Here is a 70,435-nt window from a genome sequence, read left to right as displayed (position 1 = left end):
AGAAAGATGGTATATAAATACTGTAATAAATTCTGTAATGACATTTATTTAATAAATAAGATTTAAAGTACCCCCAAGCATCTCTCCCAAATGGGAACCATAATTTACAAGAGGAAGGTAGTGGAAAATAGGGGCTGTCCCTTGTTGAAAGGATATACAGTGGTATATCCCCCACCTAGTGGGTCCTGACCCACAGTACGAGAAACAATGGCCTAGAAAAAAACTAAAACTACTTTGTCTATTGACTAACAAGAGCAGTAAATACTAGGAATTGACTTGTAAATGTGGGTTTTTACTGAGAGACACAGTAATACTAGGATTTCCAACTGCAAGTCAGAGCTTCTACTTTTTTCCTAGTGAGAACAAGGTTTAAAGACATGTGGGTCTTTTATATGTAACATTATCACTAGTTACTATGGCTAATTGTCACTGTGCTTACCTTATCAATTTAAACTTTATATAGAAGTCAGAGACTTTTACTACTTGCTATTCCTTCATTTGGCCCCAGTGTTTGCATGCATTCCGCATGCCATAGTCCATAACCACCATAATTTTACTGAGGAACATTCATTGGTTTTCTCGTGGAAATGTAAAACTTGCTAGCTCTGATCCATAACAAACCAAACCCTTGAATTGAATCCTTGAAATTGCCCCTGCTTAAGACAATTGAAATAAATCTTGCTTGACCAGCCTTGCTTCACTAGAGGAACGAAGTATGCGCTGTACAGTATAATTATTCATTATTGTAATTTTTGACATTAAACAGTGTAAAGGTAAGAGGAAAAGCTCATTATTTCCTCTGCATTAATGTACCACTCAAGAGCTTTTCAGAAGAGACTTCATTCCCGAACTCAAATGTCACGTACTCAGTCACAAGGCACAGTTTTCAGCTCTAATAATGATATTGGCAGAAATTAGGACTGACCTACATTTTTCAATGTAGGCATCAAGTACCATGCCAGAGTTATTTAAAGGAGACAAGCTAATGCTTCCTATTTCAATACATTGAGATCTGCTCTCATCTAGCCCTTGTTACCTTAGCCTTCCCCTTCCCCCTCAAAATGTACGTAGACTGTAAACTCCTTGGGGGCAAGGACTTTTTTGCTTGTTACAGGGAAAGGCACATTAATTGATAGTACTATAGAAGCAATAATTCGAACTGAGGTTCAGTGGCATCTCTCAGGTTGGGGTCCTCTCATTGCTCAGGCAAGAGCAAATTTCTGAAGGAGAAGTTCATTATGGGTTACAAGTCATAGTAGGTATGTGCAAGCTCTTGGGTCTTAGAGGCAGGTTGCCTCTGATTGCCAGATGCAGGGGAGGGCACCAGGCCACAGGTTGTGTCTGTTGTCTTGTGAGCTCCCTCAGGCATTTGGTGGGCCACTGAGAGATACAGAAAGCTGGACTAGATGGGCCCTTGGCCTGATCCAGTGGGGCTAGTCTTATGTTCTTAAATCATTTTCCCATTTGTTTTGCTCTGTAGGCTGCTTTGGAAACTTCAGTTGTGGTTGAAAAGCAACATATAAATATCCTTAAGCCATTTCTACCCAACGTTACACATACACAACAGGGACCAAATGTGTACACCCGTGGGCAAAAATTGCTTGATAACAATTCATACATTGAATTAATTTGTTTGCTTGTTGGTATTTGTTCCTCATCTCCCACCACTCATCTCCCACCACTGCGACATTTTCAAGTGCTTATTTTGTCCTGGTTGTCCAGTATATCCTTCATGGCCTCCTACTACTGGGTACCTATTCTGAGGTAAAACTACCTCATTCTTTTCATCTGCATGGCAAGAGAGAATGGAGGAATCTCTCTTTTGTCAGTTAAAAGACTGGAAAGTTAAAACGCCCTAAGTAACTTCTCTGTCCCAAAAGGGTTTGCAGGCTAAAAAGAAACACAGTAGAGACCAATAAACAGTTTACCGCAGAATAGGTATTTTTACCCCAGAATAGGTACCTCAGTAGTAGGAGGCCATGAAGCATATACTGGACAGCCAGGACAAAATACAGTGCTTTTTTGGCACCCTTAGGGTGCAATCCTAACCCCTTATGTCAGTGCTTTCCAGCACTGACATAAGGGCAAGGCAGCTCTGAGGTAAGGGAACAAACATTCCCTTACTTTGAGGAGGCCTCCATGAGTGACACCCAACTACAGGATGCAGCACACATCCCATTGGCACCACTATGCCAGTGTTGGAAAGTACTGACATAAGGGGTTAGGATTGCACCTTAAGTGAGTCTTTCTTGGCAAAAGAGAGGCAAAACTGGCATGTTACAAAAACTCTGAGAGCACCACAATGATAAGTGTTACCCCCTTTTTGCCTCGCTTGGGAACTTCTTGCTTCTTGGGTAGGAGGTCTGGTCTAGAGGGTAGAGCCTCCGTTAGCCTGAAGATAACATCAGAAGGTTGCCAGTTCGAGGACACCGGTAGCTCCCTGAACCTGAGAATGGCGAGACCTTGAAGCAGCTGACAAGTCCAGTGGAGTGATTCCACCTGCTCTTGGAGTGAGCAAGAAGCGTCTTGGCTGCCCTCCATGTGAGAGATGGAGCTGTTTGCCAGCCTGCGTGGGAGAACTGGAGGCCAGAAGTGAGACCAAACCAGGAAGATCCATTCTGAAATGTTGGTTCTTGAAAGAGAGAACCTCTATGTTTGTAAAAATCCCCTTGAGGGATTTAGAAATGCCTGCCTATATAAACTGCCTTGAATAAAGTCAGAGGAGTAATTGAATGACCAGAAAGGTGGTATATAAAAACCTAGTTATTATTATTATTATTATTATTATTATTATTGCTCCGGAAGCCATTTCATGTGCTCCTTCAGGGGCTGAAGCAAGACCTGCCCCTAGAAATCAATGAAGAAATCCAGGATTAAAACTTATACAAGTTAAAATTCAGTTTTAACTTACCGGTGTTCTCATTCCTTAAAAAAAACCATTAGCAGTTGTCATAAGCAAGCACCACACTGCTCAGAAAACACTTTAAAGCAGTGGTTCTCACACATTTAGCACCGGGACCCACTTTTTAGAACAAGAATCTGTCAAGACCCACCGGAAGTGACATCATCAAGCAGGAAAATTTTTTAACAATCCTAGTCCAGGAGTGACATCATCAAGCAGGAACATTTTTAACAATCCTAGGCTGCAGTCCTAGGCTGCAATCCTACTCACACTTACCCAGGCTGCAATCCTACTCACACTTACCCAGGAGTAAGTCCCATTCACTATCATTGTTAAAAGATTATACATGGTAGCTTGTTAAAAGTACAGGTCTGTAACACTTCCCCAAATGAAGTCACATACCATGGCATCATCAAGTCTAATATCTTAAAAACAAAATATTGAAATGAATGGGGACCCAGCTAAAATTGGCTCATGACCCATGTAGTGGGTCCCAACCCACAGTTTGAGAAACACTGCCTTAAAGACTTTGGATATGCAACTGCTTTTGTAAATTTTTTGGTGTGGTTGAAAAGCAGCATACAAATATTCTTAGTGATGTAGTTGCCCTTAGAGAAAAATGGGATATTAAGCCATTAAGGCTGCAATCCTAACCACACTTTCCTGAGAGTAAGCCCCACTGAACAACATAGGACTTACTTTTGAGTAGACCTGGTTAGGATTGTGTCCTAATTTAATTAACAAATGGTACACCAAGGCTGCTTCATTGATTGTTGTATTGAAAAACATTCATGCACAATTACAGGGAAGAGTAAACCTCAATGCACAGTTTCACCTGCACATTTCTTGGGTTACACATTACGTTCCTTTTAAATGTAACTAGACATGGGAGGTTTGAGACAAAATTGAATCCTTTCTCCTATTGTAGTCCTTAAAAAAAAAAGCTGTCCGTCCCACCCAACCTGTTATTAGCCCCAGAGAGAAAATGCCATTGATGTCACAGGATGCTTTCTTAGCAGAGATAATAGCTATGGGGATATGATGCAGATCACAGCAGAAAAATGGGTTTTTCCTTGACTAGGTAATAATGGCATTTAAGACAGGGCACTGCTGAGTACATGAAAAGTGCCTTTCCTTCCAATAACCTCAGGGGCCCAGCAATGGCAGGCAAGCTGTTTTCGGAGGGGCTGCTTCCCTTGCGCCGCTTGATTGATGCTCTACAAAAGAGCACTATTTTTGTACCACAAGGCAAATCACTCTTGAAACCGAGACCTTTGCAGACTGCAGAAGGCTGCTGCTGGTTAAATGAAAAACAGTCCAAGATGCCACTTGACATGAAAATGGCAGGTCTTTAGATCCAAGATTATAAAATGTCCCACTTTTTCCCTTTTCAGAAAATCCTGGGAAAAGCTCTTTATTTTCCAGCCTGCCGTGAACTTCTCAGAAGTTCCTCTAAGTGATGTGTCCAGGGGACAAGATAGAGGATGTACTGAAAGGTGGGCCAGTTGCACTTCTATGCTTTCAAAAGCAGTGAAAGGGGGGGGGGGGAGATAAAAAAAACACGTTTGTTTTGAAGAGAGAGGCCTATAGTTAGAAAACTGCAAACTGCCCAGCTGTCCAAAACAATGGACTAGAGATAACTGGCCCCTTTTTCCATCTCAATTTCAACTTTCTCCCCCCCCCCATCCCACTGCATTGAAAAAGGGTTTTTAAAACAAACTGCGGTTCTATTGCCAATTCTTACTGGATGGAGGAATGACAAGTGCTCTACTTTGCCCTTAAGTTTTAAAATGAAGGCTGTGGCGCCACCCTCTGGACTATCCAAGATCACAGCCCAGTCAGCGCATTGTTATGATAGGGCAAGACAACAGATAAGACAAAAACAACAGACCCAGTGGTTCTCACACATTTAGCACCGGGACCCACTTTTTTAGAATGAGAATCTGTCAGAACCCACTGGAAGTGATGTCATGACCGGGAGTGACATCATCAAGCAGGAACATTTTTAACAATCCTAGGCTGCAGTCCTACTCACACTTACCCAGGAGTAAGACTCATTGACTATCATTGTTAAAGGAATATACAGAGTAGCTTTTTAAAAGTACAGGTCTGACATTTCCCCCAATGCAGTCACATACCATGGAAGCTTCAATTCTAATATATTCAAAATAAAATATTGAAATGAAAGGGAACCCACCTGAAATTGGAACCTAGTGCGGTGTTTCTCAAACTGTGGGTTGGCACCCACTAGGTGGGTCATGAGACAATTTCAGGTGGGTTCCCATTCATTTCAATATTTTATTTTTAATATATTAGACTTGATGCTACCATGGTATGTGACTGCATTTGGGGAAATGTGACAGATCTGTACTTTGAACAGGCTACTATGTTTATGCTTTTTACTCCTGGGTAAGTGTGGGTAGGACTGCAGCCTAGAATTGTTAAAAAATTTCCCTGCTTGATGATGTCACTTCCTGTCATGACATCACTTCCAGTGGATCAAGACAGATTATCATTCTAAAAAGTGGGTCCTGGTGCTAAAACTGTAAGAACCACTGCTCTAGTGGGTCCCAACCCAGTTTGAGAAACACTGGACTAACCTAGGTATACGCTGAACAGGCTTGATCTCTCCTTGCTCCATTCCATCAATCGTAAGCTAGCATGGTCCCCCAATAAATCACATATTGCTTTTACTGAAATAAAAGTACTTTACTGAAGTCTTCATCCCCTATCCCACTGGCCCCCTCAAACAAATCTGAAACCAAGCTTCTTACACAGATCAGGATACTCCTTAAATGCATATAGTGTGGGCCCTCTGTATCCGTAGGGCTTTGGTTATGGGACGCCATGCATCAACAGATGTTCAAGTTAATAAAATCATGCTGCTGCCAAAATGGTCTAACTTTGTAGAAATTACAGATTGTCTAAAGCAGGGCTTTTCAAACTGGGGCGTCATGATGCCCCAGCCTGTGGGCCCTGGCCTCTGCCCCCTTAAGGGGCGGGGGCAGCCTGGAGACAGGGAGAAGGCAGCAGCATGATCCCCAGGAATGTGCCGCTCAGGGGGCTGCAGGGGCTTGGGTGCATTTACCCAAGCCTCCCCAGGGTGCTGAGAGCCCGGTGCAAACCTTTGGCAGGGCTCCTCACAGCTGTGAAAGTGAAAGCGGAGCAATCACGCTCCACTTCCGCTCCAGAAGAGGCAGGGCGCGATCGCTCCGCTTTTACATTCACTGCTGGGGGAAGCCCTGCCAAAGGTTTGCACTAGGGTCCCCGCACCCCGGGGAGGCTGCAGGAGGCTTGGGTAAATGCACCCAAGCCCTTGCAGCCCCCTGAGCAGTGCTATCGCGCCGCTGCCTTCCACCCACCCCTGCTGCCTGCCCCTGCAAGCACTTACAGTGGCTCAAACTCTCCAGGAGAGTTTGAAAACCACTGGCCTAAAGTATAAATTGCCTAAACTTGCATTAATGCATGGGCATAAAGAAAATGAGGCTACAGCAGGATACGTGGATTTTTTAATATACCTTTTCAATCCACGGCAGATTAAATCCACCGATACGGAAGCAAATAAGGTGAGCCCACTGTATTTTAGTGATCAAAAAGAGGTTTAGGGTTTGTGTTTGTTTTGCAACATGCTATCTATGCCAGTGTTTTTCAACCCCCACCCATCTGACATACCATTTCCCAGGGTCCAATAATCCAATGTACCAGTGGAAGCGACTGGTGATGACATCATCACCAATTACTTCCAGGTTGGGAGGCTAGATGAGATGGCGCAGGCACTGGTAAGGGGCTCAGGGCACGTGCGACGGCTTTTTCAAGCATGTCAAAACCATGCCAGCCAAGCCAAGCCTCCTACTACCAATTCTTCTTCTGACTTACCACTTGGACACCCACATCACTTATCCTTCGTTAATGAACACTGATCATGGTCATGTCAAACCACTTTTGAAACAGAGGATATTTGAAAAGCATTGTTAGATATGATGGTATCTGCTATTGAAGAACCCCCCCCCCCCCCAAAAAAAAAAAAAGATTTGTGAATTTCTCTAAAGGGGGTTCTTTGGCTCCCACTTTTTGCAGCACACCATTGAACAAGGTTCAGATAAGAGAAACCTGTTATGGAGTTGTATAACACAGTGCAATGGTTCCCAAACCTTTTAGCACAAGGACTCACTTTTTGAAACGACACTCTATGGGGACCCACCTAGATTTACCAGACTTTTTAAAAAAGGGGATCTAGAAAGAATTTATAGTAATCAGAAAAAGACCCTCACACATTTATCTCCCTATGTTTACAAACTACAGAGCAACTCCTTCCAGGGCGGTTAGCAGCTATTCTTGTAAATCAGGAGCTGAGCTCTTTGCAGAGTAATTCCCCCCCTTCCCCCGTTGGCAACCTTCAGTCTCGAAAGACTCTGGTATCGCGCTCTGAAAGGTGGTTCTGGAACAGCATCTAGTGTGGCTAAAAAGGCCAATTCGGGAGTGTCAATCCCTTCCACACTGGGAGCAAGTGCAGTCTGTCCCTGGCCTGTCTCCCTGGCTATGGGCCTTCCTTCTTTGCCTCTTAGCCTCAGACTGTTGGCCAAGTGTCTCTTCAAACTGGGAAAGGCCATGCTGCACAGCCTGCCTCCAAGCGGGCCGCTCAGAGGCCAGGGTTTCCCACTTGTTGAGGTCCATCCCTAAGGCCTTCAGATCCCTCTTGCAGATGTCCTTGTATCGCAGCTGTGGTCTACCTGTAGGGCGCTTTCCTTGCACGAGTTCTCCATAGAGGAGATCCTTTGGGATCCGGCCATCATCCAGTTACAGTATCTGATTTTTGAATAGCCTCAGGACTGGAGGGAATTAGCTTTTTCAATCTTTCCATCACCCTTTTGAGACCCACCAAAAGTCAGGTCACGACCCACCGGTGGATCCCAACCGTTTGGGAACCACCGACATAACGGCTAAAAATCTGAGCTGTGAATTAGGACTTTCCCATTTTGAACGTTGACTATGAATGTATTATGTGGTAGAAGACTTGTCACTCCGTGTCAGCTCCCCAGCTACAACATGGGGATACTATTAACATTACACAAATGTTGTAAGCATCACAACATAATCAGGACCAGCATCACTGGTCAGGCCCTTTTCCCTGAAAGGATCTGTGCCCCACAAAGCCCTGATAATAGGCCCATTGCTGACCCCCCCCATAACTCAGTAAGCATTCCCTGCTTAGAGATGGACTAGCAGCTCCAATGCTCCCAGACATCATATAAAAATGCCTCTAATGCAGTGTATTTTTTCATATTTATGTTTTCCTCCCAAAAAAGATTCAAGCAGTATACACACACCCTCACTACTTTTTATCCTCACAACCACCCTGTGAGGTAGGTTAGGCTGAGAGATACCAACAGGACCCCTACCACCCAGAAAGCTTCAAGGCCAAGCAGGGTTTTGAATCTGGATCTTCCTGGTCCAGCATCATCACTACATCACGCAAACGTGCGCATGGCTGTGTCTTTGTGTGCCTGTGTCCATCTTTACCCCTGGGGGCTGGGGATAAGAACAGTCCCTCAGTTTGGCTGTACTTGTCGTAAGAGACGACTAAACAGCCACCGGGTAGATGGGACTCGTTGGCCTGGGAAGGCAGCTCATCTGAGAGAAGGAAAACTCTGATCCCAAACCTCCACTGCCTTGTGGCTACATCCAGCTATGGAAAAGGCTTCAGGAGTCAACCTCGAGGCAAAATCCGGAGCCAGAGTCCCTGAGGCAGTTCATGGCTGAACACAGCCATGTTCTGGCAACTCCTGCGACACCTCTGGAACCAACTGTATTGGCCTCTGCCTTTCCATTGGACCATTTCAGTGACGTGGAGAGGGGGGATTTGCTGCATGGGTAACAGCCTATCCTCCATACCTACTTTACCCAGCTTCGCGCACTGGAGAGGACACTCTGTTCCAGAACCACCATTCAGAGCGTGACACCATAGTCTTCCGAGACTGAAGGATGCCAACAATACAACTTTTCAATTGTTCTCTTTTGAGACATAGACCCTCAAAGGGCACAGAAAAGGTTGGTGCCTAGATACAAAGAGCCCACAAAGAGTAAACGTGCAGCTATTTAGGAAGTAGAGAAGGGTCAAGTTCCCCCACCTCAAGAGCAGCAATAAATGACTGAACTTACTTGCTTCGGAATTAGAGATTTCTTTCCTTCCCTACCATCTACAGGTTTGCCAATACACTATAGATCAAGAGTAGGTCATCAAGCTTTTGTTTTTGACAGTATTGAGGGAGCTCCCGAAACAACATGCAGACTACACGTGCTGGAGGTTTTCAAACAACCTCAGTGGCTCAAATATACTGCCCATGTGCCAAACAAAGTGGAATGGGATTTGAACCAGGGTTCCTAGGACAAGAAAAAAATTCAGACCACAGGGTGCAGATAGGCAGAACGTTTGTAGTGACTTCTGATCATTGTCAAGAGGTCTCACTTTAGCCATGGCGTTTTTAAATCTCTTCTCCACCTCCTCCAGGCAGCGGGAGGGTAACTGTGAAGCAGGACCACCTTATGCATATTTGTAGTTTTTAATGTGCAGTTAGGAAGAATTTCCCAACTCTAACAGCTGTCCAGCACTGGAACAACCTGCCTTTTGCAATAGTGGGCTCTCCTTTGTTGGAGGTCTTGAAGCAGAGATTGAATGGCCACCTGTCAGGGATACTGTAGCAGTTCTCTGGACTGAGCAGGAAGCTGGACTAGAGGGCCTCCAAGGTCCCTTCCAACGTTCCATCACACTTATTGCACTGATCCACAACAAGGCTTTCCCACTTTTGAGTCCTTCAGCATAAATCTTGCAAGATCTAATTAAACAGCTTCCCTGAAGTTACTTGTTCAGCCAGTTGATGGAATACAAAAAGATGGGAGATCCAGGAGAAAGGGCTAAGAGCGTAGTATCAGAGAAAAGTTCAAGTATCAAAACGTAACAAAGCACTGTCCACTCCAAAGTCACAAAGATAAGCTTTTAATGTGAATCAGACTGGCAGGAGAACAGAATTTTACTTACATCTTTATTACTTAGATCAGAACTTCTCAACGCAAAAAAAGGGGGGAGGAAGAAAGAGTGCTGTAAGGATCAAACAGCTCAAATGCAATACCAAACATGATGAAATTCCACTGAAGGGTGGATTCCTAATACTTTGTACACTTAATGTGACACTGATCTGCCTTTTTTTTTTTTTATTGGGCCTCTGGACTTTTCAAATGGGGATCTATTCTAGGTCTGGACATGCCCAGATGCCCAACATCCTAAACAGAATTATAAGCTCAAACCTGCCATCTGTTGGGTGCTCTATTTCTTTAAGTTTTCACCTACACACAACAAAAAAAAAACCCAGCCCAGCCCTAGTGCACATTCCAATTGCTGTACTTTGGGAAATCAGAATGCAACAGTGACAGCAAAAAGCAAATTCTAAACATGCATTAAGATGAACACACCAAGGGTTAAGCCCCTATGAACCCTACAGATGAAGTAAAAAGAAAAAAGGTCAAGGGGGAAGAGAGGGAGAGTAGGTACAGGAACATAGTAATAATTCAATGAACTATCAGATTATTATCCAAAGCAAAGAGAAAGTGAAAACCTACACACTGGACACAGTATTGCCGCTCCAGCCCCTTAATTCATTGGCCTTCTCAATGATCAGGTGTCATAATTAAGCTGCCTACATGCAGTTACTAAACTAGGCTAACCAAATTACAGGTATATTTTTTGAGCCTATGTCATGACTAAAATTATAGACCTCTGTACCTTTAGCCTGCAACTTTCTCCTACTGTTTCAGGAAACCTGGGACTGCAAGCACAGTCCCCTATAGAAGTCACCACTGCAGCTTACTCAACATACCCCAATAAGTTGCTCTCTATATAACTGCACAATAAGGTACTGTGTGTGACAACCTTTTATGCAGCTTGCAACAGGGTACAAGGATCCGTTTCTTGAGTCTCAGCTGCCAGGCAGATAAAACCTTTTTTTTTTTTTTTTTAAACTATCATGAAAGAAAAACTCTTAATGGAACTGGCTATGCAGAATCTCATTCCACCTAAATTAAGACCTCTCCATGGAGGCAATAAATATTCATGTCCAGCAGGTTCTGTACTTACAAAATGCAAATTTGGACGTAAGAGCCAAACTCAGAAAAGGGGGAAGCAAAGTTCTGAAATGTAAACACAATTATACAAGCTGTGGAAGCTCACAATGATCAATTATGTGGGGGGGGGGGAATCCAGTAACTAACATTAGCTCCATTTGAATACTGTACTACTTAATCAGGCTATCGTTAACAATTAAGAAAAAGGACTGTGCCACATTGTATCAGATGCCCCCCAACACTTCTCTCTTAAGGAGCTGTGTGTGATCAAAATCATAAACCTGCGACCCGTCTGGTTTATTTACATGAAGCTGAAGGCCCTGAAATGTCCAAAACAGAATTAAAACTTGCCCAATTTGAGAAAGGAAGCATCAGCCCTGCTGAGGTTTGCTAGCATTTGATGAACTTAGTCTGCAGCAGAAAGGCAAGAGACATTCCTAAAGTAGGCAGGTGGGGTGTGAGTTTTACGGCAGATTATGATCCCACCCACAGGGCTGGCTTCCTTCCAGCTGCTGCACTCTGCTTAAGCTGCTACTATGTGCTGAAGGCTGGCTGTCGGGTCTGTCTATCCCACTCGCAACAAAAGTCTTGGTCAACAGTAGGAGACTGTTACACTACCAGCTCTGCTACCTGCAGAAAACAATAGAAATCCAGGACTACAAAAGATGTGCTGTATTCAGTTAATATAAATGAGAAATTTGGGCCGTGTAGAACATTTTCCAGGACTATTTACAGGACAACACAGATCCCCTCGGAGTTCAGATCTCGCCGGCCTCCCTCTCTTCTGATCTCTTTGAACGAGATTTGCCATTGGTGCTCTCGTGCCGCCTTTCGGAAGAACTCTTCTCTTTCTTCTCTCTTTCCCGTGATTTCTCCCTTGAAGAATGATCTCTAGAGGATCTGAAGTACAAACCAAACCACGCTATGAACAGCCCCACAAAGGAAAGCATTTCATCAACACACAGAAGACCACTCTGACAAGGAGAGGGAACTGCAGACTTACCCTGCTGATTCTTCCTTCTGGATTCTGGGCAGCAGAGCCCAGCTGGATGGTTCAAGCCACCCTTTTTGAGTTGGTAGGCAAGGAAGGTGAATGATCATTTTCAGCACAGGTTAAGGTGCTATCCAAACCAAGAACTAGAGACCTATCTTCAAGTGAATACATGCCTCTTATCAGGCCCCTTAACAAGGTAACCTCTGGCAGGCTGCTCTCTTATGACTGCAGGCTCAAAAATGGGTTCCTTTCGTTCTCTGTTTCAAGTAGCAGCTACAATAGCATACTAGCCAATGGCTGCTGCTTGCCATATTTTCCACACTGTGGGGAAGGGCAGATGCTGTTACCTAAAATGCGGGTTAGTACTGGCCGCAAAATGGAAGAAATTGGGGTTGACAGTCACAGTAAGACTGGGGAGGGGGGCACTCACCAGGCTAGCAGTCACTGGTTGCTCGGCCAGGCCCAATCTTCAGCATCTGCTCAAAAGCATCTTATGCCAACACCAACCTTGCACTCTGCCCATACCCAGGCACGCCAAGGAGGTGGTAAGTTACACTCGTCCTCTGATCCCATTGCCCTAACACAATGCAATTTATGGTTTCCATATGTGGCCCATTTTAGCATCAGTACGTGCTTAGAAGTCACTCTTGTTTAAACAAGAACGTCTCAGAGACCCAGAGAAGAATTACTACAAGCAGAACAGAGGGAAGAAATTAAAACATGCTCCTTGGAATGACGAGGCACAAAGTTGACTTATGTGCTGTACACAGTGCTTCCAATCACCATGGCTCCAAAGCACAGAAAAGCTCATGGGAGGGCTGAAAACATGGCTGAGCTCCAGCATGTGGGCAGACATTTGCCTCTACCGGCTCCAAGGGTGGAGTACAGTATTATACGGCTATTATAATAATTATAGTATTATACGGCTAGTATTATAATGCCGTTGTACAAATCTATAAGGCCACACCTGGAGTATTGTGTCCAGTTCTGGTCGCCACATCTCAAAAAAGACATAGTGGAAATGGAAAAGGTGCAAAAGAGAGCGACTAAGATGATTACGGGGCTAGGGCACCTTCCTTAAGAGGAAAGGCTACGGCGTTTGGGCCTCTTCAGTCTAGAAAAGAGATGCTTGAGGGGGGACATGATTGAGACATACAAAATTATGCAGGGAATGGACAGAGTGGATAGGGAGATGCTCTTTACACTCTCACATAATACCAGAACCAGGGGACATCCACTAAAATTGAGTGTTGGGCGGGTTAGGACAGACAAAAGAAAATATTTCTTTACTCAGCGTGTGGTCGGTCTGTGGAACTCCTTGCCACAGGATGTGGTGCTGGCGTCTAGCCTAGACGCCTTTACAAAGGGATTGGACAAGTTTCTGGAGGAAAAATCCATTATGGGGTACAAGCCATGATGTGTATGCGCAACCTCCTGATTTTAGAAATGGGTTATGTCAGAATGCCAGATGCAGGGTAGGGCACCAGGATGAGGTCTCTTGTTCTCTTGTTATCTGGTGTGCTCCCTGGGGCATTTGGTGGGCCGCTGTGAGATACAGGAAGCTGGACTAGATGGGCCTATGGCCTGATCCAGTGGGGCTGTTCTTATGTTCTTAGTATAACGGTTTTCCCCGGCTGAAAGTTTGTCACTCAAGTTCCCAGCTTACCAACATGCAGAACTGAACTGCCCTGAAAAGTTGCTGGGCTCATCTGCCTAAGGCCAGACAAATATGAAATACAAATTTGGCTGACAGTAAATAGTAATAAGAGTTTTGGTCAGCAGTTACAATGTTGTTCACGCAAATTTGGAAATATCTGCCAGCAATCTCACTATCAGGCAGACTTTTTGCTATGCTTCTACCCAATCCCAGCGCTTCCCTACTGGTCAGTAACAAACACTTCCACTGTTTTTTATTCATTGGCCCTCCTCCCATGTACTTTCCCTTCTCTAATCTTACAGTTCATCCTCTGCTCAGATATCCCTTCCTTCAAAGTTTCTTCATGGGGCTGCATGCTACAAGCCAGTGTGATGTTGCACTCCGAGTAATCTTTGTGGTTCATGTCAAAAATTGATTCCTGACCTTTTCATCATGGAACTCAAAGAAGCATGCATAGGGTTCTAGGCAGTTTCCTATCCAGGCACAGACCAGGACCCAACCTGCTTAGTTATAGCACAGCAGCTGTACTGAGTGTCCTCAGACCTGGATCCCAAATCCCTGTTCACCCATGACCTCTCCGCGTGGGTTCAACAAAGTGCTTTCTCGGTACACTCCCACACTGCGTAAAATGGGAATTTTAACAGTCAGCCTAAGTGCTCCAGCCGTCAGTGACAGGCTAGGATGTGGAGTTCATTATGCTATGAAAATCCATGGGCCACTACCTTTTATCAAGTCTAGCTCACCTTACGAAGACCATTGCAGGGCCAACCTGAGCTCTTTGAAAGTATAGCAAGACACAGAGGCACAAAATAAATTGCTTTGGATTTTCTTCAAATACATTTTGAGATTACTATAACTTCACAGAAGCACTACAGAAGTGATCAGCTAAAGGACAAGACAGGATAGCTTATCACATCTAAGCTGCCATGGATACTGACTACCAGTTCAGAGGCAGGCACTAGTGTCTATAAAGGGCCAAATAGTGTTCGCTGCAAATTTGGACCAAAGCTTCTTCCAAGCTAAGCAAGGCTATCAGTTTTAATGGAATTTGCTTTAGTTTGCAGAGAGCTCCTACAGGGCAGACTCAGCCATCAGGAACTGAGGCACCAATTCATTAATGAGTAATCTTTACAAACTTCAATTATTCTGGAAGATGATATTAACACACCATCAAGTGCCAACATCTAAATGTTAAATTGATCAGATTGTGAAGACAAAAGTCTGGTGTCTATTCCATATCCTCCAACAAGAGTAATTCTTTTTAACTCTTTCCCTCTCAAAGGCATAGTTTTGCATCTACCTGAAGCTTAGATGCGTAATTTTGGAGACAGTGACCAAGTAAATTCAAAGCAGCTACAACTGCTCTTTTGAAGATATCTGAATTGCAATATTTTCTGCTTCCAGAATTCTGGAACCTTCCCCATTTTTCAGAAAACAATGTCAGCGACACAGTTCCTCCTACGAGGGAACACTGAGGTGGGCTACGGTACATTTAAGTTTTCTGAAGTCTTCCCTTACCTGCTCTTTAGCAATAGTAATTACAGGGTCTTCCTCATTTCCTAATTGTCCAAACTTCTTTTCTTTATTGTTCATGTTCAAGACAGATTTAAAAGACGAATTTAGTATCTCAAACACGAGTCAACAGTTTCCACACATCCCATTTTTAACAACCCTGACTTCCTTTCATGGACAGGAAAGATCAAAATGCTCCTCCACTCCTCATTTAGCTCTCCAACAGTCAGCAGTGCAATCCAGGAGCCTTGGAGAACCAAGACCAGCTTTACGGACAATACTGCTGTGAATCATCAGCAGTCAGAGGTGCACTAGATTCTGCTGTGTCAGGAAGAGGCTCAGTTAATGGGATCCACTGCATGGAAGCATGTTAAGCTCTGCATGACAACTAGGAAGAAGCATGGAATTTGTGCCCCTAACAGAAACCCAGCAGTAACAAATCAGAAGCCAAATCCAGCAACTCTTGGTGTGGCTGTGGGCTTGAGCAGGTTCATCCTGCACACTACATCAAACCTCACCCCCAATTGAAGAAATTAAGCTTCAATGGGGCAAGTAGCCAACAGTGACTTTGCACCTGACAGTCCACCATAAGCAGTTTGGGCCTCTCTTGTGGAAGCATGCAAGTATGTGCCTGTTTCAAACGTAGAACAGCTTGGAATCCAGACAGACATCTCAGTGTAAGACTTTCAGTCCATCAGCTACTGAAAGTGGAAAAGTTCTCAGAGGATGTGCAGAGATGAACACGCAGGACTCCGACAACAAAACCCATGGGCTCCAAATGGCTTTTGGAGCTGGAGTGGGATCTCAGCCCTACAGGTCTCACTTTTAGATGTTACAGTAGAAACAGAGAAAGAAGCAGCAAGTTTGCACTTCCTCTGCTTATTTGAACAAACTCTCTCACTCTATCCACCAATGACCTAGAAGTAGGCTACCTCAGAATGCCAGATGCAAGGGAGTGGCACCAGGATACTGGTGTCTTGTGTGCTCCCCGAGGCATCTGGTGGGCCACTATGAGATACATAAAGCTGGACTAGATGGGTCTTTGGTCTGATTCAGAGGGGCTCTTGTTCTTATGACCTCTGAAATGCGTCAATGATGCTAATTTCTCCCACACTTTCAGTTGAATTTGTCTCTCATGGCTAAACCGCAACCCAAAAAGAGGTTCTCCGTCCCTCCCAGACAGCAGTTATAATGGCAGGGACATACTTGTGTTTTGAACTCCTGTCTCTGGATCCCCGCCGGTGGCCTCGACTGTGGCTGCGGGAACGGCTGCGGTGACGCCTGTGTCTCTCTCGCTCTCGGGACTTAGAGCGGGACTTTCGCCTTTCACGGGAAGGGGATCTTGAGCGCCTTCGCCTCCGCTCTCGAGATCGTGACCTGAAGCGCACAGATACAAATGCCCTTAATGAAGCCCTTTAGATGAACAGCTGCTGGGTTTCTCCGGCGCAGCTTTTGAATGCTCTTTTTATTAAAAGCAGCATGTTCTTGCATGAATACACAAATACAGGTTGCATTCAGAGTTTCTCTTCCACCAGGGCAGGGGTGCCCAAACCCCGGCCCGGGGGCCACTTGTGGCACTTGGAGGCTCCCAATCAGGCCCTCCGGGCGCCCCCAGCATCTGGCCCTCTGGAGACTTGCTGGAGCCCGTGCTGGCCCAACACAACTGCTCTCAGCATGAGGACGACTGTTCAACCTCTCACCTGAGCTGTGGGATGAGGTCTCCCTCCATTACTTGCTGTTTCATGTCTGTGATGCAGCAGTGGCAGCAAAGGAAAGACTGGCCTTGCTTTGTGCAAGGCCTTTTATAGGCCTTGAGCTACTGCAAGACCGTCATTCATTCATATAAGTACAATCTCTAATCAATTCATTTATGTAAATTTATTCAAATTTTAAATGTCAATTACGTTTTTCCCTGGCCCCCAACACAGTGTCAGAGAAATGACGTGGCCCTCCTGCCAAAATGTTTGGACACCCCTGCTCCAGAGAAAGAAACTGCACCTTATAACTTCAGCTCCAAACATATCCTTAACATATGCTCCTGTTCCATCATGCTCTCTCAAACCCACAATAGTTTCCAAAACTGTCACTAGCCACAATTAAATCAGCAAAGGGATAAAAATTCTCCTACATACACAATAAAGGGTCATCCAAATATTAACGTTAAAAGCTCTACCTGCTTTAGGTCTGACAGAATGGAATTCGGTATTTCATGCCATTCTACTCCACTATTTGTGTTTGTGGGCCAGAACTATCCTTATGGCATCCGTTTGGGTTGGGTGACTTAAGGTGTTTGGGCCTACAATGCTGCACATGTTAATTTTGCATGAGTTCCACTGAAATCAGGATAAATAGGATAAATCCACTGCTTTAGGATAAATATGAATGCAAACAGGCTGCTTGGAACGCAATGAAAGGAACCAAAATGGTTACGTCTAATAAAAAAGCATGCGAGATGCCTATTCTAATTATTCTGTTGCTTTGCAAGAGGCGGGAGGAAACTTCAAAACTTTTATTGCTAATTCTTAAGTATTTACGGTAGCCTACATTTTCTTCAGACTGCATTAGGAACTGGTCAAGCAGAACTGTTACAGGCCAGGAAGGTCCTTGAGCGCTCAGGTTGAGAGAACAGCAGCAATGGAAAGAGCACTTGCTATTTACATTATTGCCTCACACAAAGCCACCCAGCTCCCGAGACACTCACCTTCGGCGATCTCTGTTTCTCGATCCAGACCTAGAAAGAACAAACAGGAGGCATTTCAGGGGACACAATGCAGATAGAGTTATGGAAAGGCTTCAGACTAAGTCACAACTTCAAACAATCCTGATTAAGGTTGCAACTTAAAACTTATTCTGGAGTTGCAAACCTAGAGAAACAAACCTAATCCCAGCAACGAGGACAAAGATTACAGGAAGACCATTTCTCTGACTTTGGTAGAACAAGACAGGTTCAAAGCTGTAGCCACCAAACCAGTTGTATGATGTCACCTGCCTGCAAGGCCTGTTTGGCTGCTCCCAGGGACACATCTCTCCTTGTCCCCTGGCTGCCCATGCCCTGTACAGGTGGCACCTTGATAAGCCTGAAGTGCCCCTTCTCAGTGCAGAACAGCCATGCACTGTTATGGCAACCCTGCTTTATCTGACTATTGGAAAGGGCACCAGGCCATATTTTATTTACTCAAAATTTAGACCACTTTTCCAAGATAAAGTAGTTTAGAAAAAAACCGATAACCTATAAAAATTAACACAATACATTTAAACAAAAATTTGTAGGCCATGCCAAACACACACATTTTACTTCTTTCTGGTAACAGCAAGCTGCATAGGTCTCTCTGGAACGGGTGTTCCACAACACTAGGGTCATCACCACAAAGGCTCGGCCTTTTATGCCAGCCAGCTAGATATCTATCAGTGGCAGACCACAGAGCAGGGTCTCCAATGCAGAGCTCAGGCCAATGTGGAAGAAAGCAAGCCTTCCGTAACTTGGTCTCAGATCATTAATTGCACTCTGAATTGCACTCAAAAGCAGGCAGCCAGTGTAGATGGTGCAAAATCGATGTTAAACACTTTGACCCTGTAAAAAATTTGGAGGCAGTGTTCCGGACCAGCTGAAGGTGCCAAACAGATTCCAAGGGAGTCCCACATATAGTGAGTGCACTGCAGTAATCCAACATGGATCTAAGCAGTGTACTGTCAATAGTTAGGTTCTGACTTTGCCAATCAGCACTGCAGCTTGCAAACCAAATGAAGCTTATAAAAAGCAATTTTCTATTCCAATCCTTTACTGGCATAAACAAAAAGCACTTGTGATGACAGCAGCTGACTGGGCCTCCAATATGTTCCTGAAGTGCCATCTGTGGACTAAAAACAGCTCAAGCTCCACTCATGGCAGTTCTCAAGGCTTAAATGGCAGCATGCCCTTATAAACTACCACGCCAGGAAGTCTACAAAGATTGCCAGAGTTCACTCACCGTCTTCCCATTCGCTCCTCTCGCTCCCTCTCTTCTCTCCGTCTCAACCGGTCCTGATTTCTCTTCTCTTGCTTTTCCGCAACAGTTTTCTAGGGTAAGATTATGTATCTTGAGTAAACACTGTCATGCACTACAAGGCAAAGATTCTACTGCTTGACACAATGATTCAGGTGACACTCCCCTCTTCTACATGGATATATCTTCAATGGCTTGAAACATGGTCAACTAGAAATTAAAAGGCATGCATAATATGAAATTTACCAAATTACTTAGACTAAAAAAAGCGCCATTCTAGGTCATTCTGTTTGTTATAATGTAGACGGCCACACACAGCGTCAAGATAGAATACCAGCATTCCCATAATCACCTTCATGACTAATGCTTCTAACCAGTCACTTGATGGGCACACTCAATAGGAGGAGGGAAGTTAGGGAAGGAGTTAGGGAAGAATGCAGGTGTAGAAATAAAACCAGATGAAGCATGTATGAATCAGAAGCCACGCAAACAAAGCGCAGTTGCTAACTGATTCCAAGTCTGAAAGTGTAAGAAGTCTTACCCGCAGCTGGTCCAGTTTCTCACGGATCTGAATGAAGCCCAAGTGTAATTTGCCTCCAAAATGGTCAGCAAGACGCCGATCGTTGTCATGGAGACCAAGGTACGCAGAACACACCTCACACACACGGAGCTTCTGTTGCTGAAAACTGGATGCCGGCATGGAATTACGGTATTCTTCCTGTGGAACAGAGCAGTGGTTCTCACACATTTAGTACCGGGACCCACTTTTTAGAATGAGAATCTGTCAGGACCCACCGGAAGTGATGTCATGACTGGAAGTGCCATCATCAAGCAGGAAAATTTTTAACAATTCTACGCTTCAATCCTACCCACACTTACCCAGGAGTAAGTCCCATTGACTATCACTGTTAAAAGCATATACAGCCTGTTAAGTATAGTACTGTAACACTTCTCCAAATGCAGTTACATATCATGGTGGCATTTAAGTCTAATATATTAAAAATGAAATATTGTAATGAGTGGAGACCCACCTGAAATTGGTTCCCGACCCACAGTTTGAGAAACACTGGAATAGAGGCAACTTAGTAGACTTTTTACATGTAGTATGTGTCTCCCATGGCTTGACCAAATCCTAGCCATCCTCTAGCATCCTCTACATTTATTTTTTTTTAACAGAGCACTCTTACCCCAATCAACATGCTACAAATAGTACAGTCAGCTGCTAATATGCAGCTCTAGTTCAACATACATCAAACTGGGATATTGACACTGACAGTCTCATTAACAGGAACTCACAGTGGATTATTTAAATGAGTTAGTAGTACTTTAGAAGTTATCCCTACACTCAGATGGCCCACAGACTTGTCTTCAAAGTCACACAGGAATCATCATCACTCAATACAAGGAAGACAGGTCTGCGTAATCAGCATTTCCTCACCTATTTTGCTCTGGGATACATTTCTGCTTTGCAATGCATCATGTACTCGTACTTTTGTTCTCCATGTTTAACACAGTTAACCAAACAAAAACCCAATCCAATTCTGCATAATGGGATAATAAGATGAAAGCACCACGAACCTCGGCTTCTTTCTTTTTGCCTCGAACTTTCTCAACTTCCATCAGGATCTTCTGGGATTCATCCACGTTCCCTTCTGCTCCCAACTGTTCAGCTTTAGCCAAGAGCTTGCCAATGTCTTCATTCAGCTCATGAACCTTTTCTGCCTAAAGAGGGAAACCTTTTTTCAGCAGTCAAATTATAGTTGTAGTTTGAGCCTTTGTCATTGTTCTAAATCGGGGGGGGGGGGTCAAATGTAAGGCCTGGGGGCAGCCCCTATCTGGCCCTTGGGCTCTGCCAGCACCACCATCCAGACTGCGATGCTGAGGTGTCACTGCTGAAAGGGTGGTTTGTGAGATAATTGGGCTCTCCCATATCTTGAAAATATGGTCAATATTTGCATATTTTCTGTTCTGTCATTAGCAGCTAATGAATTCTTAAGTGAAAATCAAGTGCTTTTTGCTGGTCATGCCCAGCTTAATCATATCACCTTCGGCTTAATGATGTCACTTCCAGCCCTTAGCAGGCATAATGAATCCTGATCAGCCTACTGTATGGAATGAATTTGACATCCCTGTTCTAAATAAATGGTGTGCCTAGGGAAATGCAATTTTTCAAAGTTCTCCTGTGAAATATTCAAGACAATACACTCAGTGGCTTGAAAGCCTGCTTCTTTCACCTTTGTAACACGTTTCAGCAACTAAATTTGCTATTTTCTTAAGTGATCAAACCACATCAAATATATACCTTAGATACGTAACACTTGGAACAAAGATGGCTTACTCCCCTGTTGCATATGGGGCCCAAGGCCAGCAGCAACTAAGAGCACAATCCAGAGCGCTTGGTGGCCTGGCACAAGTCTCTCGTGCTGGCCCAGGTGCATTGTAAATGTCTGCAATGACTCATGAGCTGAATAAGCTGGTATGAGGATGCACGCTGGATCCAGCCCAGCAAAAGGGAAGTTTGCACTGGCTTAGGGAAGCCGATGCAGCGGGTTGGGGAGGGTGGGGGGAGGGCAGATCGGTGGTGTTTTGGGGACGGGGAGGGCAGACAGACCAGGCCCAGGAGGCGGGTGGGACTGACCTCTGGAACTAAGGCCCAATCCTACCCCCCCCCCAGTGGCCCAGAGTTATGGGCTGCTCGGATCTGTGCCAGTGACTTAGCTGGGGCAGATTCAAGGAGCCCCACTGAAGCGGCTAACACAGGCCAGTCAGCCTGCCTTTTCCAGCGCAGGATAGGTTTGGGTGTAGATCACCTAGTGACCAAACAGTCATTATGATGAGAGACAACAGCAGAGAGCTCGTGTGTGTGTCTCCACATTTGTAAAGGAGGATATTTTCAGCCAAAACAGTCTTTCTAGTGAATTACCTTTGCAGCCACTTCAGCACTGATCTCCTCTTGTGTTTCTGCAAGCCTTTTCTTAGCCAGTTCAGTTCTTCTGTCGCACTCAGCAATGAAGGACTCCAAGTGATCCATTGCCTGCGAGTGTATAAATAAAATTTCGAACTGCGTATTCTTTCTTTCTACATGCATGTTACTTACAGGTGCCTTCCCTGCTAAAAGCCCTGAGCAAGTCTGGTAGTGAACACTCCTGCAGCAAACATGAGACGCAGCAAAACAATCAAATTGTCTCTCTCTCACTCTGGGATGTCACAACTCAAAAAAAGACTGTGAGAATGACAGGTGGAGGAAACAAAGAATGGCGAGGCAAAAACAGAAAGCATTTCTTCTGGTAAACTTTAAAAGCACTTCTATACAAACAATTCATAGCAAAAAGAAATAGACTGAGTTCACTCACTGTGGTTTCATTAAACTAGCACCACTGCTAATAACATTTAATAACTTACTATGGACCCAATCCTAAGCAAGGTTAGTGCCAGCACTGAGCTCCTGCACCAGTGATGGGTGTTGCAAAGGTGCCATAAGGCAAGCTCAGGGCATCTGGAGAGGAGGGGCTACCAGTGCTGAGCCTTAGTACTGCATGGACGGCTGGCTGGTGCTCCTCTAGTACTTCCTAGCAGCATTTTCAGGGTAGGGTGGCGGGGAGTGGACGGAATGGGGCAGAGGGAGGGGAGGATTGGACCTAGGAGAGAGCGGAGATGGTGGCAGACTATACTGCTGTATCAAAACCTCCCTCCCGGCCAGCCCAATACGGGCCTCCTCATGTCTGCACCCTTTCAAATACAGGTACATATCTGAGACAACCCATTGGTGCTGCACCTGTGTTATCCTGAGGAGGCTCCTGGTGCTAGCCCGGGACCCATAAGATCCAATAGTTGCCATTTCAACACCTCTGGGGTCCTGGGTGCTGCCGGGGATAGGACTGGGCTGCCCGGCTGCAATTCTAGACAGACGTATTTGGGGTTAAGCCCTATTTACTTCAGCGGGGCTTACTTCCAACTAGATATGCCTAGTACTGTATTGTTAGTCTATGCCTTGGTAGAAAAAATGAACTGCTAAATGACTGACAAAGACATTTTTATGTAAAGATTTATATTCTTCTGAACAGTTCCGGGCTTTGAGGAGATAAATTCTGAGACACAGATGTGGAAATACTGAAATATAATCCTCAGAGCACAGAGGGTGAGGCCATTGTCTTAGAGGGGCAAATGTAGTTAAGACTGGAATGTCAATAAGAATGAATTGAGAGTTTCAGACTAGGTTCAAGTCACCGGGATTGACTACATCACCAGTAGGTTGCAGTTTGACCTATCATCGGTAACACTACAAGGTACAAGCCTCAGAGTGATCACAGCTGATTTAGGCAAAGCAAATATGCATCAAGGGAGGCTTATATCAGCAACAGTCACTACAAAGGCTGCAAACCAACCTGTCATACTGAAAGAATTTGCAGCCCATGGCCAATCACAGAGAAATCAATGTCACATTTGCTTTGGAGAAAAAAACCCTAGAAGCTTCAATGGGTTCAGTCACAATTAAAATCTAGGCATAATGTTCTCAGACTGCCACCCGAAGCTTCATATTCAATAAATCGCTTGATTTTTTTTTTTGCAAATGGCATTGTTGTCTACCGTTTTGCAGCAAGAAGTTGATATGAGGAGTGAGTGACAAGATCAGTGGGAACATCGAACTTACTGTTGCTCAATCTGATAGCTGCAAATCATTGCCAGAAACAACAGACAAAGCACTTACGTCCAGCTCAAAGAACAGGTCCCTCTGTTTACTTGCAATCTCATAATCAGCTCTGAGTGCCAAGTCATGAATTTTTGTACACTCTCCAAGATCCATACGCTGTTGGGAAAAAAGGGTTAAAAAAATTAACAAGAGATCTTATATGGCAGCAAGCTCAATATCTAATTGCTGGTGGCCAACACTAACATTTTTACTCATTTTCTGGCTTTGGGAACAACACTTTTTACATCTATAGATAAGCTTAATGACTAGGGGGGAAAAAACAACAGTATAGTGGCACTGCAAAAATAGTTTAACCACTTCCACAGTTCTCTGCGACAGTCTCTACATTTTATTTCCATGACAATATAGATATAGGGATACAAACATCACAATCCTACAAAGTCACTCTAGGGTCTTAAATGTCTGGACAAATACAATAAGGGTATCTCACTTACACATGCTTGTTTTGCCCAGATGAGATCAATACTACTTCAGTTTCCACTATTGTGATCCAACTACACCCTAAAAATTACATCTCAAATACAGAGATGTATTCTACTCTGTTGCATGCCTTGCAATGAATGATTTTGTTGCATTAAAAAGAGTCTCACCATACTTGACAATCAGCATTTATCATCTTCAGAGCCATTACAAATAAGGGGAAATGCACAGTAAATCATAACTCAGTACCCCGATTGATGAATTTGGAAAATTAAGGGGGCCACATTTTCACAGCATATTTGAACACTGTTAGCTCTGCAACTATAAAGTAGCTGCATGTACTAGACCAGAGCGTCCATATAATGTACTTAAGAAATCTAAGCTTTTATAACACTTAAGTGTTCATACAGAATTCTCCCCAATGCTCAAACATGCCAACATACAGCTCCACTCCAATCTATCCAACTGTTGGAGAAGGGGAAGACTGAGGGCCCAATCCTACCCAACTTTCCATTGCTGATGCAGCCCTGAGATAAGGGAACAAAGGTTCCCTGACCTTGAGGAGGCCTTTGGGACAGCCTCCCCACCACAGGATGCTGAGCATGCCCCATTAGCATGGCTGCATCAGTTCTGGAAAGTTGGATAGGAATGGGCCCTAACTTCCTGTCAGTGTGTTTTTTTTAAAGCCTGTATCCATAGCCACAAAGAACAACCCTGAGCATGTTTTAGCTGCATGTCAAGGCACAAAAAGTTCTGTTTCGTTACATTTTATCACCATTAGAAAGGGCACTTACTGTTCCTGCTAGAATATCATGAGGGCAACAGTCCAGAAGATGGCTTTTGCAGACACGTTCATCGGTGAACTTCACCCTTTGCCTGGTTTCATCTCCTGAAATTCACGTTTGGTTATAAATATGAAAAACAATTAAAAACGCTGCCTGAGCAAGGTAAGCCGTGGTATGTTTTATCTTGGCTCTTTACGCAGATTAAAATACTTGACGAACCCAAGAACCGTTTGGGAAAAAAAATACAAAAGCTTAAAACTTATGGAATTTTCCTTTTTCATTCGCAGCCGAGAATCAAAACTAAGCACAGCATTTTAACATTATGTGGACCACTTACTAAGTACATTGCTGAACGTAATTATGTCTGTAGCCAGACATCTATTTGCAAAGAGACAACGTAGCCACAAAAAGTTCAAAAACAAGGGTCCAGATACCAAGACCCACACTATTCAGAAGGCCATCGATCGCAAGACAGACCCACATCTGGGAAGTTTAAAAGGCGGTCACTTACGAAGCCAAGTCACTTACAAAGTTAAGTACTGCTGACGCTACATAGCGAGTTTTCAAGGCCATGGCAACATTTAGGTGTCGGCCTGAAAGTGGAATCTGTCTTATCCCCCCCACTTCCCACCCTCGTAAAAAGTGCATTCAGGAGTCACTTAAAACAAGCAAAACCAAAAACAAAGAAACAAAAAGAAAAAAGGAAGTTAGTTAATACACACTGCGAGCTCCAACACATACTATACCATCTGCATTCTTCAAGACCTCAGCTGCAGAATTATATGCCCGCTGTTGAAAAGTTTTAAAGGAAAAGTTTTCTTGCCCACACCTGTAGTAAGGAAGTCAGGGGAATGATACATAAAAAGTAAAGGCAAAGTGGTAATGTATGTGACAATTGCTTTTTTAAAAAACTAGTCTGTGTATGGCTATAATTTAGGATTGGCAAGCATCCAGGATTAATGTTGCGTCTACTGAAATTTCTCTTTTTTTTTCCTTTTTTTCTAAGCTACACTTTTAAAATTACTCGTGAAAAAAGCAAACACTTTTCTTTTCGTTATAACAGCTTTAAAAATTGGTTGTGACTCACGGCTCGATGAACATGAGGCTTTTCTGCAACTTCCTTGCAGAGTGATGTAGGCAGGCAAAGATACACTGAACCTTTATAAATAAAATAGAGGGGCCACAATTGTTCAGTTTGTATGAAATAAAAATATGGGAAGCAATTCAAAAGTCACTCAAATACACAAAGAACGAACGAGCACTTATTCACTTACGAAACCAAGTGCAAAAATAGCTGTGGAGTTCTATAAACGTGCCAGACTTTTAATTGCCGATTCAAGGAAGGAAGCAGATACAAACCTTGGCAGGAATGCACAGCTTTTCAAGGAATATTTTCCTGGGGCCAATGCTAAAGTCCCATTTCTATGCAGAACATTTCTACCTCTGTGTTTTTAAAAACACAAAGCGTTACCCCTACAGGTGAGTCTACAAAAGAAAAGCCTCACCACAGAAGACTAGAAAAACCAGACTTACAGCTCCTGGTGCAGGACTACAACTGGCAAATCCGGCATTAAAGAGCTTTACAGTTTGGGCAGCTCTAGTTATTGGAGTTATAGAAATAAATATAATATGTACTCCTTTCTAATGCTTCCCAGAGATATACTGGAGCAAACTGGACCCTACTTTACTCTGAAAAGGTCAGCTCGAGAGTACCCTTTATGCCATCTGTACCAGTGTTTTACGTGAACGAGCAGATGTTATACCAAGAAATATGCCACCTGCTTTTGGTGGGCATTTGGGTTGGCACACCTAGAGAGTATAATGACGCACGTGTTAGGGATTAGGCCGTCATGCCTGTGCACCTGCCACTGAGGGCTGGGCCTGGAGCGTCGCACCACCCACACTGTCACTGCCACGGTCAACGCCAGGCTGGTCAATGTGCCACCTGGCAATACTTTAAACTGGCCTGACCGGTCTGATTCTTCAACTCGTTCTGCTGTGCTTCGCCACCCAGCGTTCTTTTGCTCAAGACTCAGTCAGCTCAATAAGCAAGAACATAAGAAAAGTTGTGCTAGATCAGACCAAGAGATTCATCTAGTTCAGCATCCCACTTTCAACACATGCCCAGCTTGGATGCTTATGGCAGGACGACATGCAGGGCACAACATCGAGAGCCCTCCTGCATCATTGTCCTCAGCATCTGTATTCAAGGACAGTGAATCTGGTACTCCAGAATCTGGTATCTTGGTGTTCTGGTATACTGAGTCAATCAGGTATCCGCATCTTCTGAATGTGGAAGCACCATCAGTATTAAAAGCCAGCAATAAAGAGAACTTTAAAGTGGCATGTACTTTTAAATCTATTTAACAATCACACAAATAGGCCAAAGCTCTTTTTTTATCCCTGTTATGTTCTTCCAGAATAATCCAGTTACCCAAGTCTGAGGGCTAACTCAGCAGAGCCAACACAAGGGCTCAGCACGGAACTGGCACACAGCTGCATTACTACGTCAGAACCATTAGCCCAATGGTTACCATACTTTTTTGACAGGTGGCTCCCCTGTCCTACTGGCCATTGGCTGCAGCTTCCCATTAGGGCTACAATCCTATACATTGTATATGGTGGTTGGTTTTTCCTACAAGGATTCGGCTGCTTTCCTGGCTGGTTTCCATGGCTCCCTAGGAAGCCACAGCTGACAGTTTAAGAACCATTGTTTTAAGCCCCTCTAGATCAATTAACTGTCTACTATGCTGGTTGGTGGCAAGTGCTCCACAATTACAGGCAAGGAGCTTTCTCCCCCAGCTCTACCTGAAGATGCCAGGGGATTGAAACCTGGCACGCAAAGCAGATGCTCTTGTCATTCATCTATAGCCCTATGACAGAAGAACAGCAAGGAGTGCCTCTACCCGCATATGTGCCTCTACGGACATGCAAGAGTCCATATGCCTCACAGCCTGTCTTTCCCTTCATCCCCTTCTCCGCCAAAACATACATATTTTAGGACAATGATCCTCAAACAGTGGTACTCATACCACTGGTGGTACTTAAAATGGTGTCCCCTGGCACGCACAGGAACCCCAGACCTCTGCCACCTGGCAGCAAAACCAGCAGCACAGTAAGACAAGCAGTGGTAGGAAGCTTGGTTTGGCGGGCAGAGCTCCAGCATGTGCTTTTCACAGGCTTGAAAAAGCCTACCCTGAACATTTTACCTGTGATTGCTGCCTTTTTTGTCTGTTTGTCACATTGCCTCTGGCCTTCTGGAAGTAACTGGTGATGCCACTGTCACCAGTTACTTCCAGTGGTACTTCCCAATAGGTGGACCACATAAAGTGGTACACAGTAGGAGGGATGGGGACACAGACAAACGTTGAGAAATGCTGCTTTAGGATAAGGATCCTGAAGGGTTGGGGCACAGAAGACTAAGCCTGCCATCCTATACACACTTTCCTGGAAGTCAGTCCCATTGGACACAATAGGGCTTACTTCTGAGTAGAAATACCTAGGATTGTGAATGGGGGAGGAGAGGAGCCACCAAGGCTGCCATCCTATATACGCCTTTCTGGGAATAAGCCCCATTGGACGCAATAGGGTTTACTTCTGAAGTAATCCTAGGATCGTGGATCGGGAGGGGAGGGAGAGACACTAAATCTGTCATCTCATACACACTTTCCTGGGAGTACTTTCAAGTAGACGTACATAGAATTGTGGACACACACACACTGAGGCTTACTTTCAAGTACATGCACCTAAGATTGTGGACCCAGATTGGGGGGAAATGCCACCCTATACACAATTTCCTGGGAGTAAGTCTCACTGGACACAATAGAGTTTACCTCTGAGTAGAGATACCTAGGATTCTAGATAATGGGGGAAAGATGAGACACTAAGGCTGCCATCCTAAACATACTTTCCTGCGAGGACTTCCAAGTAGACATACCTAGGATCATGGGGGGGGGTGCACTAAGGTTTACTTTTGAGTAGATGTACCTAAGCTTGTGGATCCAGGTTAGGGGGAACCTGGCTATCCTATGCCCACTTTCCAGGGAGTAAGTCCCATGGGACACAATGAGACTTACTTTTGAGTAGACACACCTATAACTGGGGATAAGGGAGACGAGGCTACCATCCTATGCACACTTTCCCGGGAGTAAGCCCCACTGACTACAGTGGAACTAACTCTGGAGTAGACAGGCATAACATTGGCCTCTAAGGTTCCCATCATATACGCACTTTCCTGGGAGTAAGCCCCACTGGCTGTAAAGGGACTGACTTCTGAGTAGACCAGCATGGGGTTGGGTGGGCCCCCATGGCTGCCACCTGTCCACACTTACGTGGGAGTAGGCCCCTGCGACTCAATGGGGCTTACTCGCGAGTAGACGTGCCTGAAGTTGTGCCTAGAACCTTCCCCCCCCGCCCAGCCAAGGGAGCGGCAGAGGGCGCCCCGCGGCCGGCAGGGGGAGGGCGCGGCACGGCAGGGGCGGCCGACGGGGCTTCGCGGGCGCCCGGCCCGAGGCGCTTCCCCCCTCCTCCCCGCGGCCCCACTCACCGTCCCGGGCCGTGCCCATGAGCTGGTCGAGCAGCGCCCGCATCTGGGCCTGGGCCGACATAGCGGCGGGCAGCCTGAGGCAATGGCGCGCGTCTCCTTGGCAACCGGGCGCGGGGGGGGGGGCGGGGAGAGAGAGCGGCGCGCGCCCCACCACCAGTACGGCCAACCGTCCCTAACGGCCTCTCGCTCTTTCTCCGGCTGCCGCAAAGCACGGCGGGAAAAAGACCCGTCGACGACGACGCCCGACGTGCTTCCGCAAGTCGTGCGCTGCACCCTGGGAGTCGTAGTCCCACGCTGGAACTACCGCCTGAGCTGCGATTTTCCCTTTGGCCCCACCCACCTACGCCCGTGCTCTTATGACGTTGATTTCCTGCGCAGGTTATGCATGCTGGGAGTTGTAGTCCATCTGAGACCAACATCTTGGAGGGTGCCCTGCGCTCTTCTTCTTCCCTTTGGACCCACCCACCTGCGACAGTAAACGTATGACGTCAATGGTCTGCGCAGCCCAGCGCTCGCTGGGAGTTGTAGTCCTTGTGAGGCCAAGGCCTTGAATGGTGCTTTGGGACTGAAGCTGTCCCTGGAAATCTGTTGCTCCTCCAAGTCAGGGGTGGTTCCTAGTGCATCCCCACTTGGGTCCCTATTGGCACCCCATTTCCATAAATTGTACTGGGGTAATGATGTCATTAACCTGGGAGTGATGTCATCGCTGGAAGTGACATCATCAAACAATTCTAAGCTACGCTCACACTCATCTGGGTGGGACCCACTTTTTAGAATAACACTCCATCAAGACCCACCGGAAGTAAATAATTTTTTATTATTTGCATCACCCACCGGAAGTGATGATGTCATCAACCTGGGAGTGATGTCATCACTGAAAGTGACATCAAACAATTCTAGGCTGCCATCCTATCCACACTTACCCTGGTGGGACCCAATTTTTTAGAATGACACTCCATCAGGACCCATTGGAAGTGATGATGTCATTAACCTGGAAGTGATGTCATCACTAGAAGTGACATCATTTCAGACAAACGTCCTACCAATGTTTGTTGTGCTGCGTTCCTGTCTCGCTGCCGGGCAGCAGGTGACCAGGAGTCCTTCGAGTACTGCCAGTCACCACCTCAAGTAGCACTGGTGGTGCCCATACCACTGGTTGAGAAACACTGATCTACAGACATGATGCATCCATTCTCAGGGTTTGCGGGTTTGCCCGAAATGAACCCCTCCTCTGCTTTTTTTCTCAGGCAGACAAGTCATCTCAAGTCATTTTAGAGCTGCCTCTGCATCCCACATCCATACCAGATTCCTTATCCCACCTGCATTTTTCAAGGGTTGGCAGTCTCGTGCTATCACCATCCCATTGTGCCTTGTGACACCACCAGATCCTGCCTGATGTTTCAGGTTTCTGAGACATCTGATTTGGTAACCCTCATCCACCATCCCACTTGGAGATTTAATCTAAAGCTTTGGGGTTGGAAGCTGATCTGTGAGAAATAAAATGGGTCTCACTAACAAAACACTCCAAAAAGACAGAAACAGTAACCTGCTAAGGGCAGATGAGGCCACTGAGATTGTGGTTAAAATGTGATGTTTGTCTTTGCCCTTAAGGGTAGTAAATAATTTGGAGGACAGAGCACTGGAGAGACTTTTGGGGTGTTTCTCATGATCTACTTATTATAAAATGTACAGGTTGAGCAGGTGTTAGTAAAAAACGCAAACACACAGGTAGACATTGCCCAAAATTGCAGCCTTGAAACCTAAAGCAACATCTCTCTGGAAGGCTCTCAGTAGGTCATCCAGCTAGTTCATACATACAGTAAATCCTCCCACCCATTCTGTTGGCCAACATTCTTTACTGGGGCAGAGCAAACCAGTTCCTGCCTCCTTCCCATCCATCAGGCTATCCTGAGATGACCATCCAAATCTGATTGTCTGCACCCATGGCATACTTAATTAGCACCTGTTGGTAACGAACTAGCCAAGCCTCAAGGGAGGCTGTGCAACTCCCAAACATCCTTCCTTAGGACCAAACTAGACTTCCCATGGGGATTCTGTGATTGGAACTCAGGATCAGGGGTGTGCGGACTGTAGTTTTATATATGTTTCTCCTATCTATCTTTGCTCAGGGCTGCTTTTGTTCACAGATACAGCTTGTCAGATCCGGCTTTAGGCCGGAGTGACACTAAACATCAAAATCCAAAATGGAGTCTAGGAAGGACCGGCCCACCCATGAGGCCAACTGAGGCTGTTGTCTCAGGGCCCAATCCTATGCATGCCTACTCACTTCTCACCTATTATAGTAAGTGGGGCTTACTCTCAAGTAAGTGTGGCTAGGATTGCAGCCTCACAGCCCAAGCCTATCCACACTTTCCTGGGAGTAAGCCCCATTGAATCTAATGGGACTTACTTCTGAGTAGACATGCATGGGATTGGGCTGTCAGGCAGCAGATTGGCATGAAGCACCCTCCTGTCTGTCCGCTTGTCTCCACTGCTCCTCCTGTTCACAGACTGGAAAAGGAAGGCAGGGATGGGATGGAATTGTGGAGGGCTCTAGCCCACCACTCTCTTCTCCTCCACACTTCCTTCCTGCTCCTCTCCCCCCTCTTCTTTTTCTTATCCAGGGAGCAGAGACAGGCATATCATCAGGTAAATGAGGCAGCATTTGATCTACCATTTCAGGTGCTAGGATGTTTTGGACCGGCCCTTTCAGGCTTCTTCCAAAGAGGGAACTGGGCATGAGAAAATGTTTATTACAAACAACAAAGGCAGGAGTTGGGACTGGCATCTCACTGGGCAGGAGGAGGGCTGAAGGACTGCAGTCTCCTGGCTTTTGTATTCTGCTTCCCAGGACAGAGTAAATGGCTGCCGGCACAAATGTTTGCTAGATATCATGGGAAATGGACGGAGACGCCAATCTGGACGGGGAGCTGCTGCCGCCTTTATGTCCATCCGATGAACAAAGATGGGATTGAGCCCCAAAAGCAGGGCATCGGGCAAGATATTCGGCTCCTCGTGAATATTCAGTAATCTTGTTGGCATCTTCAGAAGATTCTGGTATCGCGCTCTGAATGGTGGCTCTGGAACAGAGCGTCCTCTCCAGTGCACGAAGCCTGGGTAAAGTAGATATGGAGGATAGGCTGTGACCCATGCAGCAAATCCCCCCTCTCCACGTCGCTGAAATGGTCCAGTGGAAAGGCAGAGGCCAATATGGTTGGTTCCAGCGGTGTCGCAGGAGTTGCCAGAACGTGACTGTGTTCAGCCATGAACTGCCTCAGGGACTCCGGCTCTGGATTTTGCCTCGAGGTTGACTCCTGAAGCCTTTTCCATAACTGGATGTAGCCACAAGGCAGCGGAGGTTTGGGATCAGAGTTTTCCTTCTCTCAGATGAGCTGCCTTCCCAGGCTGACGAGCCCCATCGACCCGGTGGCTGTTTAGTCACCTCTTACAACAAGTACAGCCAAACTGAGGGCCTATTCTTATCCCCAGCCCCCAGGGGATATATTCAGTAAGAGGACAGTCTAATTTGGGGCATGTCAGGCTCCCCCTACTGTACCGGTCAGCTCCTCTTGGTGAGCAGCTCAGACCACATGGGGACTCTCAACCAGTGGCGGAATCTCAGCTACTTAATGTGGGTGTCAGTCAGTGATGGAGAGACATGTGCAGCTCTGATCCTGGTCGGTAGAGGGCACTGAATCCTATTCTCCATTCCAGACACGCGAGTCTGTTGCGGTGAAAACAACACAAGTCTCCTGGCACTTTAAAAAGCCCAAGAGGTTTACAGCGGCATAAATGTTTGTGCAAAAGAACCCACAAGGTCAGACGCATGGAGATGCACACACAAGTGTGCAAGGCTAAGCCCTCCCTGTTCCTCAAAGGGGAGGAACTCAAATTATGAGTTCCAGGGACAATGTGATCCAGGTTTTAGTTTCTCTTGGAGATACCTCTGAAGTTTTAAAGTATTCTTGTAGCGTTTTGTGTATCTACATATACAGAGGCTGAGCATCTGATGGAGATAAACAGTCACTACAGCTGTAGTCATTTCAGATGGTGGACCTGAACGATGGCAGCCCGCTCTGCACGATGCTAAAATTGAGGCTAAAAACAGACAAAAGAAAATATTTCTTTACCCAGCTTGTAAACAGTCGCAACTGTTACCCTGCACATGCCTGATCTCATCTGATCTTGGAAGCTAAGCAGGGTCAGGCCTGGTTAGTACTTGGATGGGAGACCGCCTGGGAATACTGGGTGCTGTAGGCTTATACCATAGTCTTTCCATGCCTGATCTTGTCTGATCTCGGAAGCTAAGCAGGGTCAGGCCTGGTTAGTACTTGGATGGGAGACCGCCTGGGAATACCGGGTGCTGTAGGCTTATACCATAGTCTTTCGAGACTGAAGGTTGCCAACCACAAATAGTCTGTGGAACTCCTTGCCACAGGATGTGGTGATGGCATCTGGCCTAGAAGCCTTTAAAAGGGAATTGGACAGATTTCTGGAAGAAAAGTGCATCGCAGGTCACAAGCCATGATGGGGATGTGCAACCTGCTGGTTTTAGGCCACCTTGGAATGCCAGGTGCAAGGGAGTGCAACAGGATGCAGTTATCATGTTGCCTGTGTGTTCCCAGAGGTATCTGTTGGGCCCTGTAGCCGTGTAGCTCTGTGAGATACAGGAAGCTGGACCAGAAGGGACTTTGGCCGTATCCAGCAAGGCTCCTCTTATGTTGTTATGATGCTGTAAGGTCTTCATGATGTCGTATTGACTTTGCAACCATCCCAGTAGGAATGTTATCTACCTCTATCTGCTGAGGTGGACTCATAGCGTTGCTGAGATTGTGGGGCTAGGGCACCAAGACACAGAGATCTCCTGGTAAAAAGGTGGGGAGAAGGTCCCGTCCCGTCCCGTCCCCAAAGTTTGGAAAGCAAATACGGGAGAGCTAGGCAGTAGTTTTAGCTGGTTCTGGGCTCCCCTTTCCAAACGCTGCCAAACGCTTCAAATGGCCTCATGGGATGAGCCAGCCCTAACGAATCTGGTCCTAGCCCATAGAGAGCTTTAAAGACCTAGATCCTGCATTCTGGACCAATGGAAGTCTCTGGGCCGTTTTCAAAGGCAGCCCCACGTACTGCACATTGCAAAACTCTGGTCCAGTTGAAAGCCTGTTGCTGATCATTTTGCGACACTGGAGTTACATTATTATATAGCAGGGGTGTCCAAACATTTTGGCAGGAGGGCCACATCATCTCTCTGACACTAAACATAAGAACATAAGAACAGCCCCACTGGATCAGGCCATAGGCCCATCTAGTCCAGCTTCCTGTATCTCACAGCGGCCCACCAAATGCCCCAGGGAGCACACCAGATAACAAGAGACCTGCAAGGCTTCCTGGGAATTGTAGTTAAGAACATAAGAACAGCCCCACTGGATCAGGCATAGGCCCAACTAGTCCAGCTTCCTGTATCTCACAGCGGCCCACCAAATGCCCCAGGGAGCACACCAGATAACAAGAGACCTGCATCCTGGTGCCCTCCCTTGCATTGGCATTGTGACATAGCCCATTTCTAAAATTGCACATACTCATCATGGCTTGTAACCCGTAATGGATTTTTCCTCCAGAAACTTGTCCAATCCCCTTTTAAAGGTGTCCAGGCCAGTCGCCATCACCACATCCTGTGGCAAGGAGTTCCACAGACCAACCACACACTGAGTAAAAAATATTTTCTTTTGTTTGTCCTAACCCGCCCAACACTCAATTTGAGTGGATGTCCCCTGGTTCTGGTGTTATGTGAGAGTGTAAAGAGCATCTCCCTAACCACTCTGTCCATCCCCTGCATAATTTTGTATGTCTCAATCATGTCCCCCCCTCAGGCGTCTCTTTTCTAGGCTGAAGAGGCCCTAACCTAGCCTTTCCTCATAAGGAAGGTGCCCCAGCCCCGTAATCATCTTAGTCGCTCTCTTTTGCACCTTTTCCATTTCCACTATGTCTTTTGTGAGATGCGGCAACCAGAACTGGACACAATACTCCAGGTGTGGCCTTACCATAGATTTGTACAACGGCATTATAATATTAGCCGTTTTGTTCTCAATACCTTTTCCAATGATCCCAAGCATAGAATTGGCCTTACTAAGTTTGGGGCTGGGAAAAAAAGAATTAATTTACATTTCAAATTTGAATAAATTTACATAAATGAATATCTTAGAGATGGAACTTATAGGAATGAATGACGGTCTTGCAATAACTCAAGGCCTATAAAAGGCCTTGCACAAAGCAAGGCCGGCCTTTCCTTCGCTGCCGCAGCTGCATCACAAACGTGAAACAGCAAGCAGTGGAGGGAGACCTCGTCCCACAGCTCACGCAAGAGGTCGAACAGTTGGCTATCACGCTGAGAACAATTGCGTCGGGCCAGCGCAGGCTCCATCAAGTCTCCGGAGGGCCAGAGGCTCATTGGAGACTGGGGGCTCCCTGAGGGCTGGATTGGGAGTCCTCGAGGGCCGCAAGTGGCCCTAGGGCCGGGGTTTGGGCACCCCTGTTATATAGCATAATATTCAACCTTAGATACTAATGTTATCACCAGAGTGTGGCTTCTTGGGTTGCCTGCTAATGGACCAACGCAGCTTCTACCTACGCTCCATTCTCCAAGCAAACTCCATCGTAACTGAAATGGCTGGCCGTCCATTGTCCACCCCAGAGACTGGCGCGCGAGCGAAGCCCTCACTTTTACGATCCCAGGGAATACAGGTATGCTGAAGAACGCCATAGCCTAATGAGCTTTCTAATGGATGGTGGCAAGCTGGAGTGTTCCTGGGGTTAATGGCCGGCGCGCTATATCGCAGCTCGCTTGGAGTGCGAACATATTGGAACTATTGATTTTTCCTGCATGGAGACCAAGAAGAGGGGTCAGAATCCTCCTGTAGGGATGGAGCAGCCGCCCCTGGCCCCGAGGCACATGGGCTGACTGCCGCTTCCAAGCCAATGGGATGATAAGACAGAAGTTGGCTTGGCAGAAGGCAAGCGGCTCTGCGTATTTTTTTTTTTTTTAATGAGAATCTCTCAGCAGAAGAGGCCGCCCGACAGAAACAGATGCCCCGGCATATGCTCCGTCGCCCCACAGCACGCTGTCAGAACTCTTTATTAGTTAGAGGGAATGGTGAAACAGAGTTGCTTAATCAAACAGGGCAAGGAGACAATTGCAAGGTGGACAATTTGCCTGTCCTGAACTGCTTTTCTTCAAGAGCATGGCTGGAGATCAGGGGCAGCCCGACCAGGAATATGGACCGCTGGCCTGGGCTGCAGAGTTCCTGGGGACTCTAGGCCAGGAGGGAAATCCTTTAAGGGGGAATACGATCCCCCTACTCAGTGGCGTCGCTAGGGGGGTGCGTACCGGGTGACATGCATGGGGGGGTGACACCACCACTGGCCAAAATTTTTTATATCTTGGCATTTTTGAATAATACCATCATGTTAGATCCAGTTCAATGTGTGCTTTCGTGCAGAATGCAATGTACCAAACCACGTTGAAATATCTATATTCTAGCAAAAGTTATAGCCAAAAAACCCGCAGGGAGTGGGGCGTTGGAGCATTGGCACGCTTACTGCCCAGGACACTCCCCCCCCCCCACTGCATGGGATGAGGTCCATCATGGGGGTGATGCCCTGGCCTCCAACACTGGGTGATGCAAACCATAGTGATACCACTGTTGTAGGACAACAGAGCCTGAGACGTGGCAGCAAATACTTATATCCCTCCCCGACATCCCCTAGCTTGCACCTAACCCCTCGTCCTTTTTCCATACAAGTGAATGGAGCAATGTGTCCACTGCAGCTGTCAGAGACACTCTAGTCCACCACTCCGCTGTCCTCTGCACTTCTTCTGCTCCATTTTTGCCTTCCTTGTAGAACCAGGGAATGGGGGGAGCAGTGAAGGTGGGGCGGGTTCCCATCTGCCTCCATGGAAGAGCCAGCCCTGTGTAAAGTGGCCGTGCTCTGTGTGTGGCCCTGTGACATTCATGTATGTGCATTGACACGCACGTGAATTGCAGGCAAGAGCCACCCCCCCCCCCACATGCTCAGAGATGTTTACTATGAGAGATCCTGGGAGAGGAGCAGCTGGAGCCCCCCCAAAATGACAGTGCCAGCAATTCACTTTAGCAAACTTACAAGCATCTCCAAACCGGAACATTACAGATTTATCAGGGGAAGGGAACAGAAAGTACTGGCTGTCCCTGATAAATGGGGACAGTGAAAGGGCATGCGCCTCTCGCTCAGTCCTTCCCACACTCCCAGAGCCTTGAAGCTGTGTGTCATTCCCTCCAGTTCCATCCTGTGCGGAGGAGAAGGTGGCAGCGCACTAGTGACGTCAGGGGAGCATATTGAAGGGACGATGACTGGCCCGGCTTATCAGTCACCGCTCAGATCCGACTGTGTATCTAAACATGTTTGTCGAGCCCGCGAATGGGCCAGATAGCCGCGATTGAGGCAGGAGGGCCGCTAGCGGGAATGTTTGGAAAAGGCTAAGTGCTCCCCATGCGAGGAGGCTGGTCGCACGTCACTTGGGCCGAGGGCACCCGAGAAGAGAGGCAAAAGGTGGTGGTCTCTGGGGCGGAGGGAGAAGGAGAATCTCAGCAACAACAAAAGCTCAAAGAGTCGGCTTTTTAAATGCTGCGCCTTTCCGGTCTCCACCACCAGGTTTCAAAGACACTTTCTTGTAATTGTTAACAGCGGTGTTGCGAGGAAGGCTAGGGTGATTAGCCCCATTTTGCAGGTGGAAAAACCGAGGCTAAGGATCCAGGCAGAAGCAAGACTCAAATCAGGGCTTCCTGATTCTTGTTCTCTTCCTTCATGGAACTCAGATCTCTACAATTAAAAATGATGTGGAGAGAACAGAAGATATACTCTCTCTCTCTCTCTCTCTCTCTCTCTCTCTCTCACACACACACACACACACACACACACTCTCTCTCTCTCTCTCTCTCTCTCACACACACACACACACACACACAGAGGCTACTAGAATCAGTGGTCTTTAAGCCATCAGAACAAAGCCAAGCAACAAGGCATCACCAAAAATAGCAATCCCAATTGAACCAACTCAGGAGAAAGCCCTACAAAACAGAAGCCTTTGCACTGTGGCAGTGTCAGGGCAAACTTGGCCTTTCAGCTGAGGGGTCACCAGCGAGGAGGCCCCGTCCTGCATCCCCACCAGGTGCTCGCCCAATGGCAATGGGAGGTGGAGCAGAGCCTCTGGTGTTGAATGCAGAGCGTGGGCAGGTTCACGTGGAAAGAAATGGACATGAAATACATACAGTCGGCTCTCATTATCTGCTAGGGTTAGGTTCTTGGAAAACCTCGTGGATGACAAATTAATGGGTACTGAATCATGGAGCCTATGGGGAAAATGGGGTTAAGATTCAGGGGACCCTCTTCACCATACATTCTATGAACTTTATGAACCTGAATCTTAACTTGAAGTCTATGGGGCTGGAACATAGCAAGGGCTCATCAACACCTCTGATGCTTCCCCCTTGGTCCTAGGTATCCCTCAATGTATTGAAGATTGCTGGCTGAAAAACAAGAGAGTTCAGAAATGGGGAGGGGATTGCATCACACACCCTTCTCCTCCACTGGTTTCTTGACTCCTTCATTGGGTTTGCCCCAACCCCAGAGCAGCCCTCAGGTAGCCTTCCGGAGACCTCTCATCACTGGCCTCTCGTCATTGCCAGGGTTCTCAAGGTTTGGTTGGAGTCCCCAAGATGGTGCCCAAGATGATAGGGCAAATCTGGAAGTGAGCACAAATGTGTCCAGTGATTCTCCATGGGTCAATCCCAATGCCCGTTTGATGTGGACATTTGACCCAATCCAGACAACTTTCTAAAAAATTGTGTATAATTGGACACAATTACCGCGACCTGTTGGCCGTATGCTATAGACATCTTTTCCTCTCCCCCCTGCACATTGCTGGTGCTACCTTTTGCTCATGAGGAGGTCACTATATCTCCTCTTCCTCCTCCCACAACCTCTCTCACCCCACCTACCTGCTCATAGCTGCGCCGAGCCCCTCTATCCCAAATCCACCACCATAGTATTTGCGGATGAGTCATAGATAACAAGATGTTCTGCCCCTCACGGATAAGCAAATTCACATATAAAGAGAACAGTCCATATGTACGTAGTTTCAGGTAGATCCATACACACATAGTGTCCCCCCCACACCATTAGGGTTGTTGATGAGTCCAAAATAAACCTGTTGCTCCATTTTTTTGCCCCTCAAAGGTTCATCTCAGGCCATCTTATGCTCACCCATTACAACTGGGCTCCATTCCAGCCTGATACCAGTTTCACCAGATAGATCATGCTATCAAACCACTTCCACCCACTCTTGAAGGGTTATAATCTTCACCCTGAGTAGCTGAAGCAGGCCAGGGACTCAAAGAAAGACTTTTCCAGACCTGCAGCTTCACACACACACACACACACACACACACACACACAATGACTGTGTGTTACACAATAAGGTTGCCCTGTAAGGCAACACTCCTGAGAGTTAGATCTGGGCTACTGCCTGCACATTTCCTATCCCATCTGATCTTGGCAGCGAAACAGAGTCGGGCCTGGTTAGTACTTGGATGGGAGACCGCCTGGGAATACCAGGTGCTGTAGGCTTATACCAGAGTCTTTCCATGCCCGATCTCATCTGATCTTGGAAGCTAAGCAGGGTCAGGCCTGGTTAGTACTTGGATGGGAGACCTCCTGGGAATACCAGGTGCTGTAGGCTTATACCATAGTCTTTCGAGACTGAATGTTGCCAACCCTGAGAGTTTCATTTTTAAAAAATTGTGCTGGTACCTGTGATTTGCAATACAAATTTGTACCAGTTAAAACGGGTGTGTGTGTGGGGGTGGTGGTGGTGGTGAATCAGTCATCAATACCATAATGACCAACCCACTAGGAGGGGCTCTGGGAGGGGAAATGAATCCAGGTAGGAAAGGGGGATTTTTCAGCTACCTGGTAAGATCTGTGCTTTGAGACGGAATATTGGGTTTCTTCAGGGGGCTTATTGCAGGGATTTAGGGCCCAATTCTACTCACTCCAAGGTTAAGTGTGGATAGGATTGCAGCCTAACAGTCCAATTCTATGCATGCCTACCCATAAGTAAATTCCATTATAGTCAATGGGGCTTACTCCCAGGTAAGTGTGCATAGGATTGCAGCCTGAGGCTCTAATCCTATCCACCTTTCCATGCCAGTCATGCCATCGGGTTGGGTGCAGGGTGACCAGACGTCATAACCGCAAAAGAGGACAAGGTACCCCAACCTATAGGACAGCCAAGAAAAATGTAGGACATGGCAAAATAAAAGCTGAAAACACTTGTAGATTGATTTAATGTGGTTGATTTAAACACTATGTTACTTATAGTTTAAAATTTAATAATATAGCATATAATTTATTAACTACAAGAAGGCTATGTGCTGCTGCAGAGGCCTACTTGCAGGGTAAAGGAGGACGTTTAAGTTCTTTTCCAGGACACAAGGCTTAAAAAGAGGACATGTCCTGGAAAAAGAGAACATCTGGTCACCCTGGTTGTGTGCTGTAACCTGTGGTGGTGGTAGGGTTAGTCATGGAGTCCTCCTCAAGGTAAGTGAACAAACATTACCTTACCTTAGGGCTGCATTGCAACTGTATTGGTGCCAGAAACTTGGATAGGATTGGGCCCTTTAACACAGTGGCTAGTATCTTGGGGAATTGGTGTGGGGGAGAGGGGGAGACAATCCACGGGGGTGACTGGAAGGTGATGGGCAGGGAATGTTCCACACTGCCCCTGTTCTTTCAAGAGGTATATTAGATGAAGGACACCCTTAACAGATTTGGTGGTTAAACAGAGAATTCTTTAAAAAAAACAAACCCTAAAGAATTTTGGGTTGCCAACTAAGAGCCCAATCCTATCCAATTTTCCAGGGCTGGTGAAACTATATCAATGGGGCTTGTGCTGCATCCTGCGGCGGGGGGACAGTCACATAGGCCTCCTCAAGGTATAGAAGCATTTGTTCCCTTGCCTTGGGGCTGCATTGCAGCTGCACTGGAGCTGGAAAGGTGAATAGGATTTGGCCCTAACTGGGGGACCGGGAGAAAGAGCCTCGGCCACTAAAGTTTTCAATATTTTTATTTTATAATGATTCAGGTTGCCAAATGCCAAGGAAAAAATTGATCTGACCAGCTCCTGTGCATTTGCTATACAGAACTCAACAGATAAAGATTGCCATGGTATAGAGATAAAACTTATCCCTTCCACGCATCCCACTTTTTTGGGTCTGGTTTAACATCTAGCCCAGGGGTGTCCAAAGTTTTTGGCAGGAGGGCCACATGGTTTCTCTGACAAAAGAAAAAAAAAAAGAACTAATTTACATTTAAAATTTGAATAAATTTACATAAGTTTACATAAATGAATATATTAAAGATGGAACTTATATGAATGAATGAAGGTCTTGCAATAGCTCAAGACCTATAAAAGGCCTTGCACAAAACAAGGCTAGCCTTTCCTTTGTTGCCGCTACTGCATCACAGACGTGAAACAGCAAGCAGTGGAGGGAGCCTTCATCCCACAGCTCACAGGAGAGATCAAACAGCTGCCCTCACGCTGAGAGCGGTTGTGTTGGGCCAGTGTGGGCTCCAACAAAACTCTAGAGGGCCAGAGTCTCATTGGAGACTGGGGGCTCCCTGAGGGCCGCATTGAGAGGCCTCGAGGGCCACAATTGGCCCCAGGGCTGGGGTTTGGGCACCCCTGATCTAGCCCAATGATGGGTTTTGATAAACTCAGGAAAGTTTGCTCATTTAGGGCCACCAATGAGGTTGGTTCATGTGGTCAATGGAATAGTGGGGGGGAGGGGTTTACCAGCCTTCACCCACCTGCTTGTGTCCATCACTCTTCCTCCTTGGATCCAAAAAAGGAAGAACAGAAGCACCTCTGATGCTCTAGCCCACCACTCTCTTCCCCTCCACATTTCTTCTTCTGCTCCTTTTCAAATCCAGGGAACAGAAGGAGGCTCTGCACTGGGTAAGTGGTAGTAGTTGGCACGCTGCTTTAAGCACCAGCGTTCTTGGGACAGCTTTTTGATGACTCCTTGGTAACACTTTAGTTGGTCTGAATCAGAGGTTGGGTCATCACCTAAGGCTAGATGACCTATTGGGTCCCTTAAGGGAAAAGAGACGCCTGAGGGGGGACATGATTGAGACATACAAAATTATGCAGGGGATGGACAGAGTGGATAGGGAGATGCTCTTTACACTCTCACACAACACCAGAACCAGGGGACATCCGCTAAAATTGAGTGTTGGGCGGGTTAGGACAGACAAAAGAAAATATTTCTTTACTCAGTGTGTGGTCGGTCTGTGGAACTCCTTGCCACAGGATGTGGTGCTGGCGTCTAGCCTAGATGCCTTTAAAAGGGGACTGGACAAGTTTCTGGAGGAAAAATCCATTACGGGGTACAAGCCATGATGTGTATGCGGAACTTCCTGATTTTAGAAATGGGCTATGTCAGAATGCCAGATGCAGGGGAGGGCACCAGGATGCAGGTCTCTTGTTATCTGGTGTGCTCCCTGGGGCATTTGGTGGGCCGCTGTGTGATACAGGAAGCTGGACTAGATGGGCCTGTGGCCTGATCCAGTGGGGCTGTTCTTATGTTCTTAACTACAATTCCCAGGAGACCTTGCAGGTCCATTGTTATCTGGTGTGCTCCCTGGGGCATTTGGTGGGCCGCTGTGAAATACAGGAAGCTGGACTAGATGGGCCTATGGCCTGATCCAGTGGGGCTGTTCTTATGTTCTTAACTACAATTCCCAGGAAGCCTTGCAGGTCTCTTGTTATCTGGTGTGTTCCCTGCGCATTTGGTGGGCCGCTGTGAGATACAGGAAGCTGGACTAGATGGGCCTATGGCCTGATCCAGTGGGGCTGTTCTTATGTTCTTAACTACAATTCCCAGGAAGCCTTGCAGGTCTCTTGTTATCTGGTGTGTTCCCTGCGCATTTGGTGGGCCGCTGTGAGATACAGGAAGCTGGACTAGATGGGCCTATGGCCTGATCCAGTGGGGCTGTTCTTATGTTCTTATTGGGCTGCTGGGGGTGACGTGAGAAACGTCCCCTCACAGAGCTTCTCAGCCTTGCTCCTCCCCGGTTGCCTGGCTCTTCTCCCTGCTGTCCGTTCCTTTCCCCCGGCTGCTGTCGCCTTCCAGGGGCGGTTTGCAGAGGCTTTCGCCTGGCAGCTGGGGCGATGGCTTGAGTGCCCACCAACAACGTTCTGCATGCCCTCTGTGGCACGCGTGCCATAGGTTAGCCATCACTGCTCTAGGGCAACTGCCTTTCCCACTGAAGCTTTATTGCATGTCCTGCTGTCTTTTGAGGCTAGGATCATGGTGATATGTAGACGTGCCTTCTTGGTGGTGGCCACTACCCCGTGGAGCACTCTGGCATTTAGCGTACACCTATGCTGGCCTTCCAGCACCAGTGCAGGCCCCCAGACCAGGTAAGTTCAAGCTGGCCTTTCCAGGCCAGCGTGGGGGTCTGGGCGGGCGTAGGAAGGGCAGGGAGAAGGCATTCGGGACAGGGGGATGGTGGGCAACAGCCAATGGATGGGTGGTGGGAGAAAGGGGCGCAGGTCCAGGATCCAGCACTTATGCTGGATCCTATCCCCAATCCCAGGCAACCCGTGGCAGCTACGGGCTGCTCGGATCTGCACCACCTCTTTACGTAGCCCCATTGGGGCTGCAGTAGTTCTGCATGGGGTAAGGTGAAGCGATGCCCTGGGCTGAGCTGCAGGCAGCCCCAGACTTATATAGGGCAGGCCTCCCCATTCCAGTGCAGGTTAGGATTGCGCTCAGTTAATTGACTGATTGATTTGATTTTGATGCACGGGGGAGTGTTAAGAATGTTCCCGCTTGATGATGTCACTTTCAGCCATGACATCATCTCCTAGTTGATGACGTCACTTCCGGTGGGTCCCGACAGATTGTCATTCTAAAAAGTGGGTCCCGGCGCTAAAAAATTTGAGACCTAAGCAGGACCAAAGTGGGGGATTAATTTTTAAATATAGATCAGTGAATGTCCTACCCCTGTTCCAGTTAAGGATGGGAACGGAGTGTTTGAAATGAGGGAACTTTTCTAATGGGAAGGCCCTCTTCTCCCACCAGTCGCTCCCCTGGCCTGGCTGAGCGTCTATTATTTGCACACAGGTTGTTGGATTAGCTTTACTTTCTTCAGGAGATGATGCCTACTCCTGGAGTCAAAAGACCATGAAATTTAATTTTATGCCTATTTGACGAGGCTTGATTTAGTCTCCAAATCAACGTTGAAGATAAGAGTCCTCGGTCAACGTGAGCTGGGTGGTTTGGCAGCTGTGGCTGCTGACCTAATAGGGGGATCGGCAGGAATAACACTCAAAAATCCCCCAGGAAGTCGACCATTAAGGTGAGCCCTATCTCCCATCCTTGCCGGCTCCTTGTCTACGGTGTTCTCTGGTTGCTGGGCACTAAAGCAAACCAGAGTTTTGTTTACCGAGTCTACGATTACAATACAGGCACCAAATATTTGCCTGTCACCAGTCTTGCAGCGCCACTATAAATACTTCAGCCCCAGGTGGAAGGGCTGAGATGGCAGAGAAGAAGTGGGGGGTCCAAGCTGCAGTGGTCAGGTAAGCAGGGTGGACTGCTAAGGGGGGGGCCTTGTGGGGTGGGGTGAACGAAAGGGACTCATTTTCAGGTCCGGGAGCTCCGGCTAAGAGTCATTTGATCGGTTGCATGGGACTGGTGAATGAACCTCCAGCAGAAAGCAGTGGAAGAATCTGGGGTAGTGGGGGAGGGGGAGAGGGGAGGACCACTGCAGCTGGAGAATGGATGCCATAGTGGAATGCTTCCCCCTTAGCCAAAGTTGTAAACCAGCACATCAGGTAGAAATTCTTGCCCAAGTTGCACCTTGCGGCACTAATTTTTTGTCTTGTGGGGAGTTTTTGTTTTATGTTCTGAAACACTTTCCTTTCCCCACCCCATCAGACTGGAGTGGCACAATCCCTTCTCCCTGCTCAGGATTCAACTGCCCCATTCTGTTGCTTGAATAGACCACCCCCTAAGAGAAGGATGTCAAGGCGGGGGGAGGACACAGAAATCTGGACTGTGCCACTACGAACCGCAGGTGTGGAAGGCAGGCATCACAATTTTGACTGTGTCTCCCACATAAAAGACTCCCTGCATATAGTAATCTAGCATCTGAGGGAGGAGTTAGCATAACCTCATCTGCTAGTTTTCTACAAGCAGGGAAGTTTGCATGTAGCGCTCAAAAGTAAGACACATCTGAAGTTTGAAGCGATACGATGTGAAATTCCACTGCTTAATGTTACATTAACCATGTAACACTGTAATTTGGGGGGCGGGGGTGCAGAATGCGTGGGGCTGTGATTTGGATCAGGGCCATGGTTTTGAGTCTGTGCTGCTTTGCCCCCCAAAGTCATGCCCCCCAGTGACTAATTAACCTTTAAAAACACTTTCTGCTTCAATGGCACTTAAGTCAAATAGCTGCTTCAGGGGCACAATAACCTCTCTCTCCACGCCCTGTTTCACAGCCTTGCGTGGCTGCTACACGACATGCTACGAAGCCCAATCTACCCATTTCACAGAGTGAGATGGTAAACTCAGGTGGCAGAATTCTGGACTGTTCCACTTCAGACTGGCGGGGGGGGAGCCATATTTTTGAATCCTTCTCATGCAAAAAATAAAATACATGTTGTAAACCAGCAAAATGGGGCTAAAGTTGTCCTCCAAAGTGCTTATTTACTACTACATACAGTGAGGGGCTTTTTTGCACACAAAAGCTTACTAAGATAGGATTCCTCACCTACAGTCTAAGGTGGAACAGTCCAGAATTCTACCACTTCACTCCGCTTAGTGTGTAAACGGAATCCTAATTAAAGATAATTGGAGCTGTTCTGTTCATGAAACAAGAAACAGCAACCATCCTCCATAGAGAATCAGTGTGTGACATAGTCAAGATTGGCTCACCCATGTGGTCAGCTGAGACAATCGCATCAGGAATCACCCCCTTCCCCATTCTCCTTTGTTTCTTTGGTGTCCATCGAGACCAGTAGTTCTCCAACTTTTTAACACCACCTTATAGAATAACTTTTTAACATGCACTATATAGAATAACAAACTGTCAGGACCCCTCAGAAGTGATGTCATCAACCTGGAAGTGATGTCACGGCCAAAAGTGACTTCACAGAGTAGGAAAATTTTAACACCCTGTACAACAAAATCAAATCAAATTAAGAGTGCAATCCTGACCAACCTTCCAGCACTTACATAGCTGTGCCAGTGGGGGCATGTACTGCATCCTGCAGTTGGGGGGCACACATGGAGGCCTCCTCAAAGTAAGGGAATGTTTGTTCCCTTAACTCAGAGCTGCATTGCCTTTATGGCGGTACTGGAAAGTGGGTTAGGATTGCGCCCTAAGTAAATTAGAAGTTAATAAGTATACATTTAAACATAGATTTAAAATAAACCCTCCCAAGCAGTTGCTGATCTGTTTTAAAAAAAAATTCCCCAAACATCCTAAGGGCTGCAATCCTATCCACACTTACTTGGGAGCAAGCCCCATTAACTACCATTGTTAAAAACATAGACATAGTAGCCTGTTAAAATTACAAATCTATAACATTTCCCCAAATGTGGTCACCTACCATGATAGCCTCAAGTCTCATATCTTAAAAATAAAGTACATGTTGAAATGAAATGAATGGGGACCCACTGAAAATTGACTCACAACCCACCTAATGGGTCCCGACCCATAGTTTGAGAAATGATGATCTAGACCAGGGGTGTCCAAAGTTTTTGGCAAGAGGGCCACATGGTCTCTCTGACACTGTGTTGGGGGCCAGGGAAAAAAAAAGAATTAATTTACATTTAAAATTTGAATAAATTTACATAAGTTTACATAAATGAATATATTAAAGATGAACTTATACGAAGGAATGAAGGTCTTGCAATAGCTCAAGGCCTATAAAGGGCCTTGCACAAAGCAAGGCCAGCCTTTCTTTTGCTGCCACTACTGCATCACAGATGTGAAACAGCAAGCAGTGGAGGAAGCCCTCATCCCACAGCTCACAGGACAGGTCAAACAGTCGCCCTCACGCTGAGAGCAGTTGCATTGGGCCAGTGCGGGCTACAACAACTTTTTGGAGGACCAGAGGCTCATTGGAGAGTGGGGGCTGCATTGAGAGGCCTCAAGGGCCACAAGTGGCCCCAGGGCCGGGGTTTGGGTACCCCTGATCTAGACTGTACACTCCTTGGGGAAAGTGCTTGGAACAAATGGTCCTGTATCAAGAATAATCCATTCTGCATTCTATCCTTAGCCACTGATGCTTTGCTTTCCTGATCGCTTAGACTAAACCACCTGTACAGCGAGGAATAAGATGGCAGCCGGGGGCGTAATACAGAGCCTGGGCAAATTCCAGCTGCCCATGGTGTTCCAGCACTCGTTCCTACCACCCACTGGTGGCCAGGAGATGCTTTACCAAGACTTATCTGAAGAGGAAGGGATGGAGGAGGAGGATGAAGAGGAAGAAGAAAGGGAAGGCAGGGAGGTGGGAGACACTTCCGCAGGCCACAGCCCTGCCAGAGGGGAGCAGGCTAGCCCTACCGACGCCAGCCCAAGCGAGGCCGAAACGACCCTGCGGCTGCTCCAGTTTGCGGAGCGCATCAGCGACGACATCCAGAGATATTTTGGCAGGAAGAGCAAAGAGGAAAATACGGACTCTTGCAATATCTACGAGGACATTCGCTCCCCTCCACTTTCGGGGCGGGTGTTGTACTACACAGACCTGGTCAGGATTTCTCAGAGCGGGGAGCTGGAGGAAGAAGACGACATCTCTGACCCGCTGAAGCCCCTGGTGCAACCAGACCAACAGCTGGGCCATCCTCTCTGCAGCAAAGAGGGGGCCGACAAGCTGGGACCCCTGGCTGAGCTCTTTGAATATGGCCTCTGTAGGTACCTCAAGGAACAGGCCCCCCCTGACAGCAGGAAGCTGAGGCTGGAGAGGAAGTACGCCCATGTCACCCCCATGCATGTCAGGAAGTTGCCCCTGTCTTTTTGGAAGGAGCCATCCCCCAGCCCCATGTGTGCACTCAATAGCAACCCCCCTGATTTTAGTGACCTTCTGGCCAACTGGACTTCTGAAACCGGCCAGGAGGAACTGAACACCAGCCGGGAGCTGACAAGTGAGATGAACAGGCAGGTGGTGGACACAGACCATTTTGTTGGCCTATGAGGGTTTAGTGGGGCTGTAACACTCTTCTCCTTCCCACACTGGTCCTGCAACCTTCTCTATTGGGCATCTGGGGTATTCTCTCTTCTCCCCCTTGAAGGGTTGCCTGTTTGTTCCAAATCTTCCCATTTCTCCAGCTTTTGCTTTCTGTTCAGGTGGATAGGGGGATGCAAAGGTTAATCTCAGGCTGCTGAACCCCCTCCCTAGTTTTCTGATGGCCCTGCCCCTTCTGGGACGGACCCCACATTTTTTTTAGTCCTGAGCTCCATCCTAGTGGTGAATTCCTTCATCCATTTTTCAGGTTGGTTGGCAACCTTCAGTCCTGAAAGACTATGGTGTAAGCCTACAGCACCCGGTATTCCCAGGCGGTCTCCCATCCAAGTACTAACCAGGCCTGACCCTGCTTAGCTTCCGAGATCAGACAAGATCGGGAGATAGTGTTCAGTATAGGGAAATGGTTGGCAACCTTCAGTCTCGAAAGACTATGGTACAAGCCTACAGCACCCGGTATTCCCAGGCGGTCTCCCATCCAAGTACTAACCAGGCCTGACCCTGCTTAGCTTCTGACATCAGACGAGATTGGGCATGTGCAGGCTAACAGTTGCTGCCATCCATTTTTCAAGGGTTGGCAGTTTTGTGACACCACCAGGCTCCAGCTCAGAAATCTCAGGTTTGGGGAATGCACCTGCCCTGACAAGCCTACCTCTTTGCTTAACTTGTATATCTGTAAATAAAGATGATTAAAACCACCACCTTAATCCGGGCCTCTTCTTTTACAAGGGCACTGATTGTGTAAGTCTCCTGTTGATTGAGGTAGGACTGCCAACTCTTAATCAAAAGTTAGAGGACCTGAATGCTGTTCTTGGGGGAGTCAAAGCGACTCTGACCCTTCAGTTGGGACTGCGAAGAGGTGTGGGGATACCTCCTAGGAGGCAATGATTTTTGGTGGAAGTGGCTTGGGGAGGTTTGGAGATGGAAGCCAGTGGCCTGGGGGTGAAGGATGCGCTGCGACTCCATCATCCACCCTTCTCACAAATATTGTAGAATGTGATAGAACAAAGCAGGTAAAGGCACGAAACAGAGCTGTTGTGTTTCTCAGATACAGCGTAGGAAGGGCTTGGAAGACTCCACAGTGTGCTGTGAATTTGGGATCCCAGAGGAGATCATTTTCCCCCTATGTCCGGGAGAAAGAGCCCTGGATCTGTAGCTTCGAAAGGCAGGTGATATCAGGAAGGGTGTGTTTGTGTAGGGGAAATGGAGTCATGATTGGAATGCCTGGAAGCAAACCCAGGACCGGCCCAATCAGCAAAGCCATTTGTCTTCTGCTGAGCAAACCTCTTGTCTCTGCAGAAAAGGCTCCTTATCTTCAGGTCAGCGTTCCTATCTCTTCCCGCCCCCCCCTTTACAGGTCAAAATATATCCTTGACAGATGTGGTCCCCTTTGCTAGGGAAGAAGAACCATAAGTCTTTTAAATCTTCTAAGAACCCATCATGTTCTACTCCAGGGACAGTTTCATTGATTCTTTTCAAATGTTCTTAACTACAGCGGGTAGAAAGTCACGGGTAGAAGGTCACCTCCTGCAGACCTGGTATTTTGCAACTAGCTCCATGTCCCTGAGCCACCATCTTGTGGGTGGCTCTGCCACCCTAAGTACCCCATTGCAAATGGGCTCTGTGATCTAAATGAGGTACAGCCCTGTGGCCTTGGTAGAGCCCCAAGGTAGAGCCCCGGTGCCCAGACAGGACCTTGAACAGCTCCAAGGGGACACACAAGGCTGTAGAAGGATGCTGCAAGCAGAAGGGTTCAGATGTTGCTCCAGCAAAGATCTGGAGCTCACGGAAAAGTTTTATGCATTTGGGTAGGTTGGCTCTGCTCCTCCTTTGTGTGGAGCCTCTGGCCTTAAAGGATCATTGTCCAACTTCATAAGTATGGGACCATCACCATATCTCGCAGCGGGGAGTTCCACAAGTCATTATGGAGTACTCCCCTTTGTCTCCCCTGAACAACTGTCAGTGTATTTTACTGGGGGACATCCCTGTCCCTTACAACAAGTGGGGGAAAACCTCTACCTATCCACTGTCCATTGGAACAGACTTTCTGAATGGCCTCCTCCAACTCTTTCAGGAGAAACAGGGACATGCAAAGCTCATCGCTGCCCTCTTGTGGTGACATAGGGGCATAGAAAGGTTCACAAACTTGGGCTGCAATCCTAACCACACTTTCCTGAGAGTAAACCCCATTGAACAAAATAGGACTTACTTTTTTGTGTGTGTTTTCTTTTCTTTTCTTTTATTTAATTTAAGATATGGGTACAGGAAAAATCAGAAATGCATATGTTAAAGGTAATACCCTAAAAATTAGAAGGGCTTTTTCTATGGCCCGTTGCAACTCTATTCCATCCGCTGTTCTTTGGGGTAGATTTCAAGGTATTCCTCTTCAGGAAAGAATCTGTCCTTGCCCCCAGCGAGTTGCAGAAACGTTAGATCACCTCCTTTTTCATTGCCCGCTCCATAGTGTGGCTAGGGGAAAATGCTTAGTTCTCCAATCTTATCTTAACTCCTCTTTTGAGGTCTCTGTTATATTGCAATCTTTATTAGCCTCCACTGACCCTAACATCATTTTCCAGATAGCTACATTTATTTCACAAATAGTGGCGTCCAACTTGAAGTGTGTCCCTACTTCCTGAAGTCCGTGCTTTATAATTGTCAGTTTTAGTTTGGTATGTTATGGTTCTCTAGTCAGCTCTTTCAAGTTTTGTTTTGTTTTTTTCTTGTATATGTAAGTGTGTATGTATTGTAACTGTATGCCAATAAAGGTACTGAATGAATGAAGGTAATACAAAGGGAAAAACACTAGGGAATCGCAGAACTGTAGCTAATACTATTTTGCTTCTATAACTATCATCACTTAAATAGCTCATTATCGTTTATCCAACCACTCATATAGCAGGTTCCATAACTGCTGCATTCTCTCCATCCCGCCATCGCTCAGTCTTTCCGTCAAAACATCTATTTCAATAATTTCCATACAATTTCTTGATCCACATCTCTATAATGGGAATTTCTGAATTCTTCCACATCTTGGCATAAATTAATCTTGCTGCAATAATTACATATAACAAAATATGTCTGAAATCATTATTATAGCTTTCAGGGAAAATGTTCAATAGAAACAATTCTGGTTCGAAGGGTATAACACAATTAAAAATAGTTTGGATATTTCTATGTATTTTCCCCCAAAATTCTTTTGCCTTAGGACAAAGCCACCACATGTGATAAAAAGATCCTTTCGCCTCCTTACATTTCCAACATTTGTTACATATACCGGGATACATTTTTGCCAACCTATCTGGAGACAGGTACAACAAAATAGGACTTACTTTTGAGTAGGCCTGGTTAGGCTTGTGCCCTTGGTTATCTCAGCTTTTGTTCAAGAAGCTGCTCTAAGGATGTGCAGCAAAACCACACCTTAAAGTTTTTTTCCTGGCTGCAGGGGAGCAGGTGCATGTTTAAAAACTTACTCAGTAAGTCCTAAACTAACACGGCAGAAAAAAGTTTAGTTGGCATCCTTCAATCTTGGAAGACTATGGTGTCACGCTCTGAATGGTGGTTCTGGAACACAGTGTCCTCTCCAGTGCGCGAAGCCTGGGTAAAGTAGGTGTGGAGGATAGGCTGTTACCCATGCAGCAAATCCTCCCTCTCCACGTCGCTGAAATGGTCCAATGGAAAGGCAGAGGCCAATATGGTTGGTTCCAGCGGCGTCGCAGGAGTTGCCAGAACGTGACTGTGTTCAGCCATGAACTGCCTTGCATCCCATGGCTCAGGTCTCTCTTCTCCAAGGATCAAAACAGACACGACATCATTTTTCTTCTTATACAATTACTTCAATTACTTCAATTACAATTAATTCAATTACAATTATGCAATCCTATCCACACTTATCTGGGAGTAAGCCCCATTGACTCTAATGTGACTTACTTCTGAGTAGACATGCATAGAATTGGGCTCTTACTTACATAGGAAGCTGCTATACTGAGTGAGGCCTTTTCTGAATTCTCACGGGTTAAAAAACTGTCCTGAGGGACCCAGGTGAGTCTCTCATTGGCACTGCCTTATCAACAAGGTGAAAGTCATGCCCATTAGCAACCTAAGTTTATAGCAACCCTGGCTGTGAAAGAACCTGGCTGGGAAATACAGTACCTCTCTGGTCTGGGCACCTTCGTTTCCTCTCTGGACACCTGCACTACAGCTGAGAGCAAACAACTTCCCCAGGCCTCCGCTACCACCCCAGAGACCGCATGGACTTCACAAATGCCCCTGAGAACAGCAGCGTCAGCGCCTTCCGAGAGCAGGTGCAACGTCTCACCAATGAAAATGTAAGAGTCAAATTATTCAGCCCATCTTTGGTTGCAGTCGTGGTCACCAAGGCCAGTGAAAATAAGGACTGCAGGAGTGTGGTGTAATGGTTAGTGTGGCAGAGTGGCTAAGTAATGGGACAGTGACGCTGTACTTTCTTGGTTCAGATCTTTTGTCTCTGCTCTACTCATCTGAAGGCCTTAAATGAGGCTCTCTCTCTCTCTCTCTCTCTCTCTCTCTCTCTCTCTCTCTGAGCCTCAATCTTCCCCATCTGCAATATGGGCATAAAATACTTTCTTACCTTACAAGGTGGTTTGTAAGGACTACATCAAGACCGTGCTTTGCACACTAAGGAAATGTTATGCGCCTGGTAAGAGTAATCTGGCCTTAGGTTTCCACCATACACATCCTTTCCCAAGCGTAGTGTCTTGAATTCAGGCACCCTCCTTCCAAGCCCAATGTCCACGGATGTCTTTTTCCTATTGCCCTCTTCACCCCAAAGTGGCACTTCAGCTTCCTGCCACGGCAGAACATACCGGAAGGGAGCCTGTCACCTCTGATTTTGCATCGTCGCCGTCATTTATGTTCCCCTCCCCAGGTTCAGCTGCAAGACCGAAATGAACGGCTCTACGCCAAGCTTGGAGAGCTGCAGGAGAAAATGGGGCAGTTGGCTGGCTCAAAGACCAATCTGTCTTCCAGGCTGGTCCGCAGTGAAGAAGAGAAACTCAAGGTGAGGGGGGCAAGCATTTGGACAAGCTCCTTTCATGCGTGTGTGGGGGGGGAGGGCGGAGGAGAAAATCATAGCTCCCCCCCAAGCATTTAAACACATCATGTACAATATCTCAGACAGACCACCCTGTAAGGTAGGCCAGGCTTTCTCTGTTGCTTGTATACTGTCGTTTTACATCATTGTATGACATTTTGGATTTATTTTATACTCTTGTTAGCAATGCTTTGGCAGCTGACTTGTGAGGTTTATTGCCCCCCCAAAATATAAAAAAAATACTAGGAAAGCAACTCACAGAAAAGTAAATTTAGGTCTTTCCTGGGATATAACAACACCAATAGTGCTAGAAGAACTCATCCTGGTTTCAAGAACCTGAACTATCATGCCCCTTAACAACTTCCCTCTACCAGGGACATCTCAGTTGTGTGGTTCCAGCCAACCCCCCCCTCTCGTTTTGCCTCTGAACAGTGGTGTCACTAGGGTTGGCATCACCCAGTGCGGGAGGCCAGAGTGTCACCCCCATGATGGAGGGGTTAGTTGCAAGCTAGGTGATGTTGGGGAGGGATATAAGTGGGGATTTGCCTCCATTCTCAGGCTAATTTGTCCTACAGGTCCAAGTGAGTAGGGACAGTGGTATCACTAAGGTCACCTGGTGCGGGAGGCTAGCGCATCACCCCTGTGATCGACCTCCTCCAATGCAGCAGGCAGAGAACACCCTGGGCAGTCGGCCCTCCTCAGAGCTCAGACAGCAATGGGCATGAGAATTGTCCGGTATACAAGGGTGTACCGATTTCCCCTTGCGCAGTGCCAAGGTGGAGGGTGTAGCCTTTGAGCGGAACAAGAGAAAGCTCACTGTGCCCGCTTCCTCTTAGATTTCCAAGGACCTCGTTGATGTCCAGATTGACTCCAATAAAATGAGGGAGCAACACGAAGCGGAAAATTTTGAGCTGAAATGTATGGTAAGCCTGCTTTGGGGCAAGGACTGTTTCCAATTTTCATGCTTCTCCTGATACGGTTGGCAACCTTCAGTCTTGAAAGACTATGGTATAAAGCCTACAGCACCCGGCATTCCCAGGCGGTCTCCCATCCAAGTACTAACCAGGCCTGACCCTGCTTAGCTTCCCAGATCAGACGAGATTGGGAGATAGTGTTCAGTATAGGGAGATGGTTGGCAACCTTCAGTCTCGAAAGGCTATGGTATAAAGCCTACAGCACCCGGTATTCCCAGGCGGTCTCCCATCCAAGTACTAACCAGGCCTGACCCTGCTTAGCTTAGAGATCAGATGAGATTGGGAGATAGTGTTCAGTATAGGGAGATGGTTGGCAACCTTCAGTCTGGAAAGACTATGGTATAAGCCTACAGCACCCGGTATTCCCAGGCGGTCTCCCATCCAAGTACTAACCAGGCCTGACCCTGCTTAGCTTCCCAGATCAGACGAGATTGGGAGATAGTGTTCAGTATAGGGAGATGGTTGGCAACCTTCAGTCTCGAAAGGCTATGGTATAAGCCTATACAGCACCCGGTATTCCCAGGCGGTCTCCCATCCAAGTACTAACCAGGCCTGACCCTGCTTAGCTTAGAGATCAGATGAGATCGGGAGATAGTGTTCAGTATAGGGAGATGGTTGGCAACCTTCAGTCTCAAAAGGCTATGGTATAAGCCTATACAGCACCCGGTATTCCCAGGCGGTCTCCCATCCAAGTACTAACCAGGTCTGACCCTGCTTAGCTTCTGAGATCAGACGAGATCGGGAGATAGTGTTCAGTATAGGGAGATGGTTGGCAACCTTCAGTCTCGAAAGGCTATGGTATAAGCCTACAGCACCCGGTATTCCCAGGCGGTCTCCCATCCAAGTACTAACCAGGCCTGACCCTGCTTAGCTTCCAAGATCAGACAAGATTGGGCATGTGCAGAGTAAACTTCCTTATACTGGGTCAGTGCCAGGCAGCCCAGTCCTAACCAGTGCTGGCGCAGTGGGGCCACCTGGCCTATGCTGTATCCAGAACTGAAACTGGGCTGACTGGAGGTCTCCTTGCAGTAAGGGAACATATGTTCCCTTACCCTGTGTATGATAGCTGCACGACACCATCAATGTTCATGGCGTTTCACAACAGAAAAAAGAGAGGGGTCCCTTCCTGCACAAACTCAAAATAGACCCAAGAGATGACTGAGGAAGGGGAGGGAGGCATAAGAGCCTGGGGAACACCTGAATATGGAAGATACCAGCTCACATGAACCTGCCATAAAACAGTTTTGTGCCCCCGTGGCAGAAGGTAGGCTGGTGCATGGATGTGTGCCAGCCACTGAGGGCCAAATCTGGCCTCCCTAGTGCCAGCACCTGGTAAGTTTGTACTGGCCTACCTCAGCTGGCACGAGAGTCTGGGGAGGGCTGGGGGAGGGCAGCCTGGAGGCGTTCCGGGGCAGGGGGAAGGCAGGAGGTGGGTGGGCTGGGCCAGGAAGGGGGTGGAGCTAGGGTGTATGCACTGCTGAAACAGAGACGCCTGCGTTGGCTCGGTCATGTTGTGAGAATGGATGATGGCCGGATCCCAAAGCATCTCCTCTATGGAGAACTCGTGCAAGGAAAGCGCCCTACAGGTAGACCACAGCTGCGATACAATGACATCTGCAAGAGGGATCTGGAGGCCTTAGGAGTGGACCTCAACAAGTGGGAAACCCTGGCCTCAGAGCAGCCCGCTTGGAGGCAGGCTGTGCAGCATGGCCTTTCCCAGTTTGAAGAGACACTTGGCCAACAGTCTGAGGCAAAGAGGCAAAGAAGGAAGGCCCATAGCCAGGGAGACAGACCAGGGACAGACTGCACTTGCTCCCGGTGTGGAAGGGATTGTCACTCCCAAATCGGCCTTTTCAGCCACACTAGACGCTGTTCCAGAACCACCATTCAGAGCGCGATACCAGAGTCTTTTGAGACTGAAGGTTGCCAACAATAGGTGGGATCCTAACCGCCCTCCTGGGTAGCCTGGCGTAATGCCGGTCTGCTCGGATCTGCCCCACCTCTTTAAGTGGCACAGATCCAAGCAGCCCCATTTGGTCTACTGCCACGTTACTCGGGGTAAGGGGAATAGATTCCCTTTGCCCCGGGTTGCACCACAGCCAGCCCCAATCCTGCACTGGATATAGCACAGGATAGGGTTGAGCTGGCCCTAAAGCAGCTATGCCGTATCTCCAAAACTAGACACGACAGGGCGAAACCGATGCAATTTATGGAATCAACACCCCAAATTCATACAAAACCACCATAAATTTTTTTTTAAAAAGGTTTTCCGACCCTCAATTTCACAGGCCTGTGATCTTTTAAAACAGTGGTCTCCAAACATTTTGGCCAGAGGGCTGCATCAAATATCTGGCATGGTGTTGAGGGCCGGAAAAATAATTTAAATATGAAATTTAAATAAATAAATTTGAGCTGGAACTTAGATGAGTGAATAAATGAACGAATGGGCTCATTCATTCAAACTCTCTGGCCCTCAGAACACCCTCCAGACACAATCAGAGCTTGTGATTGCTCTGGTCCAAACAGTTCTGGTCATGTTCAGTTGAGTGGGCCAGAGGTTTGCAGGGGACAAGAGTTTGACTGTGAGCCGGATAGAGGCTTGCCACGGGCTGCATCTGGTCCCCAGGCCAGGGTTTGGAGACCCCTGTTTTAAAATATCACCTCTTTTTGTAAGACTTTCCGCTCCCTGAATTTTCTGTTCCCAGATTCTGGCCTTGGAAAATCGCATTCTGGAAGTTGAGCTCCATGACGAGAGGGTAACTGGGGAGCGCGATGCCCTTCGAGATCGCCTGCATGCCCTGGAGACCAATCACAAGGAGCTGGCGGACGAGTACCTTGTCTTGAAAAGCAACTATCTTGCCTTGGGCAAGGAACACGAACAGGAGGTGCCAACTGTTCACATTCTAAGTATCTTGCTGTATTGAGTCTGCTGCTAAAGCCGAGGGTTGCCTCGTCGGCTTTTGACATCCGGGCCAGTTGCCAGATTTTGGGGGCAATCCCATACCCAAGTGGCACAAGCAGTGTCATAGTTGCACCACCATTTCCCCACCAAAATGCATATGCGCACACATTTTTTTGGCACATTTAATACGTGGACCCCCAAGTGCTCATCCATGGAGGGGCTTCTGTGTACCCAGCGAGAAGGTCCCACTTTGCAGACATTGGGGGTTGGCAGTGGAGATGGCAGGCGTGGTCCTACCTCCCCAACACATTCAGTAGACCAGCCAAAGTACCACTTGTGGGGTGAGGTGGCAGGGCAGAGAGCCCAGAATCTTGCCCCTCACCCCTGCAGTTGTATGGCCAGAGGCCAGTCTTCCTGCATCCAGATCAGGCAGGTGCTGCTATAGGGTCTCAGAGTATTATAGGGAGGGGGCTTCTCTCACCCTGGCCCTTTCCCAGCCATGCAGGCTGAGTTGCCTTCCTGAAGGGTCCTGTGCCCTAGACCTCAAGATCACTAACCTCAACCCCGCTCCGCTTTCCCCAGTCTGGAGCCAGCCACCTCCTCCTCACAAACCTGCTCTTTGATTTGCCTTGCTGGCCTCATCAGGCTCCATGGACTGCCTCACCCACCTGCTCCCCTTCCTAGGCTGTCCTGGTCATGCCTATAGCCCACCATCCTTGCCTAGGCTCAGGAGCCCCATTGCCAGACCTCCCAGGACTGAAACCAGCCCATTTGCGGTGGGAGTCAGTTCCCAGTAAGTCCAGGGGCTGAACAACTTGAAAACGGTCTCTTGTTAGCTGATGTGCTCCCTGGGGCATTTGGTGGGCCACTGTGAGATACAGGAAGCTGGACTAGATGAGCCTATGGCCTGATCCAGTGGGGCTGTTCTTATGTTCTTAACTACAATTCCCAGGAAGCCTTGCAGGTCTCTTGTTATCAGGTGTGCTCCCTGGGGCATTTGGTGGGCCGCTGTGAGATACAGGAAGCTGGACTAGATGGGCCTATGGCCTGATCCAGTGGGGCTGTTCTTATGTTCCTAACTACAATTCCCAGGAGGCCTTGCAGGTCTCCTGTTATCTGGTGTGCTCCCTGGGCATTTGGTGGGCCGCTGTGAGATACGGGAAGCTGGACTAGATGGGCCTATGACCTGAGCCAGTGGGGCTGTTCTTATGGTGGTCTTTGGAAGCTGAAGTTCCTGCATTCACGTCACAGTCACTGTTCAGTCTGAGCTGAGTGAACAGTTCCACCCTGTCTGATCCCGGTAAACCGGATCCTTCCCCTGTTTTGCTCTGCAGGTCGCTAACAATGAAGAATTGAGCCGAGAATTACTAAACCTGGTAAACACCAAGAGTTCCTTTCCCCATGCCCAGAGTAACAACCCCAAGTCTCAAAGCCAAGCAAATGAGCCTTCCGCCGAGGTGGAACGAATTCGTGCTTTGGTGCACCATCTCTCTGCCTGCAAAGTGAAGGTATGAATCTTTAGATCTGAAAACTCAAAAATATATACATTGGTACTGTATCATTTTCAGTGCCATGGGTCCCCCCCCCAAAGAATCCTGGGAAGTATCATTTGGTGAAGGTGCCCCTGGGATCCGATAGAGATCCCTAGGCCCCTTTCTCCCGCAAAAAGTTCCCATTGTTCCCTATGACACGGGAGTAACTGTTACACCAGTTCCTCAGTCTATAGAGCAGCCATTTTCAACCACTGTGTTGTGGCACACTGGTGTGCCACGAACGGTTCCTGGGTGTGCCACGGGAATTTGGGGAAGGGTCATTTCTTAGTAGGGCCATTGGGGGATATGAGTCCCTCCTTCATAGCACAGTGTCAATTGTCCAAAAACAGATGGTGTGCCTTGACCATTTTAATGCCTTCTCAATGTGCCTTGAGATTAAAAAGGTTGAAAATCACTGCTAGAGAGTAAGTCAGTGTTTCTCAAACTGTGGGTCGGGACCCACTAGATGGGTCATGAGCTAATTTCTGGCGGATCCCCATTCATTTCAATATTTTATTTTAAATATATTAGACTCGATGCTACCATGGTATGTGACTGCATCTGTCCTTTTAACAGGCTTCTATGTATATGTTCTTAACAATGATAGTCAAAGGGGCTTACTCCTGTGGATAGGATTGCAGCCTAGCTTGCTTGCTTGATGATGTCACTTCCAAGCATTACATCACTTCCGGTGGGTCCCCACAAACTGTCCTTCTAAAAAGTGGGTCCCAGTGCTAAAAAGTTTGAGAACCACTGGTGTAGATAATACTAATTATGCAGAAATCTATCTCCCACTAATGATCAGAATTATAATGGATGTTGTCTTCCGTGTCTTCCTGCCACTAGCCAGAAGATGTGGTCGCTTCAGAACATGAGCGCCGGAAACTGGAAAGAAGTGTGAGTGTGTTCTATTTGCGTAGCACCCCATGCACCCTGGGATATTTTGGTGCCTGTGGGCGGAAATCAAAATGGCACCCTTTTTTTGTCATGATGACCCCAGCCTCAGGAAATGATCAGGCAACTGTTACCCTGCACATGCCTGATCTCGTCTGATCTGGGAAGCTAAGGAGGGTCAGGCCTGGTTAGTACTTGGATGGGAGACCGCCTGGGAATACCAGGTGCTGTAGGCTTATACCATAGTCTTTCCATGCCCGATCTCATCTGATCTCGGAAGCTAAGCAGGGTCAGGCCTGGTTAGTACTTGGATGGGAGACCGCCTGGGAATACCAGGTGCTGTAGGCTTATACCATAGTCTTTCCATGCCCGATCTCATCTGATCTCGGAAGCTAAGCAGGGTCAGGCCTGGTTAGTACTTGGATGGGAGACCGCCTGGGAATACCAGGTGCTGTAGGCTTATACCATAGTCTTTCCATGCCTGATCTCATCTGATCTCGGAAGCTAAGCAGGGTCAGGCCTGGTTAGTACTTGAATGGGAGACCGCCTGGGAATACCAGGTGCTATAGGCTTATACCATAGTCCTTCGAGACTGAAGGTTGCCAACCATTTGATACAGAGGAAGAGTAGTTAACCTGGCCAGGAATGGCAGCAGCCCAAGCTGCAGAAGAGTCAGCTGTGAACCTTTCAGTGAGGTATGAGCCTCCTGGACTGCATCCCCCAGCAGCAGCTCTCCTGAGCCAACTGCTTCCCTCTGCACTTTCATCCCCCATTTCATCTTTCATCCCCCAGTGTCTGCTCCGTGGTGTCTGTTCACTGTGGACAATGCACTAGGTGGAAGTTGGTGGAGAGGTGCCAGGCTCCAGACCCAGGGTATGCCCCTTGAAGACTCACCACACTACCAGGAAGGAGAGACACCTGGGAAGGACAGTCAGACCAGGAAAGTACATAATGGCTCAACATGGCTGGAGAAAGTTGGAGCTGACCACGGTTCTGTGGCTCCAACTTATCTTCCTCACCCTTGGCCATCCCTGTGGGCCTCTTCTAGGACACTTTTGTATCAGTTAACATATGGGCCATAATCAATGAGGATGTTGACCTGCGCAAGCTCCATTGAAATGCCCTGGGGCATTTGGTGGGCCTCTGTGAGATACAGGAAGCTGGACTAGATGGGCCTATGGCCTGATCCAGTGGGGCAGTTCTTATGAAATAAATGGTCTTGTGCAGATCTCATTCATTTTACAGGGCTGATGCTGCTGTTAAAATGACCCTGGAAAGTAAGCACCCTTTGATGTCCTAATATTTTAGGATATGACCTAAATGCTCATATGACCCTTCTGAAATATGACCCTTCTGTTCTTTCCTCCCCACCCTCCCCAATAGCTGTTTGGAAACCAGGATCAAGTCACTGCAGAGATTGAAAAGATGAAAGGAATTTACAGCTCCCAGCAGCAGAAACTGGAGGAAAGAGTGTAAGTGAGACCACCATACAGCCTAGCCTGGATATTGAGTTTGGGCAAATCTACCATACGTAGTTAACTTGATTGTGCACCACTTTAACTTCCATGGCTCCCCCCAAGGAATTCTGGAAACTGCAGTCTGGTGAGGGAGCCGTGGAATTTCCAGAGCCCCAGAATTCGATTACAGACCCCCCAGTTTATAACTCGTGGAATTGTAATTCCATCCTTAAATGGGATTCTGGTATCTCTCTGCCCCTAATGTTTCTGTTCCTAGCCTGTGGCTGCAATCCGAATCACACTTTCCTGAGAGTAAGCCCCATTGAACAAAATAGGACTTACTTCTCAGTAGGCCTGGTTAGGATTGTGCCCTCTGTCTCCCAGCCCTTGTTCTTCCTTACCCCTGACTCATGTGGTGGGATGTCAATGCGAGGGATGAAGCTTCACTCTTCTAGTGCATGCTGTTAAAGTGTTTTATATCCATCTCTTTACATGGCTGGACACGCAATGCACCATGCTCTAGCACAGGGGTGCCCAAACCCTGGCCCGGGGGCCATTTGCGGCCCTCAGGGACCCCCAATCTGGCCCTTAGCTCCCATCTCCAATGAGCCTCTGGCCCTCCGGAGACTTGCTGGAGCCCACACTAGCCCGACGCAACTACTCTCAGTGTGAGAGCCAACTGCTTGACTTCTTGCACAAGGTGTAGGCCGAGGGGTCCCTCCACTGATTGCCGTTTCACGTCTGTGAAGCGGCAGCAAAGGAAAGGCTGGGTTTGCTTTGCACAAAGTCTTTTATAGGCCTTGCGCTATCGTGAAACCTTCATTCGTTCATGTAAGTTTCTTCTCTCATATATTCATTTATGTCAATTTATTCAAACTTTAAATGTAAATTAATTATTTTTTTTCCCAGCCCACAACACAGTGTCAAAGAGATGATGTGGCCCTCCTGCCAAAAAGTTTGGACACCCCTGCTCTAGCAGACTAAAGTTTGCCCTTTTCCACACTGCATGTCAGTTCAGTTAGGATCTATGGAAGTTTGGAGGAGAAAAGAGTGCTGGTCTAGAGCTCACACTTTTTTGGCTCGAGAGCTACTTTGAAACCCAGCAAGGCCCGGAGATCTACCAGGGGGGAAGGAAGCGTCTGACAGACACCCCCTTTAATGTATGGAGCCCCTACTGGAGTCTAGTCAGTTTCGTCAGTTTTGTTGCTGCATGCCTGAAGAGCAGCTAAAGTGTCAGTTTCAGTGTCAGTTTAGCTAAATATGTCAGTTTTGTCTAGTCACTAGACGAAACTGACATATTAACAGTTTGGAGAGACAGGGCTCCGCGATCTACTCATTTTGCCTCGCGATCTACCGGTAGATCGCGATCCACCTATTGAGCACCCCTGGTCTAGAGTGTCTCCTGGGAGACCCTCCAGCCCATTACTCTCTTCCAGGGGTGTCCAAAGTTTTTGGCAGGAGGGCCACAACATCTCTCTGCCACAGTGTCGGGGGCCGGGGAAAAAAAGAATAAATTTACATTTAAAATTTGAATAAATTTACATAGATTTACATAAATGAATATATTGAAGGTGAACTTATATGAATGAATGAAGGTCTTGCAATAGCTCAAGGCCTATAAAAGGCCTTGCAAAAAGCAAGGCCAGCCTTTCCTTTGCTGCCGCTGCTGCATCACAGATGTGAAACAGCAAGCAGTGGGGGAAACCCTCATCCCACAGCTCACATGAGAGGCCAAACAGTCGCCCTCATGCTGAGAGCAGTTGTGTCGGGCCAGGGCGTGCTCCAACAAATCTCCAGAGAGGCTCATTGGAAACTGGGGGCACCCTGAGGGCCGCATTGAGAGGCCTCGAGTGCTGCAAGTGGCCCCAGGGCTGGGGTTTGGGCACCCCTGCTCTTTCTCTTCCAAACTTCTGCTTCATTCCCTTTTCAAGCCTCAGGAGGGGGAGGGGGAGTGGCAGAGGTAGGTAAAAGCATATCACTAGGGTTTGACCCAGTGGGACGCCAGCGCATCACCCCCCCCGTGCGCGTCCCCAGGTGTGGCCCGCACCCTCCGCACGTCCTAGCCATGCCACCGGTTGAAAGGGTGGGCTGGCCCTGGTAATGTACCTAATTGTGGGCAACTGTGATCTTGGTGCATGCAGGGCGACCATGGGCAAGGAACTGCAGGAGGCCAAGAAAGCCATTCGGAACACCCAGCACAAGCTGGCAGAGCAGTCCGCGGTAAGACGCAGGGGATACCGGGGTGCAAATCTGGGGAGTGGAAGCCACAGCAAAGAGCTACATGGTCAGCAGAGAGTGTTGCTATCTACATTTAGAACGCACTTCACTGATTGACAGAAGGTCCCAGGAAGCACACCACCACCCAAGCCATAAATGGTGGTGGTGGCAACCTTCAGCCTCGAAAGACTATGGTAGAAGCCTGCAGCACCCAGTATTCCCAGGCGGTCTCCCATCCAAGTATTGGCCAGGCCTGACCCTGCTTAGCTTCCGAGATGAGGCATGGAAAGACTATGGTATAAGCCTACAGCACCCAGTATTCCCAGGCGGTCTCCCATCCAAGTATTAACCAAGCCTGACCCTGCTTAGCTTCCAAGATCAGACGATAGTGTTCAGTACAGGGTTGGCAACCTTCAGTCTGTGGTATAAGCCTACAGCACCTGGTATTCCCAGGCGGTCTCCCATCCAAGTACTAACCAGGCCTGACCCTGCTTAGCTTCTGAGATCAGACGAGATCAGGCACCTGCAGGGTAAAGCATCAATAAATTGCTCTACAAAAGTTGAAACATTCATAGGCAATCAGTATCTGTAAGAGACCTAGGCTGCAATCCTAACCACACTTTCCTGAGAGTAAGTCCCATTGAACAAAATAGGACTTACTTGTGAGTAGATCTGGTTAGGATTGTGACCCTAGATTATTAAAAAGGTGAGACATTTTTAACAGTGTTCTGAAAGCTGCAGCAGAACTGGACATCCAATATTGAACCACAGACTCCAACAGGCCAGATGGGGTATTTTTCTTCTTCTTCAGAAATTCATGTTTCTAGCCAAGGAAAAGGGTAGATGTTTATAGGGAAGATTGAAAAAAATAGGTAGAGGTAACTTTATCTCCCTCTCCCATCATGCCAAAACTAGGAGGCCATCCAATGATGTCAATGGGCAGTAGCTTTAGAACGGGCCAAAGAAAATAATTTTCATGCAACACCGATGGAACTCATTGCATCATGACACGGCGATGGCACTTGCTTTCCAAGGGGATTAGACAAATCCAGCAACCCTTCAGATGCCTGATCTCATCTGATCTTGGAAGCTAAGCAGGTTCAGGCCTGGTTAGTACTTGGATGGGAGACCGCCTGGGAATACTGGGTGCTGTAGGCTTATACCATAGTCTTCCAAGACTGAAGGTTGCCAACCACCAACCAGACAAATCCATGGTGGAGGAGACGTATAGCAATGGTTTTTACTGGGAAATGGCTCTATAGGACCTCCATGTTCAGAGGCAGTAAGCTGAATGCTAGTTGCTCCCGGGGCAATTGTAGGAAAAGGCTGCTAAGCCTTGCATAGGAGTTAGTAGAGGCTTCTGGTTGGCTCCTCTGAGAAGACAGGCCCTTAGTCTGGTGCAACAGGGAGGGTCTTATGTTCTTATCTTGGGGGACCCATTGTACATAACCTGATAACCAAGGTCAACCTTTCATCTGCTTGGGCTGCAGGTACTACTCTCCTCTCAAAACCAGCTGCAAGAGGTGGAGGCCGAGAATTCCTGGCTGCAGCTCCAGCTGAAGGAGGTGAATGAGGAGTACAGATCACGGCTTGTTCAGTATGTCTCGGATGTGGCGGTGAGTGTTTTTTGCCCTTGGGCAACCAAATGCACATAAACCCCTCCACACAGGGAGGGGGGGGGCGCCCGGTATAGGAGGAAGCCCACCACTTTGCTTAGATCCATCTCAAACCCACGCAGAAGATGGTATGAGGGGGTCTCCGCCCCCCTGCATAGATGTGTGACTTTGCACCCCCCATTCATGATTTACCTGGTAGTGCATTAGCGCTGCTGCGGACGCCCCATGATTTAAAAAAGGAAAAGGCCTGAGGGAGCAGAAGAAGAAAGCTTGGATCTCACTAGGCTGATATGTGAGCCGGTATTGTGTGTCCCAAGGAATACATGGAGGGCCAATCGGTGGCTAAAGCGGGAACAAGCAAGGCGCACTCTGAGCTGGCTCGCATGAAGGGCTTTGTGGACAGCATGCTAAAAGACATCCGGGGTTCCTATAAGTCTCGGGAGGAGCAGCTGGCCAGCGCGGCGCGCGGCTACAAAAAACGCCTGCAGAACCTGGTCAAGAGGCACGAGAGCTTGCTGATTGTATACAGGTAGGGGCAGAGTCTGTCCTGGGCAGCAACAACCCCAGTTGCACTGGAGATTAATTTCTGCAGTGGTTGGCAGGCTTGCCAGGCGGGACGCATCCCAAACCCTGGGGCATTTGGTGGGCCGCTGTGAGATACAGGAAGCTGGACTAGATGGGCCTATGGCCTGATCCAGTGGGGCTGTTCTTATGTTCTTAACTACAATTCCCAGGAGGCCTTGCAGGTCTCTTGTTATCTGGTGTGCTCCCTGGGGCATTTGGTGGGCCGCTGTGAGATACAGGAAGCTGGACTAGATGGGCCTATGGCCTGATCCAGTGGGGCTGTTCTTATGTTCTTAACTACAATTACCAGGAAGCCTTGCAGGTCTCTTGTTATCAGGTGTGCTCCCTGGGGCATTTGGTGGGCCGCTGTGAGATACAGGAAGCTGGACTAGATGGGCCTATGGCCTGATCCAGCTGGGCTGTTCTTATGTTCTTAACTACAATTCCCAGGAAGCCTTGCAGGTCTCTTGTTATTTGGTGTGCTCCCTGGGGCATTTAGTGGGCTGCTGTGAGATACAGGAAGCTGGACTAGATGGGCCTACGGCCTGATCCAGCTGGGCTGTTCTTATGTTCTTAACTACAATTCCCAGAATGCCTTGCAGGTCTCTTGTTATCGGGTGTGCTCCCTGGGGCATTTAGTGGGCTGCTGTGAGATACAGGAAGCTGGACTAGATGGGCCTATGGCCTGATCCAGTGGGGCTGTTCTTATGTTCTTATGTAACCCAGAGACGTCCGAGACAGGGAAGCCACAAGGCTGCCAGCCCTTGACAAATTGGGGGAGGGGGGTGGTGGAAATCACCAGGGTGTTGTCCACAAACAGCCTGCCTTCATCATCTTGAGGTCTAGAAACCTGTCTTTGTTTTAAATTGGAGCTGGGATTCTTAGGTTCAATACCACATTCAAGGCTCCCCCCCCCCCCCCTGCACTTGAATGGTATCATCAAGCTTTGGTAGCACAGCTCTGACTAGATTAATATCTTGGTAGCTAGATGATTTAGGGTTCTGGGTACCAATGTGAAAGCGTATGAACTGCCCCATCAGGCCCAAGGGCTGGTGAGTAACCCTTTCAGTTGGCCAACAGGATGCAGCGTGAACAGATCCGGTCGCTGGGCAGTAACGAAATGGACCCCGGTCCACCAGAATACCACTTTGCTCTCACAGATGCTGAGCTGTTGACAAGCACCTCTCAGGAGCTGAACCGTCTGCGAGAGGACAAAGCCAAGCTGGAGGCTCAACTGCACGAGCTGCAAATGAAAGTGAGTGGGGAGGGGGGTTCTGCTGCATAGCTGTGGCTTGAGTAGCGGGTCCCCTTAGAGGAGTACGTGGAGAGTGGCTAAGGGGTTTGTTTGTGGAGCCTCACAAAAAGAAGGAGCTGGAGGAATGACTGGCACAAGGCCTCCCAGTGCCTGAGGGGGCTCATCAAATGCCACCCCCCCTGACCGGGCAACATCCCAGGCATCATGCCTCTATTGCTCCTCTTCCTCTCTCTTTCTGGATTTGAAAAGGAAGACGGGAATGGAGCAGAAGAGGAAGTATGGAGGAGAGGAGAGTGGTAGGCTATAAGTCAGAATTGCTTCTGGTGTGCCACTTCAGGAGCTGCAGGACTTGGGCAGGCCCTGAACACAAGGGCTTTCAGCAAACAGGGCTAGGGGGGTAAATGCCCTGGGCAGGGGGGCATTGCCCTGATCGTTCCCCCTCTGCTGCCATTTTTTTCTTTTTGGCCTGAAATGGGCACGTTTTTGTGACCTGAGAAGGTCTTCTGTGACCTTAGAAGGCCAGGCGTGTAGTCAAGGGCGAGTGCAATTGCGGACCTGGCGCCGGTGCCACCTGGGGGCACAGGACTGCAAAATGCCAACCCCCACCTGAAAATGGCACTTCTGATTTCTGCAAAAGCCAGACATGCTGTTCTCATGTCTTTTGAAAGCCTCAGAAGGTCCTCTGGGGGCTGGGGAGGCTGCAGGTAGCCTCCCCCCCTTAAAAGACCTTCTAAGGTCACAAAAACGTGCCCATTTCAGGCAAGAAAAAGAAGAAAATGGCAGATCAGGGCAATGCCTCCTGCCCAGGGCATTTGCCCCCCTAGCCCTCCCCACAGGTATGCCAGTGGGTGATTGGAGTCCCGGAACAACTCCTACAGCAGGAATAGTGACATGCATCACTAACAGGGTTGCTCAAGTAGTCCTTGTGGAATTATTTTTCAAAAAACCTTAGCTGAGAAGAATCAGGCTCAACAGAAGGCAAACTGAGACAGGGGCATATGTTAATGTCTAGGATTAGGCCAGGGGTGCTCACACTTTTTTGGCTCGAGAGCTACTTTGAAACCCAGCAAGGCCTGGAGATCTACCAGAGTTTTTTTTAACAATGTTTGCGCCATCATAACATATAACATTTATGTGTACAATGTATGTTGGTGTACCTTGAGCCCCACTGAGTATAACAGGACTTACTCCTGAGTAGACATGCCTAGGATTAGGCTGTGAGGCTGCAATCCTAGCCACACTTACCTGGGAGTAAGGCCCATTGAGTACAATGGGCCTTACTCCTGGCATTTCCTCCCAGAGGCACCTGAAGGGGGGGGGTCAGCACTCCGCGATCTACTCATTTTGCCTCGCAATCTACCGGTAGATCGCGATCCACCTATTGAGCACCCCTGGGTTAGGCCATTGTCTTTCCTAAGGACTACCTGAGAGACAGCAAGCTGCTCATGTTACATTTGGGCTAGAATCCTATGCAGATTTACCAGGGAGTATGTCCTATTGAGCAGAGTGGGATTTACTTCTGAGCAAACAGGCACTGGCTAGACCTCAAATATACCTTTTATATTTTTTAGGGATAGGTTGTTTTTTTTTTTTGTTAATTCCTTATTTCCAACTTGTATACATTTTTGAAAACTGTTGCAACCCACTCTAATCTGAGATGAAATGAGTCTAGAGCTTGAAATGAAGTATAATAAGTTATAGAGCAGTGACGAGGGGCAAGCAGAGAAAAAGCTGTAATGTAGAAATTTAAGGTTGATTTTTTGTTGGGTTTTTAATGGGGTGTCACTATGGGGTATATGTGTCCAGATGTACTTCAAAATGTACCAGTTTTCCTATGTTCCCCTAATATCTCATCCTTTTTCTCACCTCGAAGGTAAAGCTGAATGAAAATACTGACTTAAGGACGCCACCTTCACAGTGAGTATTTTGCCTTATCATAGCATCAGATGTTCTACCAGGATGTGAGTGTCCCATCAACAAAATTATGATCCCCCTTCCTCCAGAGTTTAAACCAGTGGTTCCCAAACTGTGGGTGGTGGCCTGATTTTTGGTGGGTTCCACAACAGCTTAGCAGAGCCTCCAGTGAAAACACAGGTGATTTAGGATCAGATAACTAAGGCTTCAATCCTATCCACGCTTTCCTGGGAGTAAGCCTCATTGACTCTAATGGGACTTACTTCTGAGTAGACAGGCATAGGATTGGGCTCTAATTTCCTCAAGCCCTGAGGCTTTTCAAAAATCAGAATTGTCCTGCAAGGAGCTCCTGCAGTTTGCAAGCATGTGTAAATATAGGGAGATAAATGTCCATGCATCTTTTTTCTGGTTATTATTTACATATAAATAAGTAAAAATATGATTTCTTTCTAGATTTTTGAAAAGCTTTTTTTAAACCTAGGTGTGCCCCAATAGAGTGTCATTTTAAAAAGTGGGTCCTGGTGCCAAAAAGTTTGGAAACCACTGGTTTAAACACTAACGTGCCCTCTAGAGGGAGCTCTTGCAATCCCAATGCCCTTCTACGTTCATAAGCTGGAACACAATGCATTCCTTAGCTCGTACCACCCTTTCTATAGTCAGAATTCCTTGAACATTAAATGTGACCTATTTTTTGATTATGCACTCCCCGGACGGACTCGAAAGAACTTTCCCACGCTTGGCTTGCATATTTCCTCACCATTAGTTCACCTATCGCCACAATTTAAGCTGCCGCAATGAAATAAGTGGGATTTACCCAGAAGCCCAAAAGAGAATTAAAACAGAGAAATGCCAGAGCTGATACTCCAGGCTCTGTTGAAGGCTACTGTGCACCCCCAAGAATACTTTACTTGTGCATTAGCCGGAACAGTGTACCTGAGGTTCCCTTGGCTGAGTCTTCACTCATTGTTTCCTCCAAGCATGGGTCAACTTCTAGACATGGGGGAACATGTGGTCAGAACTCAGGGGCCCAGAACTAATATATTGTGAGGAACTGGGTCAAGGGACCGAA

The 70,435-nt window shown here is 47.4% G+C and overlaps 3 protein-coding genes and 4 pseudogenes across 5 annotated transcripts in view; 4 read left to right on the top strand and 3 right to left on the bottom strand.

The window, feature by feature from the left end:
* Nucleotides 1-9,880: 9,880 nt before the first annotated feature.
* LUC7L (LUC7 like) lies at nucleotides 9,881-29,828 on the bottom strand. 3 transcript variants are annotated; one of them, XM_066640417.1, is made up of 11 exons: nucleotides 29,626-29,828; nucleotides 26,167-26,237; nucleotides 25,089-25,183; nucleotides 23,872-23,970; nucleotides 22,087-22,197; nucleotides 20,742-20,885; nucleotides 19,705-19,881; nucleotides 19,149-19,237; nucleotides 17,882-17,911; nucleotides 16,387-16,557; nucleotides 9,881-11,917 (listed from the first exon to the last, which is right to left on the bottom strand). In XM_066640417.1, exons 4-11 carry the CDS (start codon nucleotides 23,965-23,967, stop codon nucleotides 11,776-11,778), a joined length of 960 nt encoding a protein of 319 aa, XP_066496514.1. In that variant the 5' UTR covers nucleotides 23,968-23,970; nucleotides 25,089-25,183; nucleotides 26,167-26,237; nucleotides 29,626-29,828; the 3' UTR covers nucleotides 9,881-11,775. The 3 variants fall into 3 exon arrangements, with proteins under 3 accessions (XP_066496514.1, XP_066496512.1, XP_066496513.1); XM_066640416.1 differs by lacking the exon at nucleotides 26,167-26,237 and adding an exon at nucleotides 15,187-15,248 and having other exon boundaries at nucleotides 11,831-11,917; nucleotides 29,626-29,787; XM_066640415.1 differs by lacking the exon at nucleotides 26,167-26,237 and having other exon boundaries at nucleotides 29,626-29,787.
* A 3,934-nt stretch (nucleotides 29,829-33,762) lies between these two features.
* Nucleotides 33,763-33,885, top strand: LOC136633968 (5S ribosomal RNA; annotated as a pseudogene).
* A 14,185-nt stretch (nucleotides 33,886-48,070) lies between these two features.
* On the top strand, nucleotides 48,071-48,925 carry PERCC1 (proline and glutamate rich with coiled coil 1). The gene has a single exon (XM_066640817.1). The coding sequence runs from the start codon at nucleotides 48,071-48,073 to the stop codon at nucleotides 48,923-48,925; it is 855 nt and encodes a 284-aa protein (XP_066496914.1).
* Nucleotides 48,926-49,262: 337 nt separating this feature from the next.
* On the bottom strand, nucleotides 49,263-49,385 carry LOC136634086 (5S ribosomal RNA; annotated as a pseudogene).
* Nucleotides 49,386-53,220: 3,835 nt separating this feature from the next.
* CCDC78 (coiled-coil domain containing 78) overlaps nucleotides 53,221-70,435 on the top strand; it is a 19,590-nt gene continuing 2,375 nt past the window's right edge. The window contains exons 1-12 of the mRNA XM_066640816.1: nucleotides 53,221-53,298; nucleotides 53,877-54,008; nucleotides 54,878-54,964; nucleotides 57,721-57,900; nucleotides 59,252-59,425; nucleotides 60,296-60,346; nucleotides 61,727-61,815; nucleotides 63,942-64,020; nucleotides 65,508-65,633; nucleotides 65,951-66,162; nucleotides 67,278-67,452; nucleotides 69,326-69,369. Coding sequence (XP_066496913.1) covers nucleotides 53,221-53,298; nucleotides 53,877-54,008; nucleotides 54,878-54,964; nucleotides 57,721-57,900; nucleotides 59,252-59,425; nucleotides 60,296-60,346; nucleotides 61,727-61,815; nucleotides 63,942-64,020; nucleotides 65,508-65,633; nucleotides 65,951-66,162; nucleotides 67,278-67,452; nucleotides 69,326-69,369 — 1,427 coding nt within the window. The remainder of the gene's footprint in view (nucleotides 53,299-53,876; nucleotides 54,009-54,877; nucleotides 54,965-57,720; nucleotides 57,901-59,251; nucleotides 59,426-60,295; nucleotides 60,347-61,726; nucleotides 61,816-63,941; nucleotides 64,021-65,507; nucleotides 65,634-65,950; nucleotides 66,163-67,277; nucleotides 67,453-69,325; nucleotides 69,370-70,435) is intronic.
* Nucleotides 60,689-60,803, top strand: LOC136633834 (5S ribosomal RNA; annotated as a pseudogene).
* LOC136634066 (5S ribosomal RNA) lies at nucleotides 64,446-64,564 on the bottom strand (annotated as a pseudogene).

This window comes from Tiliqua scincoides, chromosome 13 (genome assembly GCF_035046505.1).
Source record: "Tiliqua scincoides isolate rTilSci1 chromosome 13, rTilSci1.hap2, whole genome shotgun sequence".
NCBI classification, from domain to species: Eukaryota; Metazoa; Chordata; class Lepidosauria; order Squamata; family Scincidae; genus Tiliqua; species Tiliqua scincoides.
This window is presented reverse-complemented; position numbering and strand designations above follow the sequence as displayed.

Excerpts from the sequence above, each read along its gene's own strand:
- PERCC1 (XM_066640817.1), top strand. The coding sequence starts at position 48,071 with ATGGCAGCCGGGGGCGTAATACAGAGCCTGGGCAAATTCCAGCTGCCC.
- LUC7L (XM_066640415.1), bottom strand. The coding sequence starts at position 29,686 with ATGTCGGCCCAGGCCCAGATGCGGGCGCTGCTCGACCAGCTCATGGGC. Across the intron at positions 23,971-25,088 it reads ATGATATTCTAGCAGGAACA|CGTATGGATCTTGGAGAGTG; the intron begins GTAAGTGCCCTT and ends TTTTCCCAACAG. Across the intron at positions 16,558-17,881 it reads AGAAACAGAGATCGCCGAAG|GTCACGATCTCGAGAGCGGA; the intron begins GTGAGTGTCTCG and ends TGTGCGCTTCAG.